This window comes from Leptosomus discolor, chromosome 17 (genome assembly GCF_034619465.1).
Source record: "Leptosomus discolor isolate bLepDis1 chromosome 17, bLepDis1.hap2, whole genome shotgun sequence".
Lineage (NCBI taxonomy): Eukaryota > Metazoa > Chordata > Aves > Leptosomiformes > Leptosomidae > Leptosomus > Leptosomus discolor.
In genome coordinates this window covers 2,367,707-2,436,234 of record NC_141407.1, presented here as the reverse complement: position 1 = coordinate 2,436,234, position 68,528 = coordinate 2,367,707, and the positions used below count along the sequence as shown (strand labels likewise).

General features: G+C 57.9%; 1 protein-coding gene across 1 annotated transcript; it reads left to right on the top strand.

The window, feature by feature from the left end:
- Window positions 1-39,143: 39,143 nt before the first annotated feature.
- EPB41L1 (erythrocyte membrane protein band 4.1 like 1) lies at window positions 39,144-67,493 on the top strand. Its single transcript, XM_086474939.1, has 24 exons — window positions 39,144-39,320; window positions 39,801-39,965; window positions 42,850-42,954; window positions 43,033-43,075; window positions 43,744-43,819; window positions 44,094-44,312; window positions 44,418-44,505; window positions 45,045-45,197; window positions 45,983-46,080; window positions 46,231-46,406; window positions 46,856-47,004; window positions 47,582-47,617; window positions 49,575-49,766; window positions 51,136-51,234; window positions 56,238-58,856; window positions 59,415-59,522; window positions 60,793-61,191; window positions 62,585-62,695; window positions 63,108-63,188; window positions 63,383-63,445; window positions 64,375-64,470; window positions 66,208-66,288; window positions 67,255-67,371; window positions 67,455-67,493. Exons 1-24 carry the CDS (start codon window positions 39,144-39,146, stop codon window positions 67,491-67,493), a joined length of 5,490 nt encoding a protein of 1,829 aa, XP_086331065.1.
- The last annotated feature ends 1,035 nt before the right edge of the window (window positions 67,494-68,528 follow it).

The window sequence follows — 68,528 nt, the reverse complement described above, 5'->3', positions numbered from 1 at the left end:
CGAGCCGAGCCGAGGTGAGGTGAGCGGCCGGGGGATGGCGGGCAGCGGCGGCGGCCCCAGGTGCGCTGCCTGCAAGGGAGAGGCAGGCAGGGCTGCAGGCAGGGCTGCAGGCAGGCGCAGCCCCGCTGCTGGGGAAGGTTCTCCAAGGCGGGCCTGCCCTTCTCGGGAGGGAGGGGAGGGCGGGCAGCGCATCCCGCATCGTGTCCTGCCTCCTTGCCCGCCGGGATGCTGAGGTCGGGGCGCGGCTCCCCACGGGGGTGCAGCCGGGCACGGGGGGTGGGGTGGGGGGTGTGTCGGGGAACCGCGCTCCCCACTCGCGGAGGAGCGAAGCGGAGTGCGGGGAAACGGCAGCTCCGTGGGATCCTTGCGGCGGGATGTGCCCGCCCTAGGGATCCGTAGCCCCGAGCTGCGGGTTGCCGTAATAGCGCGTAACTGCCGGGCTGTGATTTCAGGGAGACGATTTACATTAGCGGGAGAATGCGGAGAGAGCCAGGAACAACTTGGAATGGGTCCTCGCATATTTCTGTGGTTATTTTTGGAGTATCGTCATATGGCAGGAGGTGGGCTCTGGAGGTATCCTTGAGCTCAGCATTTTCTCCATAGGCTGGTTACCCGGGAGATTGTACTAGAGGACCTGCGTGGCCCTTTTTCTATCCGTGTTTCTGTATAAAATACGATTTCTCTTGCCGTTGCCGCGGTGGTATTGTTTCCCTCCGGCGTGCCCAGCCTTCAGCATGTTATGGTGGGGACCCTTCTGTGGACAAACAATGGTCTGGGTATGCGTGGTTGAGTATTCACAATGTGTTGCGGGAGCAGGCGATGGAAAAGCTGTGTTTGATTCAGCTGTAGATGGTGTGAGGTGACTCCTGATCAGCCCCCTCTCCGCTGCTGTGGATGAGGTGTGGCTTCTCCAGCATCCCTACAGAGACCAGCCCATGCATCAGGCTCCTTCCTGTACTCAGCTGTCACTCTCCCGCCAGCTTTCTCATGCTAGACTGGTAACAAAGTGATTTTTCCTTCCGAACAACTCGAGGTGTGGGGAGCATGTTGTTCCCAAGGTCCGCTCCTTGGGGCTGCCTTGCAGCCCTCTGCATCCTTTGCAGCCCACTGGAGGACCCTGCATGCGTCGGATCCCTTTGACCATGGCTGCACAGGCTGCAGAGCTCTTCTGGTGGCCTTTGGTTGCGTGCCCTTGTTGCCATCGAGCAAGTTTGGAGCTGAGGGAACGCTGAGTTTGGGCGATGATCCTTGCAAGAAGGGAATTACTCTTTAATTATTTTTTTTAGAGTCTGGTTTGGTAGGCATGGGAGCCTGTCTGTGGAGGCCTTCCCCCAGGGTGCTCAGAGCCGTGCTCTCGATGAGGACCCCGATCTCTGCGCTGTGCAGGGATGCAGGGCATGTTCTGGAAGCTGTGGCAGCCCCTGGCTGTTGTAGTGTATGGCAGGTCCACAGCCACCCTCTTTCTCCTGGAGCGTTCCCTCCTTACGCAGGGGTAACTTCCTTGTTTGGTGTCAAAGTACCATGATGTACCCACCCCTTGGGGGGTGCGAGCTGCCTCCCCACCTGCATCCCCCCCTGGGAGCGGGGTTTTCACATCTCCTCTCCTCTTTGTGCCATCCTTGTGCTGTGGTGATGGCTTTAGCCATAACTCAGGTAGTGATGCAGTCGTTAAACCCGACATCACCATAAACAGCAGAGCTCAGGGTTGGGCTGCAGGGGTACAGGGTGTCTCGGAGGGTGTGATGCAGCTCTGGGTTAGCTGCAGAGCCCGTGTGTTTGTGCTGACGGTAGACTGGCTTTGGCTGCAGGTGATGCGTCCTTCCCCCGCTGTTTTGGTTGCTTGTCGATGTTGTAGCTAGAACTGTCCAGAATTTTTTTTTTTACTAATTTTTGAGAAATTGGTGTTTTCCAGAACAATCAGGGGAGATGTTTTGTTTTGGAGGAAGCTTCTAAAAAAAGGCTTTTGAAGTCCAGTGTCATATTTCTGGTCAAAAAGCATGTGAGTGTAGAAGACGTGTCCCTGGCACGTGGAGGGTGAAGGTTTTGGTACCTTTCCTGTCCAGTGCAGGCACAGAGCTTGCTGGTCCCCCTTTCCTGGGCTGCTGCTGTGGTTGCCACCACCACCACAACCTTCCAGGGTAAGCATCTTCTGGCATGTGGTTTATGGGCAACCAGGAGGGGTGACTGGGTCAGCTGAAGAAGTCACAGCAGTGTAGAATGGGGAAAATCTTAAAAAATACTAAATTTTCTTCCCCCAGGCAGTTGTCTTCCCTGTTAAGCTCTAGGTGATGACCTTGGTCCTGGTGAGGAGCTGGGTTTCTCACTGATTTACAGAATAACCTTTCACACTTTCTGCTGGCAGCACCGAGCCCTTGTCCCGGGTGTAACTCCGTGTCGCTCTGTGTGGCCTGCGTTCCTCCTTGCTCTAGCACTGCTGATGACTTCTGTGTTACGGGAGGAGGTTTTCAGAGACAGACGGACGAACCAGTCAGGTGCCTGATTAATTTTGTCCCTAAAAGAAGAAATCTTTCCCATAGTTAAATCAGGATTTCTAAATGAGGAAGTCGCAGAGAACGACCGGTCGGTTAAAGGGCAGGGGGTGGGCTTGGCTGTTCCCAGGCTTGCTCCGAGTTTCCTGCCCAGTTTCGCAGACATCACTTGAGTGTCCTTTGCCTTAATTTTATTTGGCTACGGACTGGGGAAGATTTCCCTGCTGCGTTGGGCACAGTGCTACGGTGCCTGAGTGACAGCTGGGATACCGATGGGGAAGCAAGTGTGTGCGAGGAGATGGGCTAAGTACGGGCTTAAGCTTTGCGGCAGATCAGCGTGGGCGTCTGTAAGGCCTGTGTTTAGCTATATAGTAGACTTTCATGCGGTGCCTGTCACTTGGAGGTCTGAGCCGAGTCTGAAGCTCTGTTTTAAGCAGAGATGCAAAAGCAGAAATGCAAAACGGCGCAGGTTCCTGAGTGCCCAGTTGCTGGAAGCTCCTGTGCGGGAAGACTTGTGCAGCTAGAAATACATGATACGGCATCTAAAAATGTGCTTGCACTGAGGCTGTGACAGTGATGGCTGCGTGGCTTATTGTTCTCATTAGAGCAGTCGGGTGGCTCTGAGTCAGCAGGTTTGGATTTGTCACAGCTGGGGTGATTGTGCCGGGGAGACCTTTGAGGTTCTGTGGTGCTGAGTGGTGGGGCTGGCCCTGGCTGTCTGTTTCTGCATGGCGGTGTTGGGGTTTGAGCCTGGACTCACACCCACCGTTGGCTCCTGCTGTTGCTTAAGCCTGGAAGAGGTTGTATGTATTTGTGAGAGCTGGAAGACGGTCTCCTTCGGGAGCTCCTTTCCAGCTCCTGCCCTGTGCCATCTGGGTCTATAAAGTTGAGCATCACTGCTGCCAGCGAGGCAGCTTGCCGAGTGGACCGGTCTTTCTCATGCACATCACCCTTCTGCATTCCAGGAGATGGGAAGCATGGTGAGAGGAGACCATCTTTGATGGGGACATGTTGCAGTATTGCCTTGTGGCTGCAAACCCATATTTCCTCCCAGCCCTTGAGTGGAAGCTTGTGGCTTGTCCAGGACCTAAGTGTGCCTTAAAGGGAAGAAGAGGAGATCTGGGCAAGCACCTATTCCCCCGTGGAAGCAGTGGCTGCTTTCTGCAGCAGCTCTCCCCTCTGCACAGCGTGCCTCTGGTGCAGAGCCGGGATGTTGGGCCCAGGCCACGTGGATGTCCCTTGTCTTGGATGATAGTCGCTGCCTCCACCCTGCCGTGCTCCAAGGAGGTGTACTGTTTGGGGGTGCATGGAAGCACTTGTACCAAGAGCTGTTGGGCTGAGCTTTTGTACAACCGGGACAGAAGCCAAGGTTTGCTCTCCTTGGGCTAGACAGGGAGCTGTGGGACTCTGTGGAAAGGGACAGTCATTGCAGAGGCCTAGGTGGGTGATTTGGTACAAATACTTCAGGTCTGCTTGTCCGTACACAGCTGAGGGTGCTCTGAAGCTGAGAATTAGTGCCCTGCCTATAGTGTGTGCATGCCCATGCCCACTCCCAGGTTTGCTGTCTGAGAGGGTGGGAGTAGCAGACAGTGCCTTCAAATCTGCATGATAATGCTCTGGAAGAGGAATTTCTTTGCATCTTCTGCTGATGGTCTGTCTTTTGCCCTCCGGCAGACAGTACTAGCTCCCCTGGGAGCTTAGCAGTGCCCCAGGCTGGGTCTGCCCCACGCAGGAGCTGCTGTGTCCGGGAACAGCCGGGTCTGGGTAAGCAGCATCGCGGGTCCGGTGTGATCACAGTGCAGAGAGGAGACTGGGCTGACCCTATTGTGCTCAAAACACGAGACAAATGAGGCTGAAGCTGCAGATCTGCGGTTGCCAGCAGGTCAGCAGTTTTACTCAGGCACTTAGCCTCTTTGTGGAGATGAACTGTGGTAGCAGTTCAGTCTCTGCTCCATCCCCCTTTTGGAAACCAACCCTCTGCCCACCAGCCATAACCAGACCCTGTGGCCATCTCACTGGGCTTTGCTGTCCCCAACCCCATCTCGATGCCAAAAACTGATGCTCCAGTGCAAGTATTGGCGACGTCGTGGAAACCAGGACCAGGTACTGCCCTAGTGTAAAACGCATCCTGCGTTTGAGGCGATGCTGAATGAGGATTCACAGCCCAGCCCTGCTGCCAGGTTCCACCCACCGGCTCCTTCCTCCCTCTGCTCCTACTAACCCACTGCCGGCCCCGCTCGCTGCCTGGCAGCAGAGCGGGGATGTGTGCTGGTATCCTTCCCCGAGTATCAGATGGAGAGGAAAACACAGGGTGGAGTCATCTCTCGCACAAAGGAAATGTTGAGGTATCGTTTCTGCCTTCGGGTGGGTTTTTTAGGTGGCTGGGGAGAGATTAAACAGGATCTTAACACATTCACAGCCCCCTTCTCACCTCATTTTCCTGTGAATCTGTTGCTGTGGTATCTTTCAGAAGATATTTTTAGCTTTGCCTTCCCCCCCCCCCCCCCCCCCCCCCCCCCCCTCGTATTAGGCTTTCGAAGGGAAACACGTTTCTATGGGAGAACAGAATGAGCCATTTCACGAGACATTTTGTTATGGGCAGAAGGGCCGGGAAATCTGATTGTGCGTTTTAAATGACATATTCCCCTTTGTCATCAGCTAATGGTACTTGCTGGGGTGAGTGCCAGCAGAAAGCCATCCTGGCCCGGCCAGAGGCAGGCAGGTGCGTACCCTGGCAGGCTGCGGGGCAGAAGGTGGGATGGGCCAGCCCTTTACATCCTCCTCCTGCCCATCCACACGGGACCATCACCCGGGTGGCCATGCACGAAGGGCTGCGGTGCTGGGAGGGGTCCTGCAGGTTTTTCTCCTTGACGATCCTATTGGGGAAGCAGTACCCCTGTGTGTGAGAGAAGCAATTAAATGTTTTAATTAGGTGCCGTATTGATCTGGCAGTGTTTCTGCTGGCAGGAGCTCCTGCTGAGCGTGGGATGGCGCGGCACCTGACAAAGCCTTGGGTCTCTGCTTTGCCGGTGAGGAGAGGGACGTGGCGAAGATCTCAAAGTGGGAAAGCGGTGCCGTGTTAAGGCCTAAGAGGGTCAGACAGCTGGGTCTGCTGCTTGCTGTGGGAAGGTGCAATTTTTCACAAGGATAGAAACCCAACATTGATGGTGAACTTTGGGGTGGGAAACTTCCAGCCTGAATTCTCAGCAGTGTTGCCTTTTAGGAGATTTACTGCAAGTCCTGATAGATGAAGGTGCTGCAGACTGAACTGGCCAGAACAAGAGAAACTTCCTTTAAGGTCTGATCTGGCTCTGGTGTGTGCATGCCTGCACGAGGCGGGGGCTGTTACCTCTCCACATGCACTGGGGCTCTTCTTCAGGGAGCAAAAAAGTACTTTCTAGTAGTATGGCGTGAGTAAATCCCTGTGGGTCGCCTTTGTCTTGTGTGTGATACATCAGTAAGAAATGAGGCTGACTTTCGGGTGACCGTTGGAAGTACTGCAGGATGGAGAGAAAACACAGCTGTCCATGCTCTGTTTTGGTGGCAACTCCCACTGTCGCTGTACGCCCACCTGGCCACTGCTGTGCTGCTGCAAGAGCTTTGGTGCTCAGTCCCACCCCGGCGCGGTGCTGCTGGCTGCAGCAGCCCTGCGACTGTCCGCAGGGCAACCTGGAAGGCCCGTGGTGTTGTGGTCCATGGTCGTCTCCTGCTGAGCGCTGGCTGGGCTGTTCCTTTTCGGCTCGCCGGAGCTGATGCGCTCCCAGGGCAGGGTGGAGCTGCACACAGCGGGGCTTCTCTCCGGTTGTGCTTCGGGCTTGGTTAAGCTGCCCTGGAGCTGCTGCGCTGCCCTGCCCTGGTTGTGTTCCTGCTCTGGTGGACACGTGAAAGGGACAGTATCAATCCTTGTCCCCTTCCTTGCCCTTCGCTGGACCCGTTGACATTTTGGCAATGCGCTGGCCTAGATTCGAGTGAGCTGGGCTCAGGTATGGCTCCCCCCTAACCCCAGCCAGCGGTTGAGCCTGCCAGCAGTGCTGGCCGGGGTCTGCCCCTTGCACGGACCGTAGCCTTCGTCTGGCTGCCGTTGGTGTCCCAGTGCCTGCTTCCACAGCCAGCACTCGCTCTCACCCCGTCAGGGTCAGGCTGGATGATTGTGATGACGATGTTGTGACAATGTGGGTCACTGTGGGAAGTTTTTAAGCCTGGGGCACTGTCTGTGACTGAGATGGTGTATGCACCAGGCAGGCGCCGGGAGAGCTGCGTGGCAGGAGATCACAATGCAATCTAGCAGGGATTTTTTGCTACCAGGAGTGTTATGGGGAGCTGCTTGTTTGCAGGCAGAAGTGAGCAGGGTTGGGGGAGGGTCTTGCTCCCACTGCCTGTGTTCTCAGAACACTTCATTAATGATACTAATTGATGCAGTAGCTCAGATCCCAAAATGTCTATAGCTCAGAGCTGCAGCCAGCCCTGGTGAATGCTGCTTCACGCAGCAGAGGACGGGAAGGAAGGATGGTCGGTGTCTGATGGAGAGCGCAGGGGCTTTGTTTGGCAGCGTTAGCACAGGCAGGTTGGGGAGCGTTGAGTGCCACTGCTCTGTCTTTGGTGACTGCATCCTCCATCCTCCCTCATAGGAGGAACATGGTGCAGCCCTGGTGAGCCCTGGGTGCTGGGGCTGCTGCTGCGATACCCCTTCTTCTGGGTCTATCAAAAGCTGGCTGTCCTTGTACCTGGCTGTGTGTCTGCCTGCCTGTCTCCACTGTGCGTCTCTTCACCTACCCTTGAGCTGGGATGGGAGACAGCTGAGCATACAAACCCAGGAGCAGCATGGGACCCCCCCAAAAAAATCGCTGGGCTTGGCAGAATAGGAGCAAGGCCACGGGGGGCCGTGCTGCAGAGGGGAGAGAGCCCCACAGATCCCCATGGCTCTGTGCAGCTGTCTGCGGGTGGGAGCAGGAGCCACTGGTGTTGGAGTCTGTTCCTCGGGTCAGCTTGGCCTGTTGGAGCACCCGTGTGTCCTGCCGCTGGGAGAAGGCAGAGCTCTTCTGATGGGGCTCCTTCTCTTCTGTGGCTCATGAGCCTCTGGGCAGTGTCACCTGCATGAGAAGAGGAGGCAGGTGAAGGAGAGAGAGAGATCTGTCACAGGCTGTGGGATCGAGGGGTGTGGGCACATAGGTGATGGCACGGGACGGTAGCCTCCACACGCCAGTGGCATCCTTTGGTCCGTGGGCAGCGCAGGCTCTGTGCGTAATCGTGAGTGGGTTGGGAAAATGCTGTTTCCAGGTCTGCGAGAGCAGCGAGCTGTGCTGTGCTGGGGCGTGCGTTCAGCTCCCGTGCTGGGCGCTGGCATGGAGGTGCTCAGGCCCTGTGGCACCGGCCCCGAGGTGCGAGTGGGTGGGGGGACCTGGGGCTGCGGGGGCCGCCAGCACCGGTGCCGGCTGGCCGGGTGCAGGGATGCCCAGTGTCGCATCCCAGCCCCGCTGCCCATGCAGTGAGGTGGCTGAGTAAAACCAGTCTATGTGGTGGCTGCAAAGGAAGCTGTCCCTGGTGGGCAGGGGCGTAGGAGAGCGTGCCCAGCGCGCGATGACATCGTGCTTGCGCTCCCCCTCGTGTGACAGCGACAGAGAGCTGGGACAGGACCACACACACGGCGGTGGCTGTAACTCCCTCCTCTTTCCGTATCTCTCATGCGAATCATTTGGGGGGGCAGTTTCACCCTGTTCAAAGGTGGTTTTGTTTCCCTGGTAGTGCCGAAGCTCCCGGCCTTATTGCATCAGGTTTTCTGCCTGGGGGACAGCAGCGAGTCCTGTCTGTGTCCGGGAGGGAATGGCCAGAGCCCCGTGCGGTATCTGCCCAGCTGCAGATCAGTCGCTTGCATGTTGCCGTGCTGCTTGGGGACTCTGTCCAAATGGAAAGTGGAGCAGCTTTTATGCTGCGAGCAAGCTCTTGGGAAAGCTGCTGTGGGTCGGTGTCGCTCAGGGCAAGCTGTGTCAGGCTACACACAGCTGATGATTGCTTGCAGAGTGAAGGGTTTTTCCTGAACGCATGGGAGAGGTGGGTGCTTTGCATAGCTGGGTCATCCTGCCTGCTTTGCTTCTGTGCTTATGGGAGGATGGTGCTTGCCTATTGAAGGTATGTTTGAAAATTAGCTCTTGGAAAAGCAGAAGGTATCCTTGCTGTGCTGTGAGACTGTGCTTCTGCCTTCGTGTAACTGTAGTGCCTGCCAGGCAGTTTTTTCTCCCCCATTAGATGCAGTTGTCATCTAAAAAGTGGCCCTGAAAATGCTGTTGCAGGATTGGGGCTGTTCCTATTAAAACTGCTGATTTTACTCCTGGTGTGCCAGAGCTGCTGGTCACTCCATGGACGAGTGAGCAGGGCTGGCTCCTGTGGGTCCTGCATCACTGACCTGCATCATTACCCGGGGTAAAAGTCCTGCTGACCAGATGTTGCCCTCGGCGTTACCGCAGGGGCTGTGCCGGTGAGCTGGAGGGAGGGGTGACAATGGGGTAGCAGCACAGATGGCCCTGAAAGGAGAACTTGGGTAGCACCCGGTGGTGGTGCGAGCCAGGAGGGTATCTGTTTCACTTCTTGGAGGTGTGTTGGTTCTGCAGCACTGCCTGTAGTAAATATTTGCTTTTATCACTCAAATGAGCGGAGCTGGCTCGCAGCATACGCAGCGGGCAGACTGACTGCGTGAGAAGGTGCTGTTTTCACATCAGTCTTTGAGAGTAAAGCGGCATCTAACGTAATCTGGAGCTTACATTCTCCAGCAAGCAGATTTGTATGGAGTCTAAACGCAGTGCTCGAGCCGCGTGGGCACCATCTTGTGATGAAGTGCCTGGCTAACGTCCTTCCATGCACTTGCCATCATCTCTGGGAAGGGATTTTTTTCTTTTCTCTTTAACCAAATCTGATTTCTTCTTTGCAGGTTCTGAATTGTGCCAGAGCAGAGCACTGAGAGCAGCCCCTGGAAGAAGCGTGAGTTTATCCTGGAAGCTTTTATTCTCCTTTCCAGATCCCACATAAGGCTGAGTGGGCTTTATAGCATAGAAGGGGTTGCTCAGCACGGAGCCAGAGCTGCAGGGAGGCTTGTCTGCCAGAAACCCCCAGCAGGACTGGAAGTCTGGCTTCCTACCACCAAAGCACAAAATGGCTGGGTTTGGCCTTGTTCTGGCTTTCTTTATGTGTTGGGTTTTTTTCCTGGTTTAGTAAGGAGTTGGGTAACAGTCCCTTTGCCAACAGAAAGGCTCCTACCAGCTGCCTGAGCCGTTGCCCGCTGCCGGAGTGACTTTGGGATGTCACGCTTAACGCCGAGTTTCCATGCTGTCTTTTGTGCGGAGGATTTGAGCAAGGCGGCGTGTTTGCAAACCAGCTGTTGGTTTTGTCGGGTGTGGATCTGATCCCAGGGTGCGGGTCCCAAGGCTCATGGGGGCTGGGCACAGCCAGCCTGAGGTGTGTCCCGGAGAGGCTGGCACTGCCAGACAGCTGGGAGTGAGGGATGGGAGAGGACAGCAATAGGTCGGAGCTGCGGAATTTAATTGCTGGGATGCCCCTAAGAGTTGAGGGCTTGTGGTCCAGGCCTTCTCGGAGACCCCTGGGGTCCCTCCGGCTGGGTGGGCTGCTCTGCTCCGGGGCCCCAGTGCACAGCAGGTCTGCACGGTGCTGTCCACACGGAAGCAGGCGCGAGGTGCTTCTGCACATCCCGCAGACAGCGTGCGGCTGGGGGTAGCCGGGAGGGCGAGGTCTCGCTTCGGCTTTTGCTCCCTGAGCTGCAAGGTGAGCCTGGGCGGGGAGTAACGCTACCCTCGCTCTGGATCCAAGGTGGGCGGAAGGCGGCGGCGGCTGAAAATTTGGGACAAGGAGCTCCGTGGCTGCACCCTGCTGTCCTGGCTCTTTCCTGGGTGACAGGACCGTGCAGCAGCATGCACCACGAGGCTCACGGTGTCCGTGGAACCCTGCTGCCCACCGATTTTGGCTCCTGCCTGCTGGAGGCAAAGGGCACAGAGGCAGGCAGCGCCCTGGATGTGGGCAGGGGGTCCGTGTCTTTGCCGAGGGCTGTGATGGGCTGCTGCGATGTACTCCTCGGGGCTAGAGGTGTCTCTGGCTCTGAACGGGGCAGCTTGTTGCTCTTTATGAGCAGTTTCTCAGCAGTGGTGCTACGAGACCGCCCCTGCAGGAGGGCTCTCTGTGGGTCTGGCAAGAGGCCACCTCCACCTGTGTCTGGGCATGCACGTCTGTAGGAAAGGCAAGGAGAATGACAGGGTTTCTTGTCCTGTCTCTATGCTGAAGATTTTGGGTGCTGGAAGACCAGTTTTGGAGCTGGTGGGGGCAGAGGTGCAGGTCCAACTTCAGTGGTGGATTGCATGTGATCCTGCATCACCGTGTGCCTCGGTTTCCCCCCAGCACAGGGTGGGGGGCCTGTGTGCTTCTGCTCTGGGGCTCTGCGTGAGGGAGGCTGGGCGCCGGCCACCGCTGGTGTGGGAGCGTTCAGCTCCTGGGCAATGCCTGGCGGGAAGCTCTGCCCCTGTAGGGGGGTGTGAGTCCCTGCCAGGGTTCCTCGCACTGGGATGGCACAGCGAGCAGGAGGACGTATACCCTCCACGGTGACCCCTGGTATGCAGCCAACCCCTCACTTTCGCTAGTGGGCTTGGTGGCCCAGGTGCAGCTCTGGGTCAGTGGCCTGGGTCTGGGTGTCTTTGGTTTTGTGTTTCCCTCTTTTGGTTGCGGTTCGTGAGCCGGCACCAGGGACATGGGGAAGCACCTGCACAGCAGAACTGCTGCATGTCTCTGCTCTGGACAGACTCACCCAGCCGTGGGCCGGTCCCAGCTCCTTGGCGAGTCTGGGCAAGCAAAACCTTGCCGGCACAGCCCGGGCCAGCTGCTGCTTTGTGCCGAGGGAGGAGTCCCCCTGCTTCTGGAAGGGTTAGTGATGCTCTGGTCGCGGCACGGTGATCATGCTGGTAATGACCTTCTAATTTCTCTGTATTTTTACAGCTCCCTCACAGCTGATGTAATACCCTACCTCCTGGGTGTTGTGAAGGGCTTGCTGCTGGGATTTGGTAGGCGGGGGTGAAGGGAAAGGACTGTCTCCTTGGGAGCTCACTTGAAGGAAATGGTCATCCATCAGTTGGACTAGATGACCATTGTAGGTCCCTTCCAACTGAACTACTCCATCCTCCTCCAAAGTGGTGCATAAGGCTTGACCATTACCTTGGGGAAAATGGCACTTTGTAGCCACTGCTTTAGGCCCTGAACAGGGCTCTTCTGGGGCTGCAGATCAGAGATCGATGGCTGTAGGCAGAGAGCTTGGGCCTTCCTTTGGAAGGAAGGAGAAGATGGGAGAAGGCAGGGCCAAGCCAGTGCCTGAGCTGGGCTGCCTTTGGTGACTCCCCTTGCTCTAGGTGTTCTTCACCCACTCAAGCTCCTCTGCTCTTCCAACACATTGCTTACAGGCTGGCCTTGGGGGTTCCAGCGTGTCAGGTCCACTGTCACCAGTGGAGGAAGAGCGTTCCCTGGTGATGGGTGGTCCACATGGTTTGCAACACCCCTGCCTGTTTCTGGTGTGTATCTGAGGTGCCTTGCTGGTGCTTGGTGGTGATCAGCCACGGGGCATATCAGCAACTGGATGCACTCAGTTTGAAGAGCACTCGTTCAGTAACAGTTCAATAACAGCCTTTGGTCAGTCTCCCTCCCTGCTCTGCACTAGAACAGCCCTGGGCTCTGCTCCGGCGCCATCCCTGCGTGAGGGTTGGAGTGGGAGGGGAGGGATGGCTGCAGTGCTGGTGGTCCCAGTGTCTCCCTGACCGCTCCATTTGGCTGTGGTACCTCTTGGGCACCGTCTTCTCCATCGAAAAAAAGCGCGTGGGGGCCGGCGGGGCAGGGCGGCTCCTCAGCAGGGCAGCCCCGTCCCCCTGCGCTGTCTGGATGCGGCACTGGGGTGGTTTAGCCCTGGAGCTCTGCTCGCAGGGAGCTTCTAACGGCTGCAGAGCACAGATAAGCATAGAGCAGCTTTTGATGTCCCTCCCCAGCACCCTGGGCAGGATTAGCTCCTTATTATAAGAATTGGCCCAGGACGCTGCGCGGGTCACCTTTTGCCTGAGAAATGCTGTCAGTCTGTTTTACGGAGTAGTGAGGAAGATGAAGCTCCCCACCCTTCACCCTGTGCGGTGGGGGACCCTGGCTGGGCTGGCCGCGCTGCCAGCCCCTGGCACAGCCGGCGGGAGCTGGCAGTGCCACGGCAGGGCAGGTGTTCGCTCCGTGGCGGTGCTGGGGCGGTGCTGTCCTGCTCCCCCCGCCCTGGCTCGGGGCTGCTGGTGCACTTTCCTCTTGATTTGGGGCCCATCCTTGCTGTGAGACATGCCTCGGTCAATGAGGCTTGCTCCGTGCCATCCCAGCTGCTTTGGCCAGGGCTGAGCGAACAGGTTTGCAGTATGTGGCAATGTGGGCCCTGGAGGCTGGTGAGAGCTGCCAGCTCCCTCCAAGTCAGCTTGGGAAAGGCTGGCTGCTGGCCAAACACCCTGCTTGCTTCGGCTGGTGCTTTTAACCTCTTCTGCGTCACGTCAGTTAGGAGCTGCACTTCCCCCATGCTGTGTTACAGCTGGGGTGAGCTGGGATGCCCACCCACCTCTGGTCCCCTCTGCCCGGCTGTTGAAGGCTTCTCTGCCCAAGAGCTGTGCTGGGGCTGTGGTTTTGCCCCACCTTTGACGTGCGGTGCAGCCTGCTCAGGCGGCAGGAGATGGGGCTTTCCTTGGAAGATGCAATTTAGCTGCTCCGGTGGCCCAAGTCCTCAGCAGGTCTCGGAACGGTGGAGAGCTCTGTTCCCACGTGATGTACTGCCCTCACCCCTGGTTTTGGCCACGGGTGTGATGGGCTCCTGCCTTGCTAAGCTGGTGATCCCACCGGGGCTGGGTGGAAAGGAAGAGCTGTCTGTTCTCAGGTCCCTGTGGAGGAGGACTTGCCACCTGGGACTGGTGTTTCAGCAGCTTTTTTGGCACAGCAGGACCCAAGGGATGCGAAGCTGTAGGCAGCATCTGAGCAGGCGCAGTGTGGGGATCTGCAGGACTTGCTCCCAAGGGTGGATGCGGAGGCTGGACCATGTGCAGGAGGGCACCTGGCCCTGGCATGGGTATGCTCAGGGCATCATCTTCCAACAGACGAGTGCTGCTGGCGGCACCTCTCTGGGCTTCTTTTAGCCTGACTCCCCCACAGCCCTTGCTGCTATCTCCTTTATTCTGGGACAGAGGCTTTTGATTTTCTTTTCTTTTGGCTTTCCTCCTTGTTGCTGAAGGGATTAAACAGTGTTTGGGCCACTTCCCATCCTCAGCAGATACAAGCGCAGGTGCTGAGAGCTGCTCAGTGGGAGGCCAACAGGTTCTGTGGGGCATGATCTGCTCCCCTCATTGCAGCTTGCCAGGCTCAGCCCGTCCAGGGTGCAGGTCTGGGTGCTGGGGCTTGCCTGCCTCCCCAGTGCCGGCTCAGGGGATGCCCCTTCTGTGGGGGTTGGGTGCTTGTCGTGCCTCTGTGTCCGGCATCTCTGCCTGCTGAGAGGGTCCTCAGCATGACTGGTATTTTCTCTACTTTGGCGTTGCTCAGGGACCTCTGGAAAGGGATGGCTCATTGTGGAGGCATATGCTGCCCTGGGACTTGGGTCTTGGCTTGTGTCCTTCCCCACCTGCAAAGAAGGCAGGATGCTTGGTAGGGCAATGAGGAAGCTGGTGGGGCACTGGAGGGAGCTTTGCTCTGTGGTGAGGAACTTTTGGAGCCTCTGAGGCCACCGAACATGCTGGATAGAGAGTGAGGTTGGGTCTCCTTGCCACTGGTGTCACCTGGAGGATGCTCGTCCTGCTCCCATGTGCACGTAATGGCCCAGGCCATCAAGGTAGCCTATGCTGAGACAGCATCCGTCACTCTGTGTGTGGCTGCTACACAGGTCCCACTTTCCTCCAGCCAAAAGCCCAGCAGTGCCCAGTAAACCCCATGGTGGTGGTGGTTGGTAGGGTGAGCAGGAGTGCTGCTGCTCCCTGTAACCCTGGCGTGGTGCTTCTTGTTCCTCACTGCAATGTTATGTTTTAATGATTGAAGGGGCAGGAGGGCAAGGGAAGGAGAGGGCCGCCATTATCCTGCTGCAGATTCAGCATGGCTTTTGCTGCACAAGACCACCTGGCTGCAAGTAGGAAGGGCTGGTGCCCAGGTTGCCAGGGAGACTGAGGCGTTCAGAGTGGAGAAGGCTGCAGCCATGCCGGGCAGATTGCCGTCCCACCCCTTCACTGCCACCAGTGACAGCCCCCGTGGCTGTCCCTGATGCTGTAGCAGGGGATGCAGCGCTGAGCACTGTGCCTCGCTCCAAGAGGCGTTGGTGATACAGCCCCCAGGCCAGTGGCTCCTGGTGGCCGTGGCCGCACCAGTGCCCTGGATGGATGCCCCAAAGTGGTGGCAGGCTGGGGAGAGCCGGATGAACGTGGGTGCTTCTGGCATGGATCAGGGGCCTGTGCTCCAGAGCCGTCTCCAAGTGGGTCTCTTGTGTCAGCCGTGGTGGGGTGATGCTGGGGTGGCGGGTGAGAGGCTGTCTGGGGTGGCAGGTGGCCTTGTCACCACTCGGCTCGTCCACCTGGTGACTGAGATGGGCAGCCCCATCTCTTGGAAGGTCTAGACTTTTCTTCTAAAAGGCACTTGTCATGGGCCACCTTCAGGTCCCTGAGGAGTGACCAGGGGCCAGCAAGCAGAGGCACGCAGTGCTGTGCCAGCCCAGGGGTGGGTGCAGCGTGTTAGTGCTCTGCCAGGGCTACGGCCCTGCCTGCGTCCCCACGTGGCCATCGCCCATCCAACACCACTGAGCCTTCCTCCAGCACACCTGGTCATCTTCCGGCAGCTGCCTGCGCTGTTCCCCCCATGCACCTTCCTCCCAGCTGCGGGACTGGTGTCCTGCCCACCATCCGGAGGCTGTGGTGGGGAACGGCAAACACGTCGGGGACAGCTGCCAGGCGTAAGAAGCATCTCTGTCATGTTCCCCTCATGCTGCGATGAGGGTGCTGGAGCGTCATGCTTGCGGCAGCCGTGGGGTCACTGCTCCGTGCCCGGCAGCCCTGCTGCCCGGCTGGGCTGTGTGGGACAGGGGGTCAGGCTGGGATGGACCTGACTGAGCTGGGATTTGCCTGGGAGCCACCGTTGGCTTGGCACCCCCAGTCCTGATTGAGGCTGCCCTGGTTTAACTGGGAGGGCAGGAGCCATGCCAGCCTGTGCCTGGGTCTGCTTGGCACAAGTCATGTGCTGCCGCCTCTGCCAGCCACTTGCGTCCAGGACCTCCTGGGCACAAATTTCTCCCTTAGGTTGTGCCGTGGTGGGGCCAACTGGGCTGCAGCGATGGGCTCCCTGCTCCCTGCATTCAGCCTGGAGGCAAGCACCCACCCGTGCCGGGAGCAGGGTTTGGTGCCCAGGGTGCCCGGATTGGGATCTTCCTCTCTGAGCACGAGAGCAGGAGGCACTGGTGGTCACAAGGGGCTCTGCCCACCTTGAGGCTCTTCCCTTGGGTGTGGTGGGGAGGCTTCATTCCGGTTTGTGCTTTTTTCCCCCCTTTATTTATTTTTTATTTTTTTAAAACTTCTCCTCCTGCCCTTCCTTCTGTTGTCATTTAATTGTCCGAGTTCCCTGAATACCCGTCACCTGCCTGGGGGTGGAATTTGAGACACATCAAAGCTAGATGAGCTTCTGCAGGCGTTAAGCGAACATCCTCTGGGAGTGGAGAGAGATTAAACAGCCGAGAAAAACAACTGCTCAGGATTGTCCAAGAGGTAAAATGGAAGGGTTGGGGGAGAGCGAGGGAAAACCAGCAGTATTTGCTTACCAGAAAATGTCTGCCTTGTGCCTGGGGGGGCTGGCTGGCATGGTGAGTCCCCTCCTAGGGTGAGGCCTGGAGAATGCTGGATGGGGAAGACCAGGCTGGAACAGTTCTGCAGTGGGAGTCTGGGGGTCTCCGTTCATCTTTCCCAATTTTGACCCTGGGTTTGTACAGCTGTTCGTCAGGATTATTACCTGTGTGTCACCTAAATGACTCTGATTCCTGCCACCCCTCTGGCAGGGTTGGCATCTGGTCGCGTGGAAGCAGAGGAGCGATGGCAGAGTTGAAAAGGGTTAAAATTAAGTGGCAAATTTGGTGTCGTACTTGGGCTGGATTCCTACGTGGGGTCTGTGGGCACAGCGTGGGCAGATGTGAGTCTGGGCAGCGGGCACAGCCCTGCACCCACCCAGCTGCCTTGTGCAGTGGGGTGCTGCTGCCTGCGACTGGCCGAGACCTGCCTGCACCTCTGGGGTAAATCAGACCAGTTTCAGCTGAAGAGGGAGGGGAAAAAAAATACAGGAATGTTAAGCTTTGAATTTGAGAATAATACAAAGCAAATGGAGTAAATCCCAAGCGGTGGCATTGTTTGTAGTCTGAGGATCCGATCAAGCCAGTGCTTGGAGAGGTGACAGCGGCTCCGTCTCTAGCAGAAGCCGGGTGCCTGCATGCACGAGGAAGTGTTGGCGTGGGCCATAGCAGAGCAGCCTCCTGTGGCTCCTGGTTGCTGCTCTGGCTGTGCTGGTGCCTTTGACCAGTCCTCTGTGCCTTATTAAACCTGCATTCAAAGAAGATTCGTGTTTTTGTCTGTTTGTTTAAAAAAACCTGTAGTAGTATTAGTTTGGTTGCATAAAGTATCTCCTTCCTGTATCTTAAAAAAACCCCAAAACCAACCCGCCTAAGATATTCTACTCCACTTGACTGAAAAAACTTTGGTTTTGATGATGCTGGTGAGTGAGCTGGGTGTGGGACGTGGGACCATGCCAGCTGGTAGCATCTCCCCTGCCATCCAGCTGGGACCTGGGTGGGGGTGCAAGGGCAGGTGGGGACCTTTGCTTCTCCAGATGCTGCTCTCTCAGCTGCAGGTATCCTGGGCTGCTTTAATGCACAGAGCCTTTGCCTCCTGCGGTGCTGGCACCCAGTGCCAAGCTGCAAGGAGGCTGTTACTGCAGGGTTGAAAGCTTGTGGAAGTCCAACGAGACTTTGGGTGGTGGTGATTTCTTGCAGCACTGATGATTAATCAGATTTTCGTATGCCAAGTTGAAGGAAAAGCTTGGTTTGCTCTCTAGCTCTGACCCAGACCTCTGCTAGAGACACCAGTGCTGGGGACAGTCTAAGGAAGCCCCAGAAGGTCTATTTTCCAGTCTTGATTTTCCATGGATAGTGTAGCAATTTCCTGCTCCTCTTCCGAGCCATCTGATCTGTCTTCACTCAGAAGTGGGATGAACAGCAGCATAAATTGCAGGCAGTGTCCAAAAAAGACATTTGCGAGAACAATTGTCTTCCTTGAGCTCCAGCTCCTGCCTGTTTCACTGATTGATCTGCTGCTTTTCTTCCTGTGAACTTGTAGTGTTTTCTTCCCTGCAAAGGAATTTTGAGATGTTTGGAGGGATTTTCCCCAGTATGTTGGCCTCTCTCAGTTGGGAAGCAAGTTATGATTTGCCCCATGCAGCTTGGAGGGAGCCAAGCTGTGAAGGATGATGCTGACCTGGCATGGGGGGGTGCTCAGACACATTGGTGTCCCAGGGAAAGCAGGTTGTGTGATGCCGTGGGAGATGCTCGTTCCTGGTCAGCTGGGCTGGCTGCTTGAGATGGGCTCAGACAGCATAAAGTGGTTTCCATTTGTCCTTTTCCTTTCCCTGTCGAGCATTTGTCAGCTTCTGGAGGCAGCAACTGGACTTGGGATGGGAAGTCCGTCTCATCTAAAAGCATTCCTCCCTTTACTGTAGGCCTTGGGTCCGAGGCAAGGCTCGGGGCTGAGACGTGGGGGCCGATGGGGCGCAGGGACAGATGGCAGTGGAGCACATCCCTGGCACAGCCAGGCCCTGGTGTTTGAGCAGGAGGCTGGTGGGTACCGGGTGGAGGTTTCTGGTCTCACCTCCGCTGCCAGAGCCCTTGCAGCAGAGCTGGTGCTGCTGGCAGGGACTTGCGGGCAAGGTGGCTCCTGCGGGATGCTGGTCGCTAAGCAACTGGCAGAGGTGGAGCTTTCTGGGTACCATCCCCAGTGCTGCTGCCTGTGCTGCTGCCTGTCTGCTCCACCACTGCCCGCGTTCTCCCCAGGCAGCACCATGGGAGGTCCTGCTGGCCGTCCAGGGGAAGAAGGGCACCCCAGCGTGTCTCTGGACATCGCTGATTTGGGGTTCCTCTGCCCAAGATCACTGACATCCTGGGGAGGGAAGTTGTCTTGAAGCTCTGTTGACCCTTTTGTTTGGCGTTTCCACCTCAGTGCTGCTTACCTGCCTGGTTCTCGTGTTTTGTGCTGAAGCAGGGCAAAAAGTGGGGAGCCCCAAGGCTCCTGCACCCCATGCACCTCGTGCAACGCCTTGGCTGGGCTGGAGGCTGTGGATGTGGGGTGGGCTGGCTGTGAAACGTTGGGGTAGCATGTTGCCCCTCTGGGACAGCAGTGCCCATGGAGCCTGAGCGCCTTTGGTCCTCCTTAGGTGGTGACTGTGTCGAAACAGGAGCAGTCAGGGTGATACGGGAAGAAGGGTGGGTGGTGCAGAAGGGTTTGGGGTGGTGTCGGTGGCTGCACTGCTCGGGTGTCCTTCAGGGCAACCAGAAGCCTGCCTGGGTAAGTTGTGGCCTTGGCTCCCTTTTCTTTATGAGCTTCTCAAGGCTGGATGTTTGTAAGGCACTTGGAAAGTCTTTGGATCAAATGACGTCCTGCAGCATGAGAAGGAGCTATGTTGATGACTGCTCGGGGGCTGGAGGGTGGGGAGGTTGCTCTGGGTGGTGGCTTAAACCCTTCAGTGCATCCACAGGGCTGGTTCTCCATGTGCCATCGCACTCGAGGATGTTGTGTGCTGAATGTTAAGCAACCTGCTTTCTCCCCTCCCCTGTCCCGTAACGTTCCTGCCCACTGCCAGTGCTTCTTGCTGGACCTTTGCTGGAAGAGCTGAATGCCCCAGCTGCACCATCATATCATAAATCTCCTGCCTCCCTGCTCCCAGTGTGCTCCAAACTCTGCTGACAGTGCAAGCATGCCTTTTAAAAGGTATGTGTTTGCCTGGAAGAGACACATTCCTGGCTTTACAGGGCTGTCTGACGTGACAGAGGGGGCAAGCTGAGCAGCTTTTCGTTTTGCAAGAAGCCTTAATGAACTTCCACACCCCCCTGAGCTCCTTTCCAGAGCAGCGGGCAGGATGCGGGCAGCCAGCGAAGGGTGATGTGGAGCGAGGTTGCTGGTGGCTCTATGAGTTCTGGCACAGGGGCTGCCTGGTTTGATACTGGATCCTGGCGTGGGGATCCTTTTCAGAAAGACAACCACATTCTGGGCTGCATCAAGAGCAGCATGGCCAGCAGATTGAGGGAGGGGATTCTTCCCCCTGTACCCTGCTCTGGTGACAACCCACCTGCAGGGCTGCGTCCAGCTCTGGGGCCCCCAGCACAGGAAAGACATGGAGCTGCTCGAGTGAATCCAGAGGAGGGACATGAAGATGATCATGGGGCTGGAGCAGCTCCCCTGTGAGGCCAAGCTGAGAGAGTTGGGGTTGTTCAGCCTGGAGCAGAGAAGGCTCCGGGGAGACCTTACAGCGGCCTCCCAGTGCTGAAAGGGGCTGCAGGAGAGGTGGGGAGGGACTCTTGGTCAGGGAGGGGAGTGATAGGATGAGGGGTAATGGTTTCAACCTGAAAGAGGGGAGATTTAGGTCAGGTATTAGGAAGAAATTCTTGACTGTGAGGGTGGTGAGGCCCTGGCACAGGTTGCCCAGAGCAGCTGTGGCTGCCCCCTCCCTGGCAGTGCTCAAGGCCAGGCTGGATGGGGCTGGGAGCAACCTGGTCTGGTGGGAGGTGTCCCTGCCCAGGGCAGGGGGGTGGGACTGGATGGTCTTTAAGGTCCCTTCCAACCCAAACCCCTCTATGATAGTTCCATGACCTGTCCTCAGTACGCCCATTGCTCCCGGGTGGCTGAGCTGCCATGCTGCCCGTGGGAGCCCGGGCTCTGGGCTGGGCGGGAGCTGAGCTTTGGGGTCCCCGTAAGCTGCAGGCTGGTGTGGCTGTACTGGCACGAAGGTGCCGTGTGGCGGTATGGCTGTACCCAGTCAGGGAGGGGACTGGCGAGCTGTTCCCTGGTGAGACATGCCCCTGTCCCGGGGTGCTGGCACGGTGCAGCCTTGCTGCCAGGCTTTCTTCCCAAGGAGGCAGCGAGGCAGCCATCGCTGCCTGCCTGCATCTGCCTGCTGAGCTGCTTCGGAGATGCTTTGGGGTGGGTGGCCGGCTCGCAGCAGGGGTGGCTCTCGGCGGGGGGGGGCAGTGGCCATGGCTCTGCCTGTGAGCAAGGGATGGTTTTCAGCCGGCTGGTGACAGGCAGGTATTTCTGTTTGTCCTACCGAGTGGCTGTCATGAGGGGGAGGGAGCTGAAGTGTGAGGGAGTCGGGCTGAAACCGGAGAGCTCTGGAATAGCATCGGCCCTTGGCATCTCCAAAGGCTGTGGGACTGCAGAGCGGCTGCCCTGGCTGGGCTGGGCAGGTGCAGGCAGGGCCCTGGCGTGGCCAAGGACATCGATGGGTCTTGGCTTTTGGAAGGGAAAACAGGTGAGACTGGAGGGACCCGTGGGTGCTGAGGAAAGCAAAGAAATCCCCAGAGCGCTGAGCAGGGGGGTCGTGGTCTGCCAAGAAGATGATGCTGTGGGGTCTGGGCTCAGTGATGGCACGCAGCATGCCATGGCTGGTGCTGCCAGTCCCGTCCCATGCACTACGTGGACCTCTGGGAGCAGGGAGAGCAAACCAGGGGACAAGGGTTGGCTAGGGGTTGGAGTCTGTGCCGGCTCTTTCATCTCACTGACGGGTGGTGTCTGGGCTGCACTTTCATCTGGAGAAGCGCAGGGTGTTTTTCCAAGGGCTGAATCACCGCTCTCCTGACCCACCCACCAGCTGAGAGATCTTCGTTTGCATGTTGATGAAGTTGCATGGAAGGTGTTTCTTGGCTTCCTGAGCTGTCTGCTGCAAGGACTCACAGGAATTTATTCCTGAACTTACTTACTCAGCTGGGAGGTGTTGCTCAAAAGGGTAGGTATGAAAACTTGTTTAAAATATCCTGAAATTGCCCAGGTCCTACAAGAGGCCCGTGTGCTGCCATGTGTGACGGGAGCAGGGCAGCAGGGAGGAGGACGTGCTGCTTTTGCATCCTGGCAGGCTTGGAGGAGGAGGCGCCTCAGCCCCGTCCCCCCCCTCCCCGCCTGGGGACGCAGCAGAGGTCATGCTCCTCTTCCCTGATTTTCCTGGTGCCAAAAGGGCTGGGGCCACAGCACGGAGGGAGCAAGCTGTAAGGAGGGTTTGGTCTCTGGGGATGGACTCTGCCTCGGCTTCTCGATGCTGGCAGCAGAGACTGGGGGGTAACGGTGAGTTGCCATCGCTGCCTAACTCAAGGCTGACTTGGGGGACAGCCCTGCCCTCTTCCTGTGAACTTGGTGGCTTCATAACTTCACCTTTTTTTTCTTTCCCCCCCCTAACTTTCTCATGATTCATTTTTGACCCATGGCACTATGCGTTCGGACCCGCAGGGGAGCTGAGCTTCCAGCGTGTAGTTTGGTGAAATCAGCTCTGGCTGCTTTATTAACCCCGGAGCAGGGGGATGCCACCGTGGGCAGCAGATTGCTGCCCATCTCCCGAAGCCGGTTCCGGGGGAGGACAGTGCGGTCTGTGGCGGGCGGAGGCACTTTTCTGCCTCTCAGCTGTGTTTGCAAAAGCCCAGCATTCTGCTCGGGGGTCAAATGTCTCCGCGCTGCCTGGCTCGCGCATGATGAGCGAGCAGCTGTCCGGGCCCTTGGCAACTGCTGACATAATCGAAATACATAATTGCCCAAACACAGATTCAACACGTGTCAATTAAGTCTGAGCTTGCTGCAGGAGATCAGCTTTGCCAGGCCCCTTCAGAGAGGTGGGGGAGCCCCACGCCATGGGCTCCTTCCACGTCGTGGACCCCACAGCTTGTGGAGGTGTTACACAGGATCGCTGCCCTCACGTGAGTGTGTTGCCACAGGATCATCTCATCCTTGCCGCCTTTACTCTCATATTTTTCCCCACGTGACCCAATTCATCGCTTGGCAGCTCCAGCCTGGCTGTTGTGCACCCTGTCGAAGAGCCACCGTCCACTTCTTGTTGTGGTGCTTGGTGGCTGCTTCAGCCCTGGGTTTGACTCCTTTTCCCCAGCTCAGCTTCCCTCAGGAGCTCCAGGTCAGGTCAGTGGTTGCAGAGCACGCCAGCTCAACAACCCAAGCTTGCCAGGCTTGCTTGGGGCTGGAAAGCAACCACCTTACATGACAAAGGTGTCTATAGTAGCCATCAAAGCCCTGTGTTGATTTAAGGCCTGCTGATAGAGCAGGCTTGAGCCTGTCTTCCGGAAGGGACTGGTCCAGACAGCTTTGATGAGACCTTCTGCCCTCCATCACCAGACAAGCTCTGAGCTAGACCTGTCATCTCCACTGGAGGGACAGGAGCTGACGCATCCCTGCAGTTTCACTGGGAGTAGCCTCTTGTGGTTAGTTGGTGGTGATCTCCACCACCAGCAGGTTCAAACCTCATTGCTCTTCCCTACCTGAAGGCAGGAGCTGTGGCAGGGCCAGGCCCTCCTGATGCTGCTCTGTTTTGTGGTGGGCCAGCCTCGGTCTGGATAGCAGGACAAGGCAGCAGAGCTCAGCTGGGCCAGGGCAAGGTCTGCTCACAGGTGAGCAAGGCATCTGAGGTGAAGAGGGGATGCTCACACTATCCTTCATGTTCCTGGTGTGACCTACTTGAGCTCACGCCATCCTGCTGTGCAGGAGGACATCATGCTATGTTGGTGTGACATCTCCTTTCCAAACGCTCCTGGCAAGTGGGTGGGAGGGAGCAGGCTTGGAGGTGATGGGAAAAGGGTCAATTATGGCCAGCGTGGCCATGAGACTACACGTGTATGCAGTGACGTGGATGGACGTGTGATGCAAGGCTCACGGGTGGATGGACGATGCCCGCAGGCACCTTGTGGTTGCAGGGAGGGGAATGGTAGTGGCAGGGGATGGGTGAGCAGTAAAGCTTCTCCCAGCACCCCAGTGCCCTGCTGCCTCTGCAGTGATTGCGTCCTGCCGCGCAGGGTGCCCCTGGGATGCAATGCTCGTTCTCGTGTGCTTCAGTCCTGCCTGTCGTGTGTGTGTTTAAGTGCTTGCTGGGCAGAGCAGCCACGTCAGTGGGAATTGGAGGATGCTTTTGGTGTGAGGCAAAGGGGGAACTGCTTTACTGTAAATGTAAATCAGAAGAGATTGTGAGTGCCTGGCAAAAGACTTGAATGCTAAAACATCTGTGTGACTGGTCTGAGGAACAGAGAAAATAGCAGGGCGTGAGGAGGCAACGTAGAGAGTGGGCTTGAGACACGTGTGTGGGCATGAGTGGTCTCAGAAAGCTGTGGTTACGCACCAGACGGCAGATCTCGGTGCTGTGATCGCAAAGCTTTGCTGTCCCGACTAACAGGGATCTGCAGGAGCCAGGCAGAGACGAGAAGTGAACCTCAAGGTCCATCCAGCTACAGGCAGCAAGGGCACGTGGACTTAGACCCTTGTGGCACAGCCAAGACCCTGACGACAGGAGGAGGAGCCGAATGCTTTCGGTTTGGAGCCAGCAGCGCTCAGTGCCCAGCTGCCCATGCCTCTGCCAGCTGTTTTCTGTTCTTTCAGGGTTGAGCAGAGAGGAGCTCCTGGGGCTGGACCTGCAGGGACCTCCCTGGGCGGCTGCCTTTTCCTTGGCTCGGTGGCTCTGTAGACCTGCTGCTCTCTGAGAGCCTCCAGATCACCGGTGGGAAGGACCAAGGCTGGAACGTGATGGACCTGAGAAGGCGCCTTCCTGTCAGGGTGGACGCAGGTCCTGACTGAGTGGTGGCTGCAGGGGGTTGCTGTCCCTGGGCTGAGTGAGATACCACGGGCGTTGTCTTCTCTGTGCAGGGCTGAGCTGCCACGGGCACCAGCTTTCTGTGGGGCTGCTCCCATGAAGGGGTCGTGGTGGCCTGGGAATGGTGGGGAGCTGCAGAGCTTTGCCCTGGCTTCTCAGGACAGGGACAACCACAGCTCAAAACTACAGGGAAGGAGGTTTGGTGAGATGCCAGAGAATACCTCTCTAGTGTGATAAGGGTAAGTCACCGGTTCAGGCAGCAGTGCAGGGAGAGGAGCTTCCACCACAGGAGACTGTTAAAGCCTTGTCGGGCCAGTATGGATGGAGCTCCTCCCTGTCTTGAGCCGAGTGGGATTAAATGACCTCTTGAAGCATCATCTCCCTGCTGCGGCCTCCCTGGGGCTCACGGAGGCGGTGCGGGGACCTGAAGGAGGGTTGTTGGGAGCTCGCTCGCAGGAGGCTGCGGGGACCAGGGCTCCCACGTCAGCCGCATCCGGAGCCTCACCTCTGTGAGTCAGCGTTTCGCTGCTGATGATTCACAGCAGCAGCGCTGCAAGACAGCCACGGGCTGGTGCAGGGCTGAAATTAATTGTCTGGAAGGAGGGCAGCGCGAGAGGAGGGAGAGAAGATGTTTTCCCTCATCTGATCAGCATTTCCCAAGCCTGGCTGCGAGGTACACCAGCACCGAGCTGGAGAGAGCTGTGCTCTGCATGCAAAGGGAGCTCCACCTTTAGTCCCCTCCCTGGCAGCGGCTGGGGCACAGGGTTTGGTGCCCTGGCACCTTGGTGAGCTGGTGGCTGCATCCAGCCGTCATTGTCCTAACCTGAGAGCACAGGCCCCTGCTTGGCTGGACCTGCTGGCAGGCTGCTTCGGTCGCAGGCAGCCCCTGCCCTCCTGCGACCTGGCGGGGAGGATGAGGTGACCTCCCTCCTCCCCGTGCGTGCATGGCGAGGCACCTCTGGTCACCACGCTGCGGGGCTCCTTGCTGAGCTGGTGTTTCTGTAATTCAGATTAAAAGTGGGGGGTCACCTGCGTCCCTTTTCCTGGTGAGAGGCAGGTGACCCCCAGCACATCTGGCACAGCTGTAAATCCATTGAACTTTTCTGAACCAACTTGAGGACAATGGACAAGTACCATTGTTATGCTTCAAAAATATTATTTGTGCATCTTTCTGTGTCCTTTCTGGGCTCAGATACCCTCAACCTGGGATGCAAATTGTCAGAACTGCCCACAGGTATAATCCTCTCAGGAAGCTTGGTCCTGTATTCCAGGCTGTAGCCCACAGCTGGATCGGAGGCTGAAGTACTGCATCCTCCATGCATGTTCATCCAGGTCAGATCTTTCCAGCCTCTGATTTCCTTCTGAAAGATTTTTGCAGACCAGGTGCCCTGCAGCAAGCTGCAGCCTGATGGCGGTGGGTTTTTTGATTGCATTTTGCAAGTCATTGAGGAGTTTTCCGTTTGTCGCTGGTTTGGGTGTCCTCAGTGCCTGGGCACTTGGATGCCCAAGGATGGATTCTCCTGAGCTCTGTGGGGAGACAGATGCTGCTGCTTGCAAATATGTATTGAAGTGAAACTAGTGAAGTATTTTCTTAGCAAAGTAGAATCGGAGCCAGCTAAGAAACATTGTTCAAGGCCATGAACCTCTTGCCATCCATCTCCACCGAGGCAATCATTTGAAGGCAGTTTTCTGCTGTGGGGCAGCCTGATGGGGGGTGTCTGGCCATGCACACCATGGTCCTTCCCAGCGCATGTAACCCAGGCTTCTGGTTGCTATTTCTGGCTCCCGCTCAGCCCTGTGACTTGTTCAAGCTCCTTTGACACCTTGTTGGTCCTTCCGCGTATCTGTGAAATGCTTCAGAGCGTGGAAATTTCCAAGTCACCGTTTTCCCTGCAGCAGCTGGAATCCGGCTCTGCTGCACATATATTTTAGGACTTGGGTGTAGGAGCCGGCACTGCAGTGCCGGTCGCTGCGGGCACGGCTGGGGACCCGCGTCACGGTGGCTTTGGGACTCGGACCTTCTGAAGTGATGGTGCACGATGCATTTGACTGTGTGGTGATGACGCTGCATTAATGTATATAATGCATACATTATATATACATCCTGAATATAAAACAGGCAGGGAAAGCAGCCCGGGCAGAGCTAACTGCTGCTGAAAGACAAACAGGGGACAGATAAAGGATATTAAGCCAGAGGGAGTCCGAGTAAATCCGTTCCTGAGAACTGGTTGTCTGGTGGGCAGGTGCTTCTCGTGTTGGGCAGCAAAGCCGGGGCAGGGCTGGCGGGGAGATGGCATCCCACCTTCTGGAGGATGCAGCCTGGTGGGGAGCTGATGAGAGAGGAGAGGGGAGCCGGGAGCACGTCGGTCTCATGAAGGTGGGCATGGAGCAGCACAGGGCTAGGGCAGCTCTACTGCTGCTCCTCCAGGCTTGGTGGCATGGCCTGTCCCCTCCCTGTCTCCTCCACAGTGGCTGGCGAGAGCTGGGGGCCCCTTTCCTTCTTGCCCTTGAGGCTTGCCCTGCGCAGCCAAGCCCTGGTCTGGAAAAGTGGGGTGCTTCCCCAACGGGTGCCTGCCAGAGCCCTGAATCTGGCCAGCGCATCTCCTGGTGAGTTTTGTGTCAGGTCTGGGGGTGTCCAGGGGGGTCATTGGGGTCTCCAGGCACTGGGGCACTGTCCCAGACAAACTGGAAAACGTGAGGATAGGCAGGAGCGAGCCTGGCCACTGTGGGAGGCTTCCCTGGCAAGCAGGGCACTGCACTGTACTGCCGCACCCAGGGCCACAACACAGCGTGTCCTGCCCTCTGGGGTGGTGGGAGGCAGCAGGACCCTGGTGTGGGCAGCGCTAGTGGGGGGTCTGGGTTGGGTTGGGGTGCACCCTGCAGTGCAGTTGCAGCCCTGGGGTAGGACTGAGGTACCTTCTCCTCAGCCCTACTGTTTTTCCCTCCTCAGTAGCCCCAGATCTGCGTGCATAGCCCGAGTCCCCTGCTGTGGAACGTCAGAGTTGATGAAGGAAGCCCATGTGCTGCTCCCCACCCCACAGCGGCTCCAAGCCAGCTTGGCTTTTCTTCTCCCCACCCTCTGTTATCCCTCTTCCATCCCTTATGGCCTTTAAAACACTTGTCTCTTATCTTTGATAATTGCCTGCAAGGCTTGAACACCTCTGAGGTCTCAGAGCTTTCCTTGCCTTGGAAAAAGCTAAAAAGCTCTTTTCTGCTGTGCGTGGGCACCCACGGAGGGTGCGTGTCCTTCTCTGCAGCAGCCTGGGAAACCGCTGCACCACGGGGACCGGAGGGGATATTTCCGTCCATAGGAGGGGGTTCCTCCTCTTCTGCCCTCCCACTCCTCCTTGGAGCTGCGGGTCCTCACCAGCGGACAGGCTGCTCCCTGGTTTGCTCCTGCCCTGGCAGAGCTGGTCTCCTCCGGTGGGTCGGTGCCCCTGACCCGGCTCCGTAGCAGGATGTTGAACTCCAAGATGGGCAGGGGGGGCCGTGTTGTACGTGCTCTTGTTATTTAGTCTTATTTGGTGACACTCTGGGGCTTCTTGGGGTCCTGATCCTGCTTCAATCTGTTGTCACCAGTGGGGTTGTAGTTTGTGCCTGCACAGCCATGGGGGTGCCATTGGTCCCCTCTCCCAGACATACGTTCCTCATGGTTGGGAGAGGGTCAGATGAGGAGAAACCAGAGTGAAGCCTGTGCTGGTGTCTTTAGGCATTGAGAAAGCATGAGCCAGCATCCTGAAAGGAGTGGAATTGGGTTAAAACCCACAACTATTCTAATAACAGCCCCTCCAGCACTTGCTTCAGCCTGTGTGAACTTCCAAGGTAGGTGCCGAACTCTTCTTTTGTAATGTGAGGACAGAGCTGAACAGACGGTGACAGGGACAAGTGGTTCAAGTGGGGTGTTGTGGGAAAAGACTGTTTCAGGCAGGAAGCAGGCGTGCTGTGCTGCAGCCCCTGGCTCCTCCTGCTTGGGCTGTGGAGGGCACGGTATCCCCGCAGAGGGTGAGCAGCCGTGGGGTGCCTGTGGGTGTCCCTGATGGCTGGAGGTTACAAGTAAGGATTATCCCTCACTTGGATTTAAAGCACTCTGAGGACTAATGTTGTGTTTTCTCCTGTGCCTACCCCTCCCTGTCCCTCTTGGGGGGGTGGCAGGCCTGAGTCAGCAGCTGGGTGCAGGCTCTGGGCGGGGGAATGGTTGCAGGATGAGGCCCGTCCCAAACACCTACAACCCTCAGCAGGGTGGGAAGCAGGGAGAGAGCACTGCTGTGGTTGCTGTGTGACCAAGCCCCGTGTGCCTCAGTTTCCCCTGCGGGAGCCAGGCGAGCTCCCAACCTGTGGAGGGTGCCGGCAGTGCGTGCACAAAGCCCAGCAGGAAGGTGGTGGCACGGCTCTGCCGCCCTTCCCTCCTTGCCCGAGCTTCCCGGTGGGATGGGTGCCACGTTGCCCTGCTCCCGGGGTGTGGGCTTGGGGTGGAGCGGGGGATGGACCCCGTGGTGGGGCAGCCCTGGGGGACAGAGCGCAGGGAGGAAGGCGCTTTCGCTCCAACACAAGGCAAAGGGTTGGCCAGTGCTAATGGTCATCAAAAGGTACCTTTTTTTTTTTTTATAAATGCAAGTTTGGCTGAAGTTTTTCAATGGAATTTCCATCATTTCCAGGTCAGGGATTGGCTTTGCCAGCGCCATCCCCCCCCCAGTTTAATTTCTACCAAGTTAATCAGAAATATTTTGATGCTCGAAATCAGAGGCTGTATCTGGGACTGAAAGGAAACTTTGAATCATCTTATAGACAGAACTGCTCCATGCAGCAACCACCTCCCTGCCTTCCTCCGGGTTTGCAAATGCCTCCAGAACGATGGTTGGCAGGCAGCCTGGCTAGGTTGGGCGGTGGTGGGGTAAGACCAATGCCCCTCCGCCCCCACAGCATTCTCCACTGGGATCGAAGGGCTTGCTGTGATGCTGAACTAAAGGCTAAGCCCAGCTTAGCCCTGACCTCTTTTAAGAGTTGAGCTGTGTCCCACCATGGTCAGAGGGAGCTGGCTCTGCTTCGGTGCCTGAGTCACCGAATTGTGCTTCGGGTGTCAGCAGGGAACGCAAATGGTCGCCTCCTGTGCCGGCTGGGATCGCAAGGACATGAGGAAACCGTGTCGTGGGGTCAGCAGGGGTGGTGGGAGCAAGGAGGGACTTGCCAGCAGCCACTGCCTTTGCAGGAGCTTGGCTCAGTGATCGCCTGGGGGACACCTCTGGGGTGGGTGGGTCCCCAGTCTGCTCCTTCCCCCCAGGAGGGATCTTGGTGTGTTTTTTTGGTGGGTGAGGAGGTGCAGGATCAGGCCCAGCCCACGAGTGGCACTATGGCAGTTAGGGGTGCCCCTCTGTGGGGTGGTACCACAGCTGATGTCCTTCTGCTGGCCCGAACCCTGTGCTGAAATGCACATGGGGGTCTCTCAGGCCCTGCTGGGACTGCCATCCCCTCCCTTTTAAAGGGAAAAATGTGCTACACGAGCTGGCCTGTGCTACCCCATGGGGTTCATTTGCTTCTCCTTAGAGTGAAAAGCCGGGGAGCTTGTCCATGGGGCCATGTCCCCCTGCTCCCAGCAGAATGTGCCATCCTCGGCTGCTGCTGGGGCTTCAAGCCAAGAGGATGGAGCCAGGCTCTGCTCCCTCTCTCAGGGACAGGACCAGAGGCCACGGGCACAAACTGACACCCAGGAGGGTCCCCCTGAATGTCGGGAAACACTTTCCTGCTGTCAGGGTGGCTGAGCACAGGCACAGGTTGCCCAGGGAAGTGGTGGAGTCTCCATCCGTGGAGATACTCAAGAGCCACCTGGACACGGTCCTGGGCAGGTGGCTCTGGGTGGGCCTGACGGAGCAGGGCGCTGGACACGGCGACCTCCAGAGGTGCCTCCAACCTCAGCCATTCTGTGATTCAGCCCTCGAGCACAACGCCATGGGGTCTAGCAGGAGCAGCATGCAAGGGGTTCAGCAGAGCGCCATGGGGTCCTTGGTGGGGTGCAGTGCAGGCACTGATGCCACAGGGACCAAGGTGCCAGCAGGACCCCGTTTGAAACCTGTTGCTGTTCAGGTTTGCCCAGTGCCTTGTACACCCTGTGGGTCTCACCAGTGGCAGATTTTGGAGCCCGGAAGAAGGCGTTTCCACAGGCACCCCCATCCCTGGTAGTGGGTAGTGGGTGCAGTGGGTCCCCAGCACCCTGGCGCCCGAGTGCCTCCAGCTGGGTGCATCATTGCTTCTTGCCAGGGATGGAGGGAAGACACTTTCTGCTCTTGTTTTCCCTAGGCTACCTTATGGAGCCAGCACAGGGATGTTTTATGGGGTTCAGTGCTGACTGGAGAGGGGGGACATCCCATGGTCATTCCCTGGTGCCCCCCAGGCTGACGAGCTCACCCCCGGGGGCAAGCAGGCATGGGACAGGGGCAGCTCCTGCTGCCTCCTTCTTGCTTCGGGCAGTGCTCCCCAGGGCCAGGCAGTTTGGCTGAGCTGGGGTGGTTGTGCACGACATGATAAATTAGGTCTCTCCTGTCATGTGTCAGGTCCAATCTGGGGCATGGCTTGGGTCTCGGGGTCTTTGTCTGCCTCTGTCTCTCCCTTTCCCCCTCCTTTTCCTGTCTGTGTTTCGTCTCCTCTTTTGGCTCTGGGCTGACTCTTCCCTCTGCTTTCTGTGTCTCGTCCTCCTCTTTCATGCGGCAGCTCCAGACAAGGAGGGTTTACAGTTGTGGGTGCTCAGAGATTGGTGACACCAGCCCTGACCACAGCAGGGGCGGTTGCAGAGCAGCTGGGAATTGGTGGGTCCCAGCCCCACACCTCTGCAGCTGCAACCCCCTGGGGTGAGGGCGAGTGGGGGGTCAAGGCTGGAAATGTCATCAAGGGCGCTAGGACTGCCCAGGCGGAGTGCCCCTTGTGCCTGGGGCTCCCATGGGAGCGGCGGGGGCCGTGTCTGCGCTGCTGCCCAGCCGGGAGCCGGGGGTGCTGTGAGCCCGGCTGGTCCCCAGTGCGGCTGAACTCACGACGATTGCGCTGCCAAGGTCAGAATGGCTGACCAAGGGTGCAAACGGACCAGACAAGGGTTTTGGAAGAGGATGGCTTGCTGGGAAGTGTGGGATGACTGGTCCTCCCTTGCCGCAGGCTTCTGCATTTTGCTCAAGCAAGCCCCCGCTGGACTGTCCCGCTCCGATGGCTCGGGGGTCCCTGTGCCAGGCCAAGCTCTCCAGGGCTGGCACCCGGCTCCACAGGGGGCTGGTGGGGAGGGGTGTCAGGGCTGTGGCCTGGTCCCTGCCCTGCCGGTTCCCCTGGGGCTGATGTTCATGGTCCGTGTGCATCCCAACCCATGGGTACCATTTGGAGAACTCATACTGGTGAGCAACTGGGCAGTTGGGCCTGAGTGGGGTTTTCTCCCTCTGTGTCCAGCATGGTCAGGCTCTGTCTGTGTGGCCAGACCAGGCGGGTGGGTGCCTGCACCCCGATAGCAGGACCCTGCTGGGAGTTTGACAGCAAGTCGCCAGACTTTACCTGGCTTATGCTTCTCCCCCTGGGGCTCCTGATGGCTTGGCGTGCTCTGGAGTTTTTATCAGCATGTGTCCAAACCCATGGGTGCTACCTGAGCACTGCTCCTCCCAGCAAGCTGCCTACACCTGGTAAATGTTACCTAGACCCTGCCTGACCTACAGCTTGCCCAGCCACAGCCTGCCCTGCCTGCCCACCCCTGGGTGCCTGGGTATGGGGTGCTGGGGAGCACCTGCTGCCATCCTGCAGCTGCTCTGCCAGTGCCCCTGCCTGTGCTCTGGGGTATCCCACCGCTCACGGAAGGCAGGATCCGTCCCTTTGCTGCGGTGGTGCTTTACAGGGGTACGAGACACCTCTGCGGTGCGGTACTTAGCCCCAATGTTTGCTTTGTGGTGTTGTCCCTCCCAGGGGACAAGCGGGGGGGGACAAGGAGCCACGTGCCCTGTGGGCCGGGATGTGCTGGGTGTCACGCTCTGCGCTTGCCATGGACAGGGGTGATGAAAGAGCTTCTGTTCAGCTCTCGCTGCTGGTCCATCTCCAAGCTGCCTAGTGCAAGTGGGGGGCTTGGGTACGTGTTTTGGAGGCGGCGCAGTGTTTGCTGGCCTACGACCCGTGTGAGAGATGGAGGGGGTGATGCAGGGAAGTGCCAGATGAACTTGGGGTGAAGATGTATGGTGGGTCCAGCTCCTTGCTGAGCAGCCAGCGCAGAGGCTGAGCTCTGCTTCCCTGCTGGGGCGTGCACGGGGAAGGATCCTGGCAGGATTGCAGCCTGTGCCGGCTCTCTGGTGCCTGGCCCAGGATGAATCAGGTGTTTGCAGGCAAGGGGGGCGGATGAGGCTGGCACCAGCATCCACGTGGGACCCTCCCGCCACACCAAGGGGCTGTGGTGTGGGCAGAGCTCCTGGCGAGGGGGGAGCCTGGCAGTGGGACGGGAAGGGAGCCCAGTTCCCAGCTCGGCTGCGGCTGCGGTACACATCAATCACTGCGCGGGGGTGTTCGGGTTGGGGAAGAGGCGGCTCTGCAGAAAGCGCTGCCTCGGACCCAGCGGCAGCCTGGCAGCGACGAGCTGTGCTGGAGGGATGGGGAGCTGGCATCAAGGTAGGGCCGGCCCCACCGTGGAGAAGGCAACGCGGCAGGATGCTCTGCGGGGCTGCTGGCTGCCTGCGGGACGCTCTGGGCTTTAGCTGGCAGTGGGTGCCCGGTGTGGGGATCACCAGCCTGGGTGGGACGCAGGCCCTGGACACTTTTACAGCTGGGGAAGGGTTTGGGGCAGTGCAGATCTCTGCCTTTGCCCCATCCCACCCGAGGAAGAGTCCTGTGCAGTCTCTTGGAGCTGGGGACACTCTTCATTTCTGATCCCCCCCCCCCGCTGCTTCACCATAAACAGGGCAGTTTATATGATTTTTTTTTTGGCCTTGCTGCAGAGCAGCACAGGAGAGCTGTCCGCTGCACTGCGGAGGGGTTTGGGGATTTGCACGTCCCCTAGTGCCAGGGGGTGAGGGCAGGGTGACGCTGGGGTCAGGGTGTGCCGCATCTTGCCGGGGCTTTGGGCACCGCTCTCCTCGTTCACTTTTTGTGTGTCCCCGGACGATACCCAGGGCCTCCCCGCTGGGGCTCCTCACACGTTTCCAGGATGGCTGCAAGGTGCTGCCTGTGCTCTCATCCTGCCTGGCCCCTGCCAGCTCAGCCTCTGCCCCATGGCAGGGCTGCTGGGTGCCACAGCCCCGGGCTGCTCCTCCATGGTTCTTGGGGGGTTGGCAAGTACGTGGACCCTTTGCCCAGTGTCGCCACCGCCGAAGGGTGCTCCCTGCGCCCAGCTTGCTCCCCATCTCTGGCTGTCTCCACAGCAGCTGGCTGGCCCGCAGTGTGGTGGTGGGCTCTGCTGCCAGGATCGGCCCCACGGGGCCCTCGGCAGCTGCAGAACATGGTGGCAAAGGAGGAGCGTGCTTGGTTGTTACCCAGCTCTGTGCACCCCAGTTGTGCTGGAGCCTGTGGAGACCTGTTCAGGCACTCAGCATGGGGCTTTGCAGAGCGACTCGTGCCTGCCCGTGTTCGTGATGCTTCAGAAGTGAAGCATCATGGACGAGCAGCATCCTCAGCAGGGAGCGGAGAGGGGAAAGCAGAGCCCAGGAGCAAAGGGGGATGCTCAGCTTTGAAAACCAGCCCAGCATCAGGGAGTGAATGGGCAGGGGGAAGGGGAAAGCAGGCTCCAGCAAAACCCCGTTTGGAGGTGGCTCTGGGAGGAGAGTGCTGCAGAGGCTGGAGCTGGGATATGCTGGGGAAGTGCGGGGGTAGAGTGTCTGGGAAAGCCGTGAATCCACACTCCAGCTTGAAGAGGAGGAAGAGGAAAACACCCAGGGAAGGAGGAGCAGGCGAGGAGATGATGGGAGGAGATTGTAGGCATGACAAGCAGGTCTACTTCTGATCCTGCTAAGGTTTTCTCTGCAGTCACCATTCCCACGTGCCTGTTTTGGTAGCCTGGAGCTCCAGCTGGCTCCAGCTGTTTCACCTGATGTTTGACCTGAGGAGAATATTCCCCAGCCTGTTTTGGGTCCAGCTGCAGTAGAAGCGAGCCAGCCCTTGCTGAGCCAGAGCCTGCTGCAGTTGTGGTCTAAACTTCTTCTAGAAGTTTGTGATGGCAATATGTCAGTTAAATTGTCCCTTTGGCAGCATGCTGGGACCTGTGTCCTTTCTCGACCCATGGCACCCCACATCAGGGTCTCCTGAGGGGGCTGTCCTGCGAGGTGGGGCAGCAGGAGCTGAGTTCTGCATCTGGAAAACACTCTGTGATGGCAAGCATCTCTCACGACTGGCTTCTCACTGTCTGAAAGCGTGCTTTCTGCCTTTAAATCAGGAGTAGTTTCTGCTTAAGGCACAGAGATGCTCCCATAATAAACATCTGCTTTTTTCTTGAGTGCTGTAGGAAAGTCCACAGGAAACAATCTAGCCCCCCAAGGGGGGAGAAGGGGCTGGGACAGGTCGTACCTGGGCGTGCTGCTCAGGTCTCTACAGAGTCCTGCAGGTGCCCTCAGGGTGCTGAGTACCCCCAGCCTGGCAGAGCAAATGGTCAGGGTGGCCTTTTCCCGTTGTTGGGTGTGCAGCAGCCCCCGGTGCAGGTGACCAGGCTGCAGGCAGGGTGGCAGCATCCCACTGCTGTCCTGAGCCCTGGGGCTGGGTGCTGCCGTCCCCACGGGCTGGGTGCTGCCCGGCTGAGGCTGACCCTCGGTGCCCAGCCAGCCCTGAGACCCCAGCCCCATGCTCCTGGCCTCTCTGCTCAGCTCCACCATGGGCGGGAAGAGGGTGGGCAGAGAACCGCAGGCAGCAGCGCTGCCCACATGGCCATGGCACCAACGCCCCGCCGGCTCCTGAATGCGGCCGTTGTGGCGGTGCCCGGGAGCGTGGCGGTGCCAGCGTGGCCCCTCTCCCCGCCTGCACTGCCTGGGCCGGGACTGTGCACATCTGCCGGGCTCAGCTGCAGCGGTGCTGCGCCTCCCGACGTCGCTGGCTTCCCTGCCGGCCCCGTCTCCCTCGGGGCATCTCCCAGAGCCTTTTGCCCCAGCAATGAGTTTGCCACCCCGTGCAGGGGACTGGAGCCTTCCCAGCATGGCTGCAAGCCGAGAGACCGAGGGGCTTCCAGCTCCTCCCCAAGCCCATCCTGCCCTGGGAGCATGGAAGGACTTGTTCCTCCCTTTTCCTGGTTCCACACTGCTGGGGCAGGAGCAATGCCACGGGGATGGGCTCAGCGGGCCCTTGCTGGGACAGGGCCCATCGGTGCCCGGGTTTCCATTGTGCCTGTGCTGAGCCCTGTCTCCGTGCTGAGGTGTGGGGAGGGGTGGTGCTGGGGAGCCCCGTGGCATCTGCAGCGGTTGGGGCAGGAGGGAGAGCGTGCGGCAGGGCTGAGTCGTGCTGGGACTGGGGGAAGGGGGCAGTGGCCAGGACCCCAAAGCAGGGTGGCAGGAGAAGTGAGGCCACGATGAGAGCAGGGAGATGGTCCTGGGGTCCTGCCAGTCTCCTTTGCCAGGACTCTGCCACCCCGGCACTCCTGTGTCGTGCTCTCACCTGCTTCAACTGAAAGTTAGGGTCCCTGGATAGGGTTCCTTGCCTGTTGTCAGAAGGTTTGAACTGGACCTTAATATGCAAAAGTAGGGCTGTCTGGGAGAAGTGGGTTGAATTCTCAGCCTGCCACACTTAAAAAACCACCATCATTTCCTGAGGGATCGGTGCTTCCCAGTGCAGGGAAAAAAATTGGGAGAAAGTTTAGAAATCTCAAGTGAAAAACTCAGCATGTTTTTGGCCCAAAGTGGTGATTGTCACTTTAGAATTTTCATGTTGACTAAAAAATTCACACGCTGAGATCCAAACGGAAGCGGTTGGGAACGATCCATGCAGGGACTGGAGCTGGGAGCATGCAACTGCTTGAATTTGCAGTGGAAAAACAGCAGCCCTGTTTCCTCTGCGGACAAAATACACCACTGGTAACCTTTGAAATCTTCTCGTGCCCTCGGCCGAGCACCGGGGTGGGTTAGGAGAAGCTAGCTGATGTTTCTCGGGGGCCGGTGGCAGGTTCTCCTGCCTGTTCTGGCCAAGACAGTGTGGCGCAGGGGCAGAGGGGTGAAATCCTGGTGCTTTTGGTGTAAACCAAGTGCCTCTGCGGTGGCTGCCCAGCACGTGCACAGCCTGCATGGCCAGCAGCAGGGTCACTGCTGGGAGAGGGCTGCTCCTGGCAGGCTGAGCCCAGCTGCGGGAGGTGCAGGCTGCCCCATTCTGTCGTCTTCTCTACCCATCCCTTCCCTTGCCTCCTGTCTGTCCCCTCCCGCCCCTGGGAGCCAGTTCTGGCAGTTTTTGCGGGTAAGGTTTCGCATCTCCCCATTGTGCTGAGGACACCTGAAAGGCAGAGGTGGGACACGAGCTGTGGTGTGAGATGTGTTTTCTTTGTACCAAGTCAGCAAGTCTGTGGGTGACCCCAGGCGGAGCAGTGCAGTTGATTGGTGAGAGGGAAGGGAGGCCATCCAGAAGGACCTTGATAGTCTGGAGAAGTGGGCCCAGGTGAACCTCAGGAAGTTCAACAAGGGCAAGGTCCTGGGTTGGGGCAGTCCCCAGCACCAGCACAGACTGGGGGCTGGATGGGTCGAGAGCAGCCCTGTGGAGAAGGTGGATGAGACATTGGATGTGAGCTGGCAACATGCGCTCACAGCCCAGAAAGCCAGCTGTATCCTGGCTGGCATCACCGGCAGCACGGCCAGCAGGTCCAGGGAGGTGATTCTCCCCTTCTGCTCCACCCATGTGAGGCCCCACTTGGAGTACTGCATCCAGCTCTGAGGTCCCCAGTGCAAGACAGACACAGACCTGTTGGCGTAGGTCCAGAGGAGGCCATGGAAATGGTCAGAGGAATGGAACATCTCTGCTATGGAGAGAGGCTGGGAGAGCTGGGGTTGTTCAGCCTGGAGAAGACAAGGCTCCGGGGAGAGCTTATTGCAGCCTTCCAGTGCTTAAAGGGGGCTTAAAACAAAGATGGAGAAAGACTTTTTACCTGTAGTGATGAGACAAGGGGCAACGGTTTTAAACTGAAAGAGGGTAGGATTAGATTGGACATAAGGAAGAAACAACAATTTTACAACAAGAGTGGTGAGACAGTGGGCCAGCTTGCCCAGAGAAGCTGTGAATGCCCCATCGTTGGAAGTGTTCAAGGTCAGGTTGGATGGGGCTGGGAGCAACCTGATCTAGTGGAAGGTCTCTCAGCCCACAGCAGGATGGGTTGGGCTGGATAGTCTTTGAAGGTCCCTTCCAACACAAACCATTCTGTGATTCCGAAAGTGGTCTTTCCCTGCCTTAGGGTGTGGTCCTGACTAGGCTCTTGCTCTCACCTACCTCCTAGAATAGCATTTAGGTGGTTGGGACTCAGAGGAGGAGATAGTAATGGGGTGTCATGTCACCAAGCAACTCCTTCATCGCGAGGGTGGCTCGTTCCGTGGCTTGGCGCTGCGCTGAGATCTCATCCCTGATCAGTGCTTCCAGAGCTGGGGCAAAGCCTGGGGTTTGGCAGCTCAGGGAGAAGCTGGCTCCCTGCCCGTGCCACATGGGCTGTCATTCCAGAAATGGGGATCAGAAATATCTTCTATGGGCTTCCACACTCCAAAAAAGTGCAGTTTTTGGGGTGTTGCAGGCATTAATCAGGGCCGCTTGCGTGGCTGCTCTGTGGGCAACGTGGTGTGACTGTGGGCAGATGCTGCCGACTGAGCCAGCGCATCCAGCCGTGGCCAGAGCTACAGCCCTCAGGTGCTCTGATGGTGGCTATCCCAGCTGGTCCTCTGTAGCTGGACATGGCCTGGGGAGCCTGGTGGTGGGGAGCTGGTGGGGCCTGAGCAGCTCAAGTAGTTAGTGGATGGGTGATGGTCACAAAGGGTATTTGATGACCTGTGTGTGTGTGGACTGTCCCAGGAGCCCTCACCAGCCCCTCACTGCATTTGCATAAAGGTTTCAAAAACATAAAGGTTGCAAAAACATGTTACTGAGCCCCCCAGCATGGACAGTGCCTTCCCCTCCCCTCTTCCTGGCCCTGGGTTTGTTTTTGCATCTTGCACAGGACAGGCAGCTGGAGCTGGGGACAGTTTTGTCCTGCTGCCACAGAGGCTTCGGCCACGCTGGCCGTGGGAACCCAGCATGCTGCTGCTGCTGGGAAGTCCAGAGGGGAAAAAACCCAGCCGTCCCGGATGCAGCGTGTGGAGTTGTCCATGTTTGCAATTTCCTGTGTCAGGGCAGCCTTTAACCTGACTCACCGCCTGGTTTTCCCTCCCAGAATAAGTCCTTCCACTCAGTAAAAATACTAGTGAAGGTACCAAAGACCCCAGGCTTGGGGGGAGCAGGGGGTTATGGCCAGCCCCGCTCCCTGCTGTGAGTGCGGGGATGGGGCTTGAGCCCCATGCCCTGACCGCAGTGGGTCCCTGTCGCCGGGGTCCCTCCCCACACCGCTGGCTCTTCACCTCCAGCTCCAATGAGTACGAAATGCTGACACCCTGTGCTGCTGCCACCAGCTCGTTGCAAAGCCACCTGCAGGCGTGGACAGGGAGCCGGGGGTCTGGTAGGGGATGGGGGCAGAGGCAGGCACGTCCCATGCCTGCCCATGCGACCGGGGCATCTTGGGCTGCTGGCTGCCTGGCCGGCATCCTCCGTCCCCGTGCGCCCAGGTGACACCTCCTGTCTTTCCTTGTGGGTGGCGGTGGCAGAGCAGGGTGACCAGCGGCCATGACGACGGAGATGGGCCTCCGTTCGGAGGTGAAGAGCGCGCAGGAGGAGGCTCCGCAGCAGCAGCTGGAGGCGGCCGTGCATGGCCCCACCGCTGCAGCCGCCAACCCCGCCGGCCGGGACGCTGAGGGCAACGAGAAGCCCGGGGCACAGTCCAATGGCCGAAATACGGAGCCGGTGAGTGGACGGTGGCCAGGTGCCGTGCGATGCGGCAGAGGAAGGCGCAGGGGACGTGCCACCGCTCTCTGCTGCCCAGCGCCTTGCGGCAGCGCGGGGGCTGCGGGCACCCCGTTGAGGTGGGCACCTCCTCTGTGCTGTTGGTCCAGGGGGAACATCCCACCCCCCTACAGCCAGGGCAGTGGATGGGCTGTGCTGGAAAAGGCACTAATGTGGCTGCCGGCCAGGGGATGGAGCGGGTGGCCCCGTGTCCCAGGGCTGAGCTGCCCCTAGCGGGGCTGGGGGCATCGGCTGTGCCCCGATGTCAGCCCTGGAGCTGCCAGGGCGCTGTGCTGCTGCCCTGGCACTGACTGCTGCACCAGGCGGTTGGGCAGGGAGGTTTTTGGGTGCTGAACTCACCCCCGGCTCAGGGGCATCCGTTTTCCTGTCCGTCCGTCCTGGCAGTGATACCAGGTAACCCTGTGCATCTCCCTGCTCCAGGGCACAGAGATGGAGGAGAAGGACTACAGTGAGACGGACGGGCTTTCTGACAAAACAACCCCGAGCAAGACCCAGAAGTCACCCCAGAAAACCACCAAGAAAGTGAAGAGTGCCCTCTGCAGAGTGACCCTGCTCGATGCCTCCGAGTACGAATGCGAGGTGGAGGTGAGTCCCAGCTTCAGGGGCTGCGCTGGCGCCAAGGAGGGGACACGTCTCAGCCTGGGGATGCTGCCCAGCCCAGCGAGTCCCTAATGTCAGGGCTTTTCCAAGGACAGCTTTCTAGTACCTCTCTCCTAGGGAAAAGGATCCACAGAGACAGCTGTTTCAGCTAAAATTTCAAAATAAGGAAAAAATCTGGAAAGACAGACCCTAGCAGGGAATTTTAGCCCAGTGAATCCGAATTTGGCAGCTGCTCACAGTAGAATACGGCGTCTAAAAAGCAGAAGCTTAATAGACGGGGGACAGAGCTCTGCCTGGCAATATGTGCATGACACATCCGTACGCCAGCCTATCTGCCGACACCTCAGGAGCGCAGCGTGTTGGCTGTCCCGCGTGCTAAGGCGAAGGGTGTGTGTGTGCACATGTTGGTGGGAAAAGGCTGACACGTGTGGACCCTCGTGGCTGCCCCAGGCGGGTTTGCACCCATCCTCTTGGTGTTCATCTTCTCATCCCTCGCTGTCCCTCCCCCTGAAGCCGTCAGGCCAGGGGCCGCATGGGAAGGTGTGTCAGAGCCTGGCAGCGTGGTGCACACGTGTGTGCCTGTGTACGTGAGGGTGGTACTTGTGCACATCCGTGTGGCTGCAGCCTCGTGTGTGCAGGCAGGGCGGCGTGCCCGGGCAGGCGGTCCAGCACCCTGCGCTGGGGGCGTGGGCATGCACCCGCTGTTTGTGCAGCATCGCAAGTGTGTGGCGTGGGCATGCACAAGGGCATGCGGGGAGCGCATCTCCCTGGGAGTGACTGTCACTGCAGGGAGGGACAGAGGGGACTGGCGCCCGCCGGTGGCTGCCTTGGCACTGGGAGATGCTGCAGGGCTGCTTCAGCCGCCGTCAGCACGGGGACCTCTCCCTTCTAGGACAGGCTGGGGGATACCCAGGATTAAATCAGGAGTTGAGGCTGGGTTTTGGGGAAGGGTCCTGTGGCCCTGCCGCAGGGGCAAAGGCAGCCGGGAGGAGAAATACGCGCTGGGAGGAGTGCCTGTTTCCATCCCCAGTGCCCGCCTGCTGTCTCTTGCCTGCAGGTTGAGGAGGGCAGCACTGCTCTGACCGGCAGCATTGTCCTGGTGGGAGGGATGTTTTCAAGGACTGGCCACTTTTCTTGAAAATGTAAAAGCTGAGGTTGTTCAGGAGCAGAAATGCTCGAGCCTTTGCCAGGGAGACCTTTGCACTTGCTGCTGGTGAGTGGGCGGGTGGGTTTTTGTTGGCAGCAGCTCGGAGCTGGCTGTGCAGAGCAGACTTGCATCTGTATGCAGGTCCTGCCTCCCCCGGGTCTTGGCTGCGCAGGATTGATGAACGTAAGGAGCGTGGCTGCCTGCTCTCTGTGCCTGCCTGGGATGAGTGAGCACCCCGAGGCAGCCGGCGGCGGGAGGCTCTGGCCCCCTGCCCCTGGCACAAGCAGCAGGGCCTTTGATCTCCGTGCTCCAGCAGCCCTGACCGTCACTTTAGCAGTAAAATTCGTCACAAAAGCTGTGGAAAGATGGATTGTCACAGAGATGAAAGCGACTCCAAAGAAGAAAAGGAGCAAAGTACCCCCAGGGACTATGGGAGGCTCACAGGGCACAGGAGCGGCTTGCACGAGCCCCGGGCAGGTTGTCCTTCCCCTGGCTCTCCCTGTCACATTGGCCAGGCAAAACCAAGCATGCAAGCAGAAACCCGGGCTGCAGGCTCGCTGGCAGCTTCGTGAGCAGAGCAGTGCCCCTCGCTGGGCCTGGGTAAGGACGAGCTCTCTGCTGTTGCAGTGCAGAGGATGGGGTTGACTTTTAGAAAGCTGCTGCTCCCTAAAAAACCCGCCTGGGGCGTAGGGGAGAATGTTTAGCGGGAAAAGGCTGGTGCTGCATTTGTTCTTTCTTTCTCACAAGCCCCGTGGGAATGGTTGTGCCTTCCCTGCATCTTAATTAAGGCTTAATTCAGTAAAAATAAAAAAGAGGAGTCAAACTGTTCAGTGTGACAGCCCGGCACGTGCCATGGGTGAACCCCTGCTGTCAAAACCTGGGTCAGCAGGAGGGAGGGGACCCAGGAAGGGTGACTGCAGCTGCTGGAAAAGCTTTGCCAGGCAGCAGAAACCCAGGGTTGCAGCTGGGGGCAGTGAGCTGCCAGGGCTGTGCCGCTTGGTGCCCTGGTCTGCCGTCCATGGGGTGCATGCCGAAGGTGAGAGGGGAGGTGGGAGGTGCCAGGCTGGAAGGCTGTAAATTGGAGAGAAGCACACATGGAAGGGGTTGTTCTTCCGTCTGCCTGAGCGAGCCTGGGCCTCACTGCCATCGGTAGCAATGAGAAATTCAGGGGAGCTCAAAGTACCAGATGACAAGGGTGCCCTCCAGCCCTGTGCGTGGCTCAGGCTCTTCGTGGCTCTCGTTTGTCATGCTGTGCTTCAGCACCCAGCTGCCACCGCCACCACCAGTGGGGAGGGTGTTGGGAAGGAGCTTGTCCCACGCGCTGTGAGCTCTGGGGCGCGTTTGTCCCAGCTTGCTGGTCTGGTGCCTGGCCTGGCTGGATCCCTCTCGGGTTTGGCATCACTGTCTCCTGGTGTGATGGGGGATGAGCCGGGTGGGCACCAGGTCCTCCTGGCCCATGGGACTCTGCACGGGCTGGGCTTGACCGTGCCCAGTCCCTGCAGCCCCGGGACCGCCTGAGTGTCCCCAAAGCAGTGCTGCCGGGTGAGAGGGCTGCTCTCAAAGACAGCCCAGCACCTTTTGGTGGTTGCCTGGAGGGTCAGGGAAGCCCTGACCCCTCCCCATTGCTCCCTGCCTGCACCCAGCGGGTGCTGCCTGTGCCTGCCAGGTCTCCAAGAGCACAAGGGACCCAGCTCACCATCAGCCTTTGCATGTCTCCAACAGAAGCATGCCCGAGGCCAGATCCTCTTCGACATGGTGTGTGAGCACCTCAACCTCCTGGAGAAGGACTACTTCGGCCTCACCTTCTGCGATTCGGACAGCCAGAAGGTGAGCATAGGGGGGTCCTTCTGTGGCCACCCCTTCTGTGGTGGGAGGCCCCCCTGACCTGTTGTCTCCTTGTTGCAGAACTGGCTGGACCCCTCCAAGGAGATCAAGAAGCAGATCCGCAGTAAGTGCCCAGAGAGAGTCCATCCTCCCCAGCCCTGGGGCATCCCACCGGTCTCCCGGATGGCTTGGCTGTGGCTGTCCTCTGGCAGGTCCCCTCCCCACCTGACCTGGAGGGGACCCTTGGCAGCTGGCCTGGGGACAGGGATGCTGTTGCTCGTTCAGCTGCCTGTTACCTGCCTCTCCTCTTACTCATGACAGGCGTGACGGGGCAAAGGACCCATCTATGCCACTGACAATCTGGCTGAGACCTGGTCCCTCTCTGGTCACCGTCCTCTCCTGAGCAGGGAGGACAGGGATGACAGGATGCGTAGGGGGCTTGCTGGGACAGGCCCTGGGGTGCCTTTGCCCATGCTGTTGCCTTGCTGGGATGGCAGAAGGTGTCACCTTCTGGGACATGTGAGGCTTTTGCTGTAACACTGCTAGTCACGCTGCGCTGATGGCTCCTGAATTTGTGATGCTTTTCTCTCCCCAGCTGTTTGAGGAGGATTAACCAAGTCGTGCTGGTGTCCCAATGGCTGTTCTCGTAGCAGCTTCTGGAGCCCCCTTTTCCCTGCCCTGTGCCGGGCTTGTGGGGAGTCATGGGACCCTTAGTGGATGCCCGGCTGCTCCTGCACACCTTTGTGCAGCCAGTGCAGGTGCTGCCCTTACTGCTCTCTCTCCCCTGCCTAGGCGGGCCCTGGAACTTCGCCTTCACTGTGAAGTTTTACCCTCCAGACCCTGCCCAGCTCACGGAGGACATCACAAGGTGAGGACCATCCCCTTAATGGGCGCAGCTGCCGGGGAAGCTCCCAGGGGACCGGCAGAGGAGCACGGCTCTGGCAGGACGTGGGCAGCCGGGGGATGTCTGGGGGCTCACTGCTGCGTGCGACGTGCCTAAATCATGCAAAGCGGGGGCCAGGAAGGCGGGATGGGAGATGGCAGTCCCTGCGGGGTGCACGCTGCTGCTTCCCAGGGAGCCCCAGCCTGCTCTGGAGGGCATGCACCTCCGCCCCATTCTTATCCTCTGCCCCCTCCTGCAGATACTACCTGTGCCTGCAGCTCCGTGCAGACATCATCACGGGGCGCCTGCCCTGCTCCTTTGTCACCCATGCCCTGCTGGGCTCCTACGCCGTGCAGGCCGAGCTGGGTGACTATGATGCTGAGGAGCACGTGGGCAACTACGTCAGCGAGCTCCGCTTCGCCCCCAACCAGACGCGGGAGCTGGAGGAGCGCATCATGGAGTTGCACAAGACCTACCGGTGAGCCCCAGGAGAGGATGGGCTGGTGGCGAGGAAGGCAGCAGACAGCTGGCCCACGCCCAGTGGGGCACCCGGCCACGTGTCCCCCTCTCTGTCTCTCTGCAGTGGAATGACCCCCGGGGAAGCGGAGATCCACTTCCTGGAGAATGCCAAGAAGCTCTCCATGTACGGGGTGGACCTGCACCACGCCAAGGTACAGGGCTGTGGGGCTGCCAGAGCGATGGCCAGTGCCACCCCATGCTGCCCAGCTGCCTGCACACCCCTCCCTGCCCAGCCCTTTCCTCCCACAATGAAGGTTCAACGACACGGTCCTGGGCATCTGGTTCTGGGTGGCCCCGCGTTGGACCAGAGGACCAGAGGACAAATTTAGGTTAGATATAAGGAAGACATTTTTTTACAATGAGGATGGTGAAACACTGGCAGATGCCCCATCCCTGGAAACATTCAAGGTCAGGTTGGACGGGGCTCTGAGAAACCTGATTGAGCTAAAGATGTCCCTGCTCGCTGCAGAGGGTTGGACTAGATGGCCTTTAAAGGTCCCTTCCAACCCAAACTGTTCTATTATTCTATGACCTCCAGAGATCCAACCTCAACCGGTCTGTGATTCAGTGACCTCTGTCAGCTGGTCTCCTGTAGCAGAGCACCGAGCAGGAGGGAGCATGGCACTGCTGGCCAGACTGGTTCTCACTGGGCAGCTGAGCAGTCCCTTACTGTCCCTCTTGCCTCATCCAGGACTCAGAGGGCATCGACATCATGCTGGGTGTCTGCGCCAACGGCCTCCTCATCTACAGGGACCGGCTGAGGATCAACCGCTTTGCCTGGCCCAAGATCCTCAAAATTTCCTACAAGAGGAGCAACTTCTACATCAAGATCCGCCCGGGTGAGGTGGGTGCCATGTGCCAGTGTGGCCCCAGGGCATGGTGGGTTGCCTGCTCTGCTGGACTGGGGCTGCCTGGCGGGGAGGTCCTTGCCTGGCTCCAGGCCCCAAGGGTCCCAAGTTAATGACCAGGCTGGCCAAGAGAGCACATCTGCTGTGATGTATGGAGGCTTTCAGCAAGTGCTTTCTTGTTTGTGCTCTCATTTTCTCACTGTCAAAGTGACTTCAGCAGGTGGAGGGCACCCCAGGCTCCTTTCCCACCAGCCAGATGCCGTGACCCTACTGGCATAGGGGGGTTGTCCAGGAAGCGGGGGTTGAAGGCCATTTTTGATGTGTCTTCCATGCTTCACAAAAAAAACATCAGGAGGCCTTTTCATTCATTTCCTGACTTTATTTTCACTCTTTTCACTTTTGTGTGCACTGATGGGAGAATGCATTTCCACCCACGTTTTCCAGCAGGCAGGAGGGCAAGGACAGTGCGTCTAAAATGCAGAGTGATGACCTCTCACCAAAATGAGCTGTAAAAGAGTTTTGTTTCTTGAGGGAATTTATCTTGCACTGAAAAGCCATTTACAGTTGAGGGAAGTGTTTAGGCCAAAAGCATGAAGGCGTGATCCCACCACCCGCTGGGGCTGGGCATGGACCTTTCCAGCACTGCTTTGAAGAAGACGTTTTTTTGCACAGTCATGGCTCCTGCCAGCAGAACCTGAGGGCCTTGGCAAAGCAGGTCCCATCCTGTCATGTCCTCTAGGGCAGGATCTGCTTCTGACGGTGTGTTTCTGTCTCCCCCAAGTACGAACAGTTTGAGAGCACCATTGGCTTCAAGCTGCCCAACCACCGCTCTGCCAAGCGCCTCTGGAAGGTCTGCATAGAACATCACACCTTCTTCAGGTGAGGAGACCTTCTCCAGACCTTCTCCAGGCCTCTCTTCTCGGAAGCAAACATGCTTCTCCCTCTGCTGCAGTGGGTACATGTTGGGGGCAGTGCTGGGGGACATGGCTGGGGCTCGCTGACGGCGCTTCATCTCTCCCCGCCGCTCAGGCTGGTGTCCCCAGAGCCACCTCCCAAGGGCTTCCTGGTGATGGGCTCCAAGTTTCGCTACAGCGGGCGGACGCAGGCACAGACACGGCAGGCCAGCGCCCTCATCGACCGCCCGGCTCCCTTCTTCGAGCGCTCCTCCAGCAAACGGTACACCATGTCTCGCAGCCTTGACGGAGGTATGCCCCAAATTGGGGAGGGGGAGGGAGATTGGTCCGCTGGCGGGAGCGAGGGGGATGCTGTTCAGCTCGTCTCTGCGAGCCGTTCGACTCGTTTGGCAGGGTTACAGCAGCCATCGGGCTTCCTTCTGGAGGCTGTCCCCAACCACATCCCCGTGGCAGAGGGTCTGTCCCCACCCCAAGTGACATCTGAGACTGCGCCTGAGGAGTGGGATGTGGCAGGGCTGGGGTTGGGCAGCTTGGGGATGGGGCTCCCCCTGGCTTCCTGTGCCCTGGGACCCCTGGGGCCGCCAGGAAGCCCTGGGACCCCTGGGACCAGCTGTCCCTGCTGCAGGGCCTTCAGGGCTCCTCGGCCCCCAGGTCTGAGCTGGCAGGGTTGGGGGACAGGGGATGGGGTGGGATTTGGGGGTGGCAGGGCTGGGGTGACCTGGGCTCTCCCCCATGGGCAGAGTTCTCGCGCCCAGCCTCCGTCAGCGAGAACCACGACACAGGGGCAGAGGGCGAGAAGCGGGATGAGGATGGTGAGTTTGGCAGCAGGAGACGGTCCGAGACAGAGGATGAGGAGGTGACCACTCCAACAAAAATCAAGGAGCTGAAGGTACAGACGAGGCGGGCAGAGGAGGGTGGAGGTGGAGGGCTAGGCTGGCTCATCCCTGGAGAGGGCAGGCAGGGGACCGGGCACAGGCAACAGGGCTGGGCTGCAGGCAGGACGGGTCACCGTGGGGCACGGTCCCCTGCAGCCCTTTCTCTGCCAGGCTGGTGGGACCCCTGGGACATGGCTCTTGGCCTCACTGGTGGAAACAGGGCTGTTACAGGGGCTTGGCTGAACTCTTGATTCCTCAGCGCCCTCCAGGTGGTCTCAAGGCTTGTGGGCAGGCAGGGCTGGACCTGGGAGCAGCCCCGCTCCGGGACAGCGATGGGGTTGGGGATGGGGACGGGCCAGGTGCACTGGTGCCCACTTGTGCCCACCACTGCCCTGGCACAGCCCACCCACTCCCTTCCCCAGCCCCTGGGCTGACCCAGGGACACCCCAGCCCATTTCAGCCCCACGCTGCGAGGGGAGGGGGGGTCCGGTCCTTCTGCACCCTACCAGCCCATCAACTTAACTGTGATATTTGTGACAAGTTCCCTTGACTGACCCTGCTGGTTACTTTTAACCCTCTCTTTGCTGCCAGCCGGAGCATGAAACAACCCCCAGGCACAAGCAGGAGGTATTCTCTCTCTGGAGTATCTTAGTCCTCATCGGTGCATCATATTGTCCATCCTTTCCAAAGCAACACTGTGTGTCACCCTATTTACTGGAATACAAGATGCACCGGGGCGGGGGGTTGGATGCTAGAGAAGCCCGATGAGCAGACAGCTGGGGATCTGCCCCAGCGCGCGCACGGCATCTTCTATCCCACTAAGTAAGGTAGTCCTGGTCGTACGTGTGAGCAAGAGCCCTCCCAGGGCACAACGGCCAGGCCCCCGCGCCGAGTCCTTGGCCCGTTGGGAAGACCTGGCTTCTGCTCATGTTACTGACTCCGCCATGTCCTCGCCTCGTGTCTCCTCTCCGTCCAGCCCTGTGGCCCTAGCTCCCCTGGGGAGGCTGGTCCCATCGCTCCCGCTGGCACCCCGACCTGCGCTCTGCTTTTGCCTGACCTGAACTGCCTCTGTTGCCTGCCCTGCCTGGTGGCTCTGCTCTCCCGCAGCCCCTGCTCCCGCGGTGCGGCTCCCCTCCGCCGAGAGCCGGGCTGGAGCTCCTCACAGCGCTGCGGCCGCCATCCTGCCCCGCCGGCAGCAAAGGAGTCTCGGAGCTCGCAGGGCGAGGCGCTGGCCCCCACCCCCTGCACCCGAGGGCAGCTGCCTGCATCTGCCTGGCCTGAGAGCGGGCTGTCATAGAGAAGAGGGAGGCTGGGCCTTCCTCTGCACAACTGCCGTGTCCCCGGTGGCCCCCCCCCAGCAGGAACGATTCATCCCAGCCTAAAGTCCACGGCTGCTCCCCAGGGATTTCCCCTCTGCTCGCAGTGGGACGGAGATCCTCACTGGAGCTGTCAATGGGGGCAAAGGTGGCCAGGCAATGGGGTTTGCCGTGCTGGCGCCACACAGCCCTCATCCCGCTCGGCACCGCAGGGCAGACCCCGCCGGGGCAGTGGGCACCAGTCCCCGTCCCTCCCCTGCCCGCCTCATTGCTTACCCTGCTGCATGTGCATGTGCTGCTCCCCTGGCACACCCCGAGCCCAGAGGTGGGCAAACCACAAAGCGCTTTTCCATGGCTCAGACATGCAGGTCCACGGGGGGATTTTTTCCACGAGTTGCACCGAGCCTTCAGGATCTGGAAAATTTGGTAGGGTTTTTCATGGGACTCTCTTTCTTGGGTCTCTGGGCTGCTGCTGAGGAGAAATACCAGGCAGGTATTTTAGATGACTCCTTTCAAACCTCAAAAGAGGTTTGAGTTTGAAGCAAAGTTTTCGCTCTTGCCGCTTCTTGCTCTGAGCCAGTTTGCCCACCTCTGCGGCAGGAGGAGGGGAGCCACCCTGGTGCCTGCACCGTCACAAAACGATGCTCTAATGCCTAAACTCCACCTTGCACTTGAGCGCTCTGAGCTGTCGTCTCTTCACAGCCGGCCAGACCCCACTCCACCCCAGGCTGCCATTGGGCCCAGGCTGGTCCATGGTGAACCTGGACATCTCTGACCAGCCCTTGACCTCCTGCCCTTTGGCAGAAGCCCACTTTAAAGGAGATCCATGGGAAATGCTGGTTTCCTGCCCTGCTGGGACAGTGGCTCGGGCTCCCTTTGTGCCTGGCACAAGAGAGCAACAGAGGAGGCTGCTGGTGTTTCCAATAGGGCCCAATCCTGTGCTGATCCCAAGGGAAAGCCCACTCTCTTCCTCCAGGTGGCTTTAGCTTGTCCTCAACAGGCAGTGCTGGAGATGCCGAAGGGACATGCTGTGCCCCTCACAGAGGGAAACCTGCCACGTGCATTCGGCCACGTGCTGCATTTTTGCTGCCCCCTGCAACAGTCTTAGTGAGACCTGCAGACCAGGGTGCTCTGACATGCTGTTCATTTGGCTCTTGAGACCCTAAATTCAAGCCCAGTGTGAAGCAGACCCTCCCAGTGCCCCTGCTCATTTCTTTTGCCATGACTGGTGCATTAGTCATAGTTCCCTTCCTCTCTCCTTCCCCAAGTTTTTAGACAAGCCAGAAGATGTTTTGCTGAAGCATCAGGCCAGCATCAATGAGCTGAAACGGACCCTGAAGGAGCCCAACAGCAAGCTGGTTCACAGGGACCGGGACAGGAGGCTGCCTTCCTCACCAGCCTCTTCCTCACCCAAGCATGAGGATGAAACACCAAAGGGAACCCCAGAAAAGGCCAGCGAGGTTTGTTCTGCTGCTTCTCTTACAGGGGGGATCGGGTTGTTCGCAGGAAGGTGTTCCTCAGCTGTTGGGCTCTGCGTCTCTGCCTCCTGTGCTACCCTGGGGGAGCATGGTGGAAATTACGTGGTGGGGACACGGGGTGGAGTGAGGGGGCCTTTGGCCAGGTCGTTGTCTCTTAAGTTTTGTAACGAGCTGTTTCCACACTGCTGGTGGTGATCTCCCCTTGTGCCCAGGCACTGCGTGGGGTTGAACTTCTCATCCTTCTCTGGAGGGCTGTGTTTTAGGGGGGATCTGAGAGTTGTGCTGTGGCTGTGTTGCCCCATGAGATGGGGCTTTCCTCACCCCTCACACCAGCAGCGCTGCTGCGTGGCAGTGCCCGGTGCAGCTCTTGCCCAAGGAGGCAGCAGAGCGGGACGAGGCGCTGGCGCAGAGGTGCCCCATGGTGCTCTCACCAGCCAGAACCTGGGTGATGGGAGCAGGTGGAGGGGTGAGCCGTGCTTCACTGGCATCGTGCACACACGTCCCCCCTTCCTGGCTTTGTGGTGAGCCCGCGAGTGTGAAAGGAAGGCGCCTGAGGAGCTGGAATTGGAGGTGCCAGGACGTGCAGAGCCCCCAGTGCTGCGTAGGGGCGTGGAAGGGGCACAGTGGGGGGCTCTGGCACTGGGTTCCTGGTTGGCTCGGTACGGGCAGTGTGTGGCAAGTGCATCCTGGCTGCCAGCCTGGATGCTTTCTCCCTGCCAGGGACCTCCCTGCTTGCTCTCCCCTCCACGGTGTCCTCTCCCCCACGGGGGCTCTGGAGCCACTCCTGTGCCCGCACTGGTGGGCCTGGCTCCAGGCGGGGTGGATGCCACACGCAGGGCCTGCTTTGCCCTGGAGGGACCCTGGGCAGTCTTGGAGAGCAAGGGAGGACGTGGGGCTGAGCTGCGAGGAGGGTGCAGGGCACTGCAAGGCGGCCGGGCCAGGGGGTCTCTGGGGGCGGGGGGGCGGTGTGTGATGTGGATGTGTGTCTGCTGGTGCCCAGTGCTGACCAGAGACCTGGGGCTACAGGGAGACCTGGTCAGGGGTGAGCTCACAGCCCCGTCAAAGCACTGAGCTGGGAAGAGGGACTTCACCTCACGTCTCTTTTGCAAGCAAATATATATGAAGTGCAGAGATGTAAATGGAACATCTAGAGCTGACATAGTTGTGACCTCTGTCCATCCATCCATCCACCCACCCACCTACCATTTATTCCTTCATTCCTTCTCATGTGCTCTCTCTCTCTCTCTCTCTCTCTCTCTCTCTCTCTCTCCCCCTCTCTCCCTCTCTCTCTCTCTCTCTGTCTTTCTCTCTCCCTTTCCCTGTGGGTGCTGGGGTTTCCGTGCTGGCACAGATGATGGAAGAGGACACCCTAGACGATTTTGCATCTGAGCATGGAGCTTCCCTAAGCATGGAGTCTTTCACGCAGAAAAGCCTTGTCTCTTCTCCTGAGGTTGTCACCATCCTCTTTCTCTCCCTAACCCTCACTCTCACAGTTTGCCCCTGCCCCCCCCTGCGACCCTCCTGCCTGTCGAGGCGGCTTCTGCTCTCTGAGCAGAGCTTGAGCCATTTGCTGCCCCCCCTGGGAGGGTCCCCTTTGTAGTGATGGGTGGGATCCCTCACCAGGACAGGGCTGTTGGTGAAATCTGCTCCTCTGACTGTTTCTTCTGGGCTGTGAGACAGGGCCCTGGAGAGACCTTCCAGTGGAGCCCTGCTGTGCACCCCTGGGGCTGGCTGGGCAATGGTTGAGGGGGCCATGCTGGGGGTCCCGAGGCAGTGCTGACCCTATGGCACAGGCACTCTGTGGGTGTCCGCTCCAGGTGCAGGCAGACAGGCAGCTACAAGTCGTCTTTAGCAATCCCTTGTGCTTTCACTTGGGCTACAGTTACAGTTCCCCAGGCCCAGGCACCCTGAAATAGGTAGGGCATCTCTGGAGGCGTCAGAAATGTTGGACTTACGCCTGCACAAATCAGGGTCATGCTGCCTTCAGTGTCCTCACGCAGTGCCCGCTGGTGGGGAACGTGGGCTCTCGCCACTGCTTGCCTGCAGGGTTTATCTCACGTGATGGTGGTTGTTTCCCAGGGCAGCCAAGAGAAGATACCACTGAGCAGAATAAAACTGGTCTTTGAGACTTGGTTCTGGTGTGGTTGGACCCTGCCACGCCGCAGCGTGGTGCCCAGCGGTGCTGGGGTGCACGTCCTGCAGAGCAGGGGCAGCGTTGGGCAGGGGGGCAGAGGAGGCAGGGGCAGGGGTGAGGCTGGTCCCACTCTTGCTCCCTGTCGTCTCCCTTAGTGCAGAAGTTGCCAGCAACAGCAGGCTGTGCCCTGCCAGCACAGCTGGAGCCTGAACCTGGGCTGGCTGGAGGCAGTATGGGCGTGAGTGAGGGCTTCGGCACCACCTCGGGCTTCAGCACCACCTCGGGCTTCAGCAGGGATACAGGCACCTTCAGTGGAGCTTGGGCTCTGCAGCAGCATCTTCTGGTCCACACTGGGACCCTCTGCGTGCCAGTATTTAGGAGCTGGTGAACAGAAACAGCAGAAGTGAAGTGCACACACATCTGTTGATTCAGAGAGTCTTCCCTTCTGCCCTCCGGAGACCCTCAGGGTGTCAGGGCTGTGCTGGGGTGCAGGTGCCAAGGTGGCCTCGCCGGTGATTTCTCTGCAGGCGTTAGTGTCTGAGACTCAGCAGCTGATATGTGGGAACTTGTCCTCTCCTTGCCTGTGGTCGCCATGAGGAATTCTGGCCCCAGGAGTGTGATGACGTGAGGACAGCACATCAGCAGAGCTTGGAGCTCTCATCATGCTCAGCCAGAAAGTCCCTCGGTGCCCACAGGCTTCAGACCCGCTGAGGCTGGGCTATGTGTCACCCCCAGCTACAGGCAGCTCCACCCTCCCCTCCATCGCTCAGTCCCACTCCTGCTGGAGGACCATAATGCTGAGCTGGGAGGTGCTTGGAGTCTCTTTAGCTTTGGATGACAAAGCAACCCAGCGTGTTGTCTCAATGTCTCGGATTCACTTATTCTCCTCTCCTTGTTCTGAGGCTTGTGCTTCCCTCTCAGGTGAGCTGGGTCTCCCTGAGGTGGCAGGGACATTAAAGAATGCCAAAGGCAGAAGCCCTCTGCCTGCCCTGGGCTCTGCCGAGGTTATGGGCCTTGGCAGGGGCACAAGGCTGTCTCTGCTCCATGCTGCCATTTCTATCCTTTGTACCAGCTTGCTCTCTCTTGTGAGAGTGGCCTTACCAACGCTCCTGTTCCTGGAGCAGATGCGTTGGCAAGGGCAGAGGGGAAGTGTGAAAGTAAATTATCCCGTGGGAAGTTAAGGTCGCTCTATGGACAGACACTTCCCAGCATCATCACTTCTTAGACTCAGCTTCTGCCTTGGCACACACTCTGTGCTGCCAGCCTACTGACCTCCAAAGCTCCAGAAGTCCTCTTCTTTCCTGGTGGGATGTACCCAAGTATCCAGATTTTTGCTCTGAACATTCACGAGAGTCCTCAAGCCCTGGAGACACAAGGGCTGCCATGAACTGTGGAACCAGAGCTGTGGCCAGAGCTGGCGCTGAGCCCTCCAGAGCAGAGTTCAGATCACACCACAGAGTAGCTGGCTGTTCCCTTGGAGTGGGCTGTGCTCATCCCAACAAAGTTTGAGGAGAAGGAAGCTGGTTTGGAAATAAATGTGGAACTTTTGGGTTTTCCTTACTGGATAAGAGGTGCTGCTGTGGATGAACACATTGTTCCAGACTTCAGAAGACTTGTCTTAAGGCTTTGTGATCTACAGCATATATCTCAAACCTTAACTCAGAGAAGGAGCCTGAAGAAACTCATCATCTTTGTCCAGGGAAGGTCTCCTCCAAAGGACTCTGGTTTGCTGCCAGAGAAGGAGGACGAGAGGGCTTCACTGAAGAGATCTGAACATGTGCTCATAACCTGTCCATCCTTGCCTTGGCTGCAGAAAGAGTTCAGCAATGAGATGTGGTGCAGGAGCAGATAAGAAGCTGCTGTACCCTCAAGAAAGTAAGCAGTCTTCTGGCTGAGTTGCCCACTAGCACTGCTACTGAACAGGAGTTGAGGGAATGCCAGAGACCAACCTGGGCCTCGTGGCAGACCCAGCGCAGCCACTGCGTTAGTGGTGATGCTGCTTTCATGGGTCAAGCCCAACTGTGAAAGACCTAGGTGCAACCTCCTGTTCCTGGCAGTCACCGACTTGCCTCTCTTGTGATTTCCATGGACTCAGAAGGAAGAAAACCTGCAATGGAGGCAAGTGTGGAGGAAGGGACCTGGAGAGCAGATGGTGCTTGGGAGTGCAGGGTAAAGGGGTATCAGAGAGGCTTGTGCAAGCGATGCTGTAGGGAGCTGGTGTGGGACAGGTCTCCTGAAGACCTGGCTCCTCCAGGACGGGTGCACATGGCTGTGGCAGGGTGCCGGTGCCATGGCAGGGTCCCTGGCAAGGATCCGTTTTCCATCCACAGAGGGGGGTGCCCTCGCTGCCATGTGTGTGGCGTGGCTCGCCGTGCACGTGTGCCGTCCCAGCGGTGAAGAGCCTGCACCCGCCTCTGCCCTTGGGGGGCTCAGCGTTCTTGCAGGGGGCCAGCGGCGGGCCGTACCTGTGTGCAGCCGCCGTGGTGCCTCCCACCCAGGCACAGCCCTGCTGGCGCTCATGGGCGATTTTCAGGGGGCAGCCACGCTCTTGCCAGGGCCTGGGGCGGGGGGGGGCGGGACACAGGCATGAGGTCTGCCGCTTGCCCGGGTGCTGCCCTGGGGCACCGTGCCTGGGGACCTTTCCTTTCTTTGGCACCTGGTAAAGAAGGCAGGAACTGGGAGGTGGCGTTGTTCTTGATGGGGGCTTTCCTTGTGGAAGCCCTTCCACTAGTAATTGGTTTTCCTCTTTTCTCTCTGTCCTCTAATCTCATCTTCTTCTCCCTTCCCTCTCACTCTGCTTCCCTCTGCCCCCCTGTTTCCCCTTATACAGTCTCAGGTATTAGGTTTCCATTTTGAGTGCAGCTGCTCCAAATATTCACCCTGCCTGGGGCATGGCTCGCCTTTTCCTAGATGATTTCTCCTAGTTGGAGCAGCGAGCAGGCAGCCAGCCACCCCCCTCCCTGGGGCTGGAGAGCGTCCTGGTGCCACAGAGGGTCAGTCTTGCCCAGCCTGCAGAAGTGGCGCTGGCTCTGCCTCATGACGGATGCCCTGATGGCTGTTAAGGTGTCATGGGCAGAGCCAGCCCCATGGTGAACTCCGCAGGACCATGCCCGCAGCATTGCCCTTCGTGCCTGTGCTGCCTACGGTAGGATGGCTGGGGAGGCTGCTGGGCTTCCTCATCGGGGCAAATGTTTTCCTGCTGCTGTCTTCTTGTGGGTCATTTTCTACCTTCTGTTCCAGAAGTGGTTGAAATTTAGCAGTGCTTTGTTCTTGGCACTTGTGAAGTCTTTAGCTGTCTTGCAGGACAAACATGTGACTGTGCAAAGTGCTCGTAGTAACAGTAATCTGGCATCCTCCCCTGTGCAGCAGCGCAGATACGCTGTGTAGTGTATCACATACCCACTGTGTCCTTGCTGCAGGATGCTCCACATCCTTTGCTTGGTCCTTGCTGCAGGGCCCGTAGCTGTCTCCACTGCCGAGCCTCTGGTCTTCTTTTGCATTTCACAGGTAACCTTTTACAGGTTACATTTTCTGACGCATTTGGTTTCAGCATTGCTGGAAACCTCTGCTAAATAATTGCTTCTGATGAGACTTCCCTGGAGAGCTGGAAAGGAAGGATGGATGTGGAGTGAATCTGAGCTGCAGCATCTCGTAGGAAGGGGAAGGGGCCTCTCTGATGCCTAAAGGTGCTTTCCTTCGTTGCTCATGCTCCTGGCAGTCTGACATAATCTTAGGGCACGTGGACAAAGCTGGGAGTGAAGCTACTCAAAACACAGACCGTTGCCTACAATGAAATCTCACCCTTTGCTTATGGAGATTGCTAGAGCCAGCTGAAAGCAGGAGTCAGATGGGGAGTCCCAGTTGGGTTTACCCAGCTGTGTTCCCCTGCCTTGTGGGAGATGCCCCGATGGCTGTTAATGTGTCTGCTGGGAGCGTTGCTCCCACTTCTGTACTTCCAACAAAACTGCAGATATTGCAGATATATCTTTGAGCCACGGCCCAGAGCAAAACTAGGTCCCTGGAGAGGACAGAGGTGTTCAGTCCCTGTCATGGCATCAGCCACCTTATTTTCAGTCCCTTCTGTCCATCAGCTAGTTGCCAGGCTCTTTGTATAGGCCCTGCCTCAACGCTTGCATGAATAATAATAATAATAATAATAATAATAATAATAATAATAATAATAATAAAAATAGTAATAATTTAGTCCTGCCTCAGCCCTGTCTGAGGCAGATCAGCTCTCTCTTACTTATGACAGCAGACATCAGCAGTTAGGTAGAGTGTGTTTAACGCTAACTCTTCTTGCTCCAATTGCAATGCAGGGCTCGGAGCATTGGGTATTTATAGAGAGAGAAACTCCTAGGCTGGAAGTGGTAGCTCTAAAGAAAGCTCTGGGAGTCAAGAAAGAAGAAGCACACGCAGGTACCTCAGAGGTGAAAATGAGTGTGAGCATGTCGAAAGTGGAGATGGCGGTAGGGAAAGCCAAGGAAGTGGCAGGCCAGGAAGAGCCAGCAGATGCAGCCCTGGATATCCGGACAAGAGCGAAAATGATTGCTAGTCCAGAGGATTTTGAGTCTGTCTGGGAGGATGAAATCTATGAGAAGGAAACCAGGGGGGAGCCCAGCCAGGAGGCAGAGCACCTGCCAGCTGAGAGCGCAGAGGAGGAGCCCCAAGAGCTGGGCAAGGAAGCAACCACCAGTGCTCCAGGTCTGCCCAAACCATGTCAGCAGCCTGAAGAGAGGCAAAGGGACAAGATTTTGGGGCCAGAGCCTGCCCAGGGAGAAAGTGAGGTGGTCTCCAAGGAGCATGCTTCTGCAGCTGCCAGGAAGCAGGAGGCCGGAGTGCCAGCCGCAGCCACAGAGCTCGTTAAAATTAAAGTGAAGCCTAGTGATGACAGCTTGGAGACTTCTGCAACCCAGAGGATCATCTACTTAGGAGATCCAGATGGAGAGGTGAAGGACAGTAAAGCACACCTGCTCTCGGAGACTGGTGGATGGCTTGGCTTGGAGGAGAGACCAGAAGCCACTGTGAGCACATCTGGAGAGGGATCTGGGCACGCAGCACCTGCAGTGGAAGGGTTCCAACCCCCTTCCTCAGCAAGTCAGCAACACAGGGCAGTGTCTGGAAAACCTGCTGAAGCACTGGAGCAGCCCAGGATAGGCTGTGATGGGTCCGGCCTGGTGGGACATCCCATCTGGGGGCGAGAGGATGGGCTGCCCCTACAGCAAGAGAAAGCATCTGTTGGGCTGACAGGCTGTGAAGCACCCGAGGGAGGTGAAGCCCTACCATGTTCCCGAGAGGTGGGACCAGAGGAGACAGATCTGCACAGCCCAGTGGGAGGCTTCAAGCCGAGTGGCCTGGCAGGGGATGGCCGTGGGGCTGAGGAGCACAGAGCAAGTCCAGTACAAAGCCCAGACATCTGCACAGCAGTGGAGGGGCTCTCGGGAGGGCTTGGAGCAGACGGTGATGAGGAGGAAAGTGCCAGAATGGTTCTTCAGATGGAAGAGATAGAAACCAAGTCACCTCTGTCAGCTGTGCCTCAGCGGAGCCACCCTCACAGCACTGTGGGGTCGGAGGGGGATAAGCCCATCACTCCTTCCCCTATGCCCTTTCCCCAGCAGTCCAGCCCTCTCCCTGCAGAGCCAGCCCCAGGCACTGAGCCTCGGGGCAGAGACGTGTCCCAGGGCACCAGCCCTGTAAGAGATGCGGGCATGCCCAAGGATGTGAACCCCTCGGCAGAGGTGGCAATAACCAGGAGTGCCAATCCTGAATCTGAAGAACAACCCCAAGACATGGGCTTTGCCACATGGAAACCACACCAAGGTGCAAGTCCTGTTGGAGGAGGACCAACCCAAAACACAGACGCTGCAGCAGAGCTGATCCAGGTCAGAGACCCAGCCACAGGGGAGGTGGCCCAGGACATGGACCCTGTCACAGCGAGGGCAACCCAGAGCAAAATCCCTGCCACAGAAGAGCCGCTCCAGGAGGAGAAGCCCATGATAAAGGAGCTCTCCCAGGACATAGGGCCCACATCAGAGAAGCTGACCAGCGATAAAGGCTGTGGGATGGAAGAATTGTCCCATGACAAAAGGCCTTGCATGGAAGAGCTGCCTCCCAAGGCAGAAGAACAAGAACAACAGGCTGAGGCCATAATAAGGGACCGGTCCCAAGGGAGTCCAGTGGCTGGAGGGCTGCTCCACACTGCAGGTCCCAAAGCGCAAGAGCCACCCCAGGGCTTGGAGTTTAACGTGGGACAAGATCTGCAGGGCAGGAGCTCTACAGTAGGAGAAACCACCAGGGACAGTGACCTTGCTCCAGGGCAGCCACTGCAGGATGAGTCTCCTCTCATAGAAGCTGCTGATGTTCCGCACTCCCACTCCCCCGTACCAGGGTTGTGTCAAGGAAGCAAGATGTACCAGCTCTCTGCCTTGGTCTGTGAAGGTGAAGGAGAGTTGCAAGCAAGCAGTGGGACACATCAAATAGAGTCTGGGTCATTGATATGCATGGCTGGGAGGACAGGAGCCGTGTCCCAGGAGCACGGAGATGTCACTGTGGCCCCAGGTAGCTGGCACGACAGCGAGAGCTACAGGAAAACCTCAGTGGCCTCTAAGATTAAGATGTTTGAGCAAAGCGAAGTGGAGCGAAGGGCAGCCCAGGAGGGACAAGAGCGTGTTCCTGAAGCTGAGACATCAGCAAAAGCAAAGGGGAAGACAGGTTTGGCACAGGACATGCTTTTGAACACAGGCTGCACCTCACCGCCAGTGGGACCTGTGTCCAGTGTGGGCTTCTTGGCCCTTGGGCAAGGGGCTGGTTCAGGAGACGCCTCCCAGCCTCTTTCTCTGAAGGAAGATGTTTCTGTTGACCTGGAGCACGAAGGAGAAGACAGTGCTGACCTGGCCTCCCCCGACTCTGGCTGCGAACTCACACTGGCAGAAGCCGTGGTAACTCCTCCAATGAACTGTCCGGATGGAAAGTTCATGCGCATGTTGTGTGGCTCTTTATTATCATGTTCAGTGGCTCCTCACACATCCATTGACTGACAGCAGTCGCTTTGCATCCCCTGTCCTTTTATGTATGTGTGTGTGGTCAGGCTTATTTGCTGAATGCAGACCCGCTGGCCAGTTGGTTCATCAGCTTCTGTTTTGTGACTCCCTCCAACATTTTGGCTCCCTGGAGAATGCCGCTCGCTAAACCCAAGAGTGGGCAGCCAAGCTTCATGTCCAGGAGCAGGAAAGGGAGACGGGGGGTGGCTGAAGGAGCTGCAACTCTGTCACAGACACGCACACACACCTAGCAGCAGCGTGCCCACGCTTCCAGCTTCACCCTTGCATTTCTTACGTTGATATCCCTTCTTGCTTAGCTCGCCGGCCTCACCCACCCTCCCCTGTCTTCGGCAAGCTGGTGGCTGGATGATGAAATAGCTTTCCTCACTCTTGTAAGCGCTAGATCAGCTCCTATAGAGTTCATTTCCTTACAACTAACCATTTTCTCTAATCCAGAGCAAATCTCAGGAACCAAGTGAGGAAGAAAAGGATTTATCTGACCCGTCAGTAAAATCCAGCCTGAAAGAAGAGAATGTAAAGACTGCTGTTCCAGTGGTCTTCCAGGTCTCAGTGCTGTTTTACTAACTGTGCTTCTTACCGTAGTATGAAAGCTCACCTTAACCAGCTGAGGGCTGTGTGCTTCCAGCTCCTCTCCCCATTGCAGAGCTGTTATGTATAGATTTATACATACACACACACACGAAAGCCTGTATGCAGGTGTGTTCCTCTTGAGTTTGTTTGACACCCTGTTTCTCATACCTCTCAACCTCCCAGCAGTGCCAAGGGAAGGTTGTGCCAGCACAGTCTGGCCCATGGTGGGGATGGCTCTGGCTGCAAATGCTTGGACCAGAGTCCAGGAGGTGGGTTTCCTTTGGCATCGGTGGGCTTAGAGCTGTTCCTAAGGGAGAACTGCCTCGAGCGAGATGCAAAATCCAGCAATGGGTTGAGATTTCCCAAAGCCCAGCATGGGTCTAGATTTCCCACGGCTTCATGGCAAAGCGTGGCGAGGGGTAATGTGCCCTCTGATGGCGGAGTTGAGAGGTATGTCCATGTCTGGAGAAGAGCTAACGGAGGGAGGTCATCCCTTGGCTCTGATCGTGCTGTCAATTACACTGACCAAACACTCAACCAGGTCATCCCTAAGACTCACTCCTGGCTGCCTGAGGCCTGTGGAAGGGGAGCGTTGTGTTGGTGGGGCAGATTCACCCCCTGGCCCAGGCAGCCGCTCTGGCTTGTGGGGCTGGTGGGTGGCCCTGGTGGGGCTGGTCCTCCTCCCCCTGGGACGATTCTCCGCAGGGCCCCCGCGGATGCTCAGTGGAATTGGCACACTCCTTTGCTTCTCCTTCACCATGTGTGGCTGATGAGGCCCTTTTCTTTCAAACTCTTCTCTTTTTCTTTCCCTTCGTTTTTTTTTTTGTGTGCCCAACCTTACTGACATACGACGTTAGCACTGGCGCCTGAGCTGTTTCTGAATGTCTCTTAACAGACCCGTTGTTTTGCATACGTCTGCTTCCAGCAGGTGCACTGACGTGCCTCTAAGCTGGCCAAGCTTTTCTGTGTGACTGACCCTTTTTTGAGATGATTAGTTACCAATAGACTTTTGGCAAAATCAGATTGAATAACCCTTCTCCCCATACCCCACCCCTGCAAAGTCGCTGCTGTCAGAAAGGTTTCAGTCTCCATGCTTGAGTTGTGTTTGACTCTACTCTGTGATGTTTGCTGCAGCCTTCTTTCTCCCCCTCCTCCTCCCCTCTCCCCTGTCGCCACTGCCAGCGCTGCCGCACCACGCGGTGCTCACTGTCTCCGTCTCTCTCCGCCATTGTGTCTCATTCAGAGAGCGGGCTTGAGGGAGGGCGCCGAGGAGAAAGCTAAGCCGCCTCGGCACAGGGCTCCTGAGAGTGACACCGGCGATGAGGAGCAGGACCAGGAGAAGGACTCGGTCTTTCTGAAGGACAACCACCTGGCCATCGAGCGCAAGTGCTCCAGCATCACGGTCAGTTCAACCTCCAGCCTGGAAGCAGAGGTGGACTTCACAGTGATCGGTGACTTCCATGGCACAGCCTTTGAGGACATCTCCCGGAGCCTGCCCGAGCTGGACAAGGACAAGAGCGAAACGGAAGACGAAGGCTTGGCTTCCTTCCAGCACACTGACAAAGTAGTTCCCGGACTGGAAGAGGATATCAAAGGCAGGGAGAAGATCTCCCAGCCCAGCCCAGATGTCTCCCAGCTAGAGGTACACAGGGACACCATTCCACCGAGACTGTCTCAGTGCCATCACGCCTCCGTGTTCCTTGTCCTGATGTGCAGTATTTCCTCACTGGCATGCACTCCCACGGTGGTTTGGAAGAGCATGCTGGCTTTCAGACATCCCCAGGTTCCTGTCTGGGGTAGCTGTTTTCCCCCGACGCACACTGTCATCTGTGTTGCATGGCTCTGTCGTGTGTTTTGTGCATCTGCTAACCAGGAGAAGTCACGGTCATCTCTTAATCGCCTGCGTTTGGCTGCCTACCCTGTCCCTCGCACCCGTACAGCATGTCAGCAGCTGGGAAGGGCACGTGTCACTAACCGACGGCTCTGTCCTTGTGTTTTGCATGAAGTCAGTGACCAGTTTGTGTAGTGAAGAGAAATGTGCTGCCGACTAACCTCTCTGGTCATGCCGGGGCTGGGAGGGATTTACAGAGTAGCTTGTGGGACCACTCCAAAGCTCGTGGAGGGTCACTCTTGTGCTGGGAGTGATTGTAACGGGGATAAGAAAAATGCATGTGGCATGCGTGTGGAAGTTGAGTGTACGCCACAGGGAGAGGACAGTAGAACCAGCCCCAGCTCGGATGAAACGTAGCCTTGCCTCTGCGTCGGGCCAGGGCCATCTCCTGCCCAGTCAGCGCCGGGGCAGCCCTCCAGCCCTGGCAGGTAAGTTCCCAATGCTGCCTGGAGCTGCCAGGGTGAGTCCAGACCTGGAGCCAGGGAAACGCTGTGGAATTAGAGGGAGCTTTCTCTGAGCCAGCCTGGAAACCCTTGTGTGGAGCATCCGACGCCATGGGCTGTGGGGTCACAGCGGGGCTGTGGGCTTGGGTGATCAACTCTGTGTGCCTCATGGCCGGCACTGGGCAGGGAGGACATTGGCTCGGGAATGCTGAGCACTGGCTGAGCATCCCCTGTGCAGGAGCCTTTGGCAGCTCCAGTTTCCTGAAGCGGGGAAGTGCTGGAAACGTGTCTCCATTCCCCCGAGATTCTGACACCCTGGGTATGCCGGGAGCTGGTGCAGATCATAAACCTGCTGCGGGGCGTGAGTGAAATGGAATTGGTGGGTCTCATCCACCTTTTGAAGTCTGTTTTGACCTAACTCATAATGTCTATAAATCTATCCCAAAAATCCCTGAAAACCCCATGGATCAGGTCTGATTTGGGGTATGTCAGTCAGACGGGGCATTTTGCATGGTGGCCGTCTGCCCAGAGCAGCAGCCTGGCCTCTGCTCTTTGCCCAGGTAGGTCTCGACGTGACGCTTGCAAGACATCATACGTGTGTGGCACTTGCAGAGGAGTGGGGCAGGGATGCTTTGCACAAGGAGCACTCAGGGCTGTTGGCATCGTGCCCCAGTGCCTGACTCGCTGTGTTTCTTCTGCAGCCATCAGCCCCGAAAACGGACACTGTGACCGTCGGCCTGGGGCCGGGCATGAAGAAGCCTGAAGCAGACAGCTCAGCTCCCCACCGGGTCAGCACCACAGAGGCAGCCCAGGTGACATGGTGGCTCCGTCCTCCTGTGTTCCTGCTCCCCGATGGCTCTGGCAAGCCTCAGTCCAGAAAAACCTGTCCCCAGGCAGCAGCGCTGGGAGGGCAGGTGGCTCAGTGGGGCGGTTGGGGGCCTCTGCTCACCCTTGTCTTGCTGGAGTCCCCAAAACATACAACCAAAGCCCACCCAGAGATATTCTGTGTACAGCCCTGGCCCCATCTGCCACGCCACTGGGCAGTGCTGGCACATGGGGATGTCTCCTGAGGGTGACAGCCACCAGACATGCTGCCCCGTGCATGTCCGCAGCTCCATGGCTGTCCCCAGCTTCCTCTGGCAGCAAGGATGGCCACACCATCGCTGCGACTGTCACCCCCTCCCTGGCACCTCCAGGCTCACCAAGTTTGCTTTGCCCCGGCAGGTGGGAGGAGGCACCCCGGGCAGCAGGGATGCCACAGCCGCTGCTCACACTGGCACCGCAGAGACAGCACTGGTGACCTCAGTAAGCGGGTCTGGCCCCTCAAGACATGGGGGAGCCGCTGTCCCCTGCGGTCCCTCTGCTCCAGCAAGGGTGACTGGGGCCAGCTGTGCTGGCGGGAGGGACCCTGCCCCACTGGGGATGCCTGTGGAGGGTGAGCTGCCATGTTTGCCCCTGCGTTGCGTCCGACCCAACATGCCCGTCTGCTCTTCTTTCAGGATCACAGCACCAAGGCTGGGAAAGGGGCTGTTCCTGTGACAGACCTTCGCTCCCTCTCACCGGTGAGGGGGGCGACATGGTGTCACCAGCCAGCCCGAGTGGTGGGGAGGGGGTGAGGCAGCCCTGCGGGGCTGGGGGTGGGTTGGGGTTGGTCCCACAGGGCCCTCCCATGCTCCCAGTACCACCTGGTGTGTTGGTACTGGGAAGAGCAGAAGTATGCTGAGAAGGTTGGGGAGTGAGATGGCAGGGGATCCCCTGCCCATGGCCTTTCTCCTGTGCCAGATAGGCACCTGGAGTATCTGCTGGAGGAGGATAATTCCTAAAAAATAGCCCAGTCCCTGGTAAAGTCTCATAGCGGGCTGAGATATTTTTAGCCCAAGTGTCCTGCCTGGCCACCCAAGGCCACACACAAAGTCTCCTGACTCCCAGTGGAGGTGACAGCCATCAGCAACTCTGCCCAGCAGCAGACCTGCCTGTGTAAAGTGTTTTCCTTCTCGAGTGCCTCATTTCGGTGGAGTCAAGCCTGGCCAAACGCCACATGCTGCCCCAGGCTCTTCACTTGGTGCAGCAGGGAGAACGTACGTGGCACTGTGTGGCTGGGGCACCAGCGCAGCCTTCCCAGCCCACGCCACGCCAAGCGGGTGGACGAAGCTGGAGGTAGCCTGAGAGCTCTGCACTTAGGGTGGCCCTGAGGATGGGTGGGGAAGAGCGAAACACAGCCGTGAAATCATTCTCCTGAAGCCGCTGCAGAGGCCCTTTCCTGCAGCTCTGGGCATGAGGTAGCTGTGGAAACCTCTCCCTGGCCACCCCAAAAAACCTAGGTCCAGCTGGAAGCATAGTGCAGTGTCTTTTTTTCCCCTTGCCACTCTCTCCCCCTCCTGCACGTGGCTGAGTAGGTGCATCCCGGTGGGAAGGTTGCAGCTCTTGGGGAGCCGGCACTGGAGGGGCTCCTGTGGTGGCCCCGCTGATGCCACTGCTCTCTGTCCTGCAGATCACCAGCGGCTCCGCTGGGAAGGAGGTGCTCACCAGCATATTCAGTGCCACCGCGGAAACCCTCTCCACTTCCACCACTACCCACGTTACCAAGGTAAGAGCAGCTCCAAAGGAGGCAGCCAGGAGGGTTGCTGATGCAAGCCACTGGAATTTGAGGATGGGTGGATTTAGATTGTGCTTGGTACAGTAGAAAATGCCCCTCTCCTCCTTACAAGCTGAAAACACGTATGCTTGTCCCGTGGGGGATGGCGAACCAGCACAGCACCCCATGTCTCGCTCTGAGCACCCTGAGCCTGTTCCAGCCCTCCTGTGCTGCCTGTCCCATCCAGCCAGGCGTGACCATGGGGGGCTGCAGGCCAGGACAGCCAGGCGCCGGGGGTTCATTACCTGCGTACCGCCCCCGGGGACTGTGAACACACACTGTGCCCGTCTCTGCTTCTTGGTGCATTGGGAGGGCAGGGAGTCACTGGGGCGAGAAGGAAGGGCAGCGTGCAGTGTCACTGACCTCCTGAAGCCAGCTGCAGGGGTGCAAGGGACTCTGAATTAGGCTGCCAGCACTGTGCCTGTGTCTTGGTTTGAAAGACAGGTGTCTGCTGAGGAAGGCAGGAGCCTCCCTTGCAATGGAAAGTGCAACCCCCTTCCCTCCAAATTATTATAATTTTGAAATTAACGGGCCTTCAGGCAAAGATATGGGGAACAGGAATAACAGTTCTTTACTAATATATATATATGTATATATAACACAAGGCAGGGAAAAAAAAAAACAACCACCCACTGGTTTACACTGACAGAGTCAGAAACACAACCTGACCCCCTGTTAGGGTGGCAGTAGCAGTCCGATAAGATGCTGGCTGCAGCCCTCCTGAAGCGATGGATGTCGTTCTGTTGAAGCAGGGCTCTTGTAAAAGGGTCTGGTCTTCCTCCGAAGGTCCAGTGGTCGGCAGGTAGCTCTTGTCCTCTGGAACTCCAGTGGGGGGAAAAACTCCTCTGGGAATCCAGTGGAAGAAGGCTGCTAGGGTGTTCGAGATCTCCATTTTTATTTAGCATGGACTGCTTGGCTCCTTCCCCCCGGGCGGAGCATCTCACACTGGGATGGGGAGTCGTGAGGCAGTTCCTTGATGGGCCATGAACAGGAGATAGTCCAGGAGGGAGTTATCGATGGGTCAGGCGATAAGGCGTTGTTGTGCCCATGAACAGGAGATAGTCCAGAGGGGGGAGGCAGGGAGCACCGCCCCACCTGGTCTCAACAGCTCCTGAAGATGGTAATAGAATATATTTTGGGGCACATCTTACAATGTAACCTGGGACAGCATGCGAGTCCCTGCCTGTGCGACCAGGGTGAGTGTTCCCAGCTGTACCCAGAGCCAGACCCCAGAACCCCCTGGCCCCAGAAGCCCACAGCACCAGTGCTGGAGCATCTCACCTTGTGTTAGCTATGGGGTGTAGTGGGTTTATTGGAGCTGGAGTGGTGAAGGCCAGAGGGAATGATGGGAGTGACGAGGCTGTGTCAGAGGACCTCACCCAAGGGCATTTCACTCCCAAATTAAGCGCACATAAGTGAAAGCAGAAGCTCAGTGAGGGACCTGAGCAGGAAGGAGGGGTGCTCGGTACCTGCCACCCAGCCCTTTTCCTCTCCTCCCCACCTGTGGTAGCTGTGTCTTGCCAGCTCTAACCATGCACTGAGTCAAGGGTCGTGGGAGATAGGCTAAATTACAGGGGGAGTTCTGAAGGTGATGCTGGCATTGTCCCTTCTCCCGTGGGCAGAGCTACATCCACCAGGAGCTGGCTTGTCGGACAGCTGTGGGTGAGTGCTTTCCTTCTCGTTGTGCAGACTGTGAAAGGAGGGTTTTCCGAGACCCGAATAGAGAAGCGCATCATTATCACGGGAGATGAAGACGTGGACCAGGACCAGGTAGGAGCAGGATGGCCTGGCTTTGCGTGGCTCTGGCTGCCCCCGGCTGTGGCACCGCATGCTTCTGGTTCTGGCTTGTACCTGTTTACATCTTCTTTCCGAAAACTGACCCCCGAGGCCTCAAACCTGCCAGCTGTGTCCTGCAGTGCAGGTCCCCACAGGGTGCAGTGACACCCATGTGAAGCCCCAGCCCAGCTCCCATCAGCACCCGCCGCAGCAGTGAAGCAGCGGTAAAGGGTACATCCCAGCACAGAGCCTAGCGATGGAATCACATTTTAATCTTCTTAAACACACGTTTCCAGTTGCCCTTTCTCTGTTGAAATACTCCAAAGTGACCCAGGTTCTTCCTCTCTTTCCAGCACAGTCTCACTACAGGTTGACTTACTCCAGGTGATGGTGTTTTGCATTTGCCCTCATGATAGAGGAACAAAAAGTGACAAACTTTTATGATGAAATAACAGAGATTGACACAAATCTCTAGGGCCACAGGGTCTTTTTCCTGTGGCCTAACCCTTTGGGATTTGTTGCTTAAGAAGAAAAAGTGAAGAGCTAAAGTATTTAAAAGGCTCTAAAATAATTTTTAGGGTTTTTTAGGACTATAATAATAAATTTGATTAGGTTATTATTGTAGATTTTTCTAGGGTTTTGCTGCAGAAAGAAGTGCTGCTGTTCCTTTGCTTGGGTTTCAGCAGGGAGCCTGGGACACAGCACATCTCTACAGAAAAAAACAGCAAGAGAAAGGCAGTGGATGGGGCATCCCAATAGTGTATGAATCTCTGATCAGTGGTGGGCTTCAGCCTCTTCTGCCAGGCTACTGTGGGTTCAGCCTTGAACCTCTGCATCTGTGTCCTCCTGGAGTCCCACTCAGCTCCAGCTGCTTTCTGTCCGCTGGTTCTGTCTGGCTGAGAGCAACGTACCAGATTCCAGGAGAGTGACGATAAAGTCTTGCATCGTTCTGGTTTCTAGGCACTGGCTTTAGCAATCAAAGAGGCAAAACTACAGCATCCCGACATGCTGGTAACCAAAGCTGTGGTATACAGAGAAACAGAACCTTCTCCAGAGGAAAGGGACAAGAAACCTCAGGTAGGTGGAGAAGTTCCTAGATATGATTTACCTGCTGGGCGAGGGCTAGGTGTAACTGGGCAAGTGTCTCTGATCCCCACCAGCTGCAGCTGCTGGTAGGTGTTGCTGCTCCTCGGCACTAAGAGTGACGGCTCTCGGCCAGCAGTTCCAGTGTTGATGGTGGCTCCGGGCATGGCCACCTGGTTGTGGTTAGAAAGCCAGTGCCATGCCACCAAAAGCAATTCGGCAGATGTCACCTCGCTGTCCTGCTCAGCGGAGGGCTCAGAGTCATTTGCACATAGAGTAGAAAGGACCTGCTTGTCCCCCTGGGGCGGGGAGGGAAAGAGGTGATAACAGTTTTGTGGATGGGCTGAGAAACTTGGCTACAGGTTCTGCAAAGCCAGTCCAAAGTCAGACCATCGTTTGCAAAAAAAAAGAAGTTTCTTTAGTCCCATTCAGATCCCCAGGTTGTCTTTTTAGACACGTGCAGGTGCAGGCAGCAAGCACACAAGGTTTGCACCTCCCCGCAGATGCCCTAAAGCAGTCTCAGCCCCAGACATTTTTCTGCAGGGCCAAGCTGGCTTGAAGAGTCCTGCCCAACTCTTAACCCCGTACCCTGACCCCCATCAGCTGGGTTGCTGCAGCTCTTTGGTGGTGGCACAGCCCAAGAGGCCTCTGTGCCCCAGCAGCTGAGGGGCAGAGGAGCACGGTGGAAAGGAGGGGGGGAGTGTCCGAAAGCAGCTACACTGCTGGAAAATGTCCGAGGAGCTCTGTCACCAGCCAGGCTGCAGGTGCCTTTCGAGAGGCCTCTTTGGAACTGTGGCTTTGTGTTTATCATATGAAGATTTGGATTGGCAGCTTTTAAGCTTGGAAAGGCAACCAGCTTCCTTGCAGCTTGGGAGGTCAGAAGAGGCTCCTTCATCTGCCTAATCTGTCGCACAGTACAAACAAGGGAGCCCAGACACTTCGGCATCCCTTAGGAAGCCAGTTTTAATTGAATGGCTCAAAGTAAGGGAGCAGTGACTCACCGTTATCTCCCCTGTACACCACCACCAGCCCAATGAATTAAGAGTTCCTGCTAATTACCAGAGGTCCTGTTAATTAAGTGCAAACTGTGGCCCTAAGTGTTTGCAAATCTACTGCCCAGTGCCCTCATACAAAGAGGAGCCCTTCTATGT

Coding starts and splice junctions, on each gene's coding strand:
- EPB41L1 (XM_086474939.1), top strand. CDS start 39,144: ATGACGACGGAGATGGGCCTCCGTTCGGAGGTGAAGAGCGCGCAGGAG. Junction 44,506..45,044: donor TGGACCTGCACCACGCCAAG/GTACAGGGCTGT, acceptor TGCCTCATCCAG/GACTCAGAGGGCATCGACAT. Junction 67,372..67,454: donor AAAGGGACAAGAAACCTCAG/GTAGGTGGAGAA, acceptor GATCCCCACCAG/CTGCAGCTGCTGGTAGGTGT.